Genomic DNA, 72,089 nt, shown 5'->3' on the forward strand with positions numbered 1-72,089 from the left:
AAATAAATGAATGGGAGGCCCCGAGTCAAATAATATCATCACATCCTTACCAATAGCTTTACCCTTCCTTTTCACTAGATCAGATGAAGTGGAAGCTTCGGCTCTGGTCAAGGAAAACACCTTCCCATCTGTAGTAGATCTATCACCCCTCGGGGCACTCCTGGTCTGTCTGGCACCTACAAGACAATTAGTCGACACGTGACGCATCTGACCACACCTAAAGCACTTGTTCTCGGTTGAAGGCAATCACGAATGAAGTGAGGTCCACCACATTTGTAACATCTGAGAATAGCAGCTCCACTCTGACCCCCACTCCTAGCTGTGATATAAGGTTTCCTTGTGACAGGACCCCCTTGCTATGATTGGGGCCTATCATAAGGCTTCCTCTAAGAACTACCACCACTCTTGGACCCAGCTGGCCCACCAACAGTCTACGTCAGCTTTTCGACGCTCTTTAGCCGCTCTACAACCTTTGCCTTCTCTACCAAGGCTGGAAACTCCATAATGGCCATAGGCACCACCACTCTCCTCAAATCATACTTCAAGCCTTCAACAAACTTCCTACACTTCCAAACCTTAGAGGTGGCTTGGGAGTAGAAGCGTGCCAAGTGCTCGAATTTCATGGCGTACTCAGTCACTAACATTCCACCCTGCTGTAATCTCATAAACTTTGCCTCCCGAGCATGCTTGACACTCTCTGGGAAGTACTTCTTGAGGAAGACCCTCTTGAAGCACACCCAGTCCACAACCACTCCAAGATCAATCAGCATCTGACTAGTACCTCTCCACCAATACATTGCCTCCCTATCAACATATACACTGCATAGGCGAGCTTCCGCTCCTTTGAACAACCCAGAATTGAGAATATTTTCTCCAAATCGCAAATCCAGTGGTCAACCACCTCCAGATCTATATCACCTCTGAACTAAGGAGGACTACACTTTCTGAACTCAGCCATATCCCTGCTCGCATGAGACCTAATAGGTCCTGTTGTACCAGCTGCAACTCTCTCAGCATCCACCCTAGCAAAATGTCCAGTTTGTTGCTGCATTGCCATAGCCATCATCTCCATGGCCCTGGCTATTTGACCATACTATGGCCTCACCATACTACAAGAATTCAAACATCCTTTTAGTAACATAATACCACCACAAATCACCAAAGACCAACACATATCAGAGATATGACAAAACAAAAACCAAAAAGGATCACTCTCCACAGTAGACTCGACCTGCTCTGATATCATAAAAGTGTAACAACCCACCATAGCCGTCTCACTTCACAACATGATGTTAACCGCACATATAAATATATACTGAAGACATTAATATAATATAAGTAGCATTATCTCCTTAAATATATATGTACAACTATGTTTCTCACTTAGCAACTACCTATAATTATCTACACATAAAAGGTCTACCCACAACTGGGAGACAACAAAATAACATCCAGCTCAGAGCACCACCTATGGCTCAACTACAACTCTCTAACCTATCCCTGCTCTGCTCTCATACATAGTACGATCATCGCAGTCCAAATCACATGGAAACATGTAAGAGTAAGTTAGTGAAAAGAATCAACATATATTTTAAATAAGCAACTTACAACATAACAGCATTATCATCATCCTCAACAAGGTCAACACACAACACATAGCAACACACAACTCAATCACAACTTCACAACATACAACATATACATAACTCATATCAACAACAATTTAACTCATCAACAACTTATGCATCGTCACGCATTTTAACTCGGAGATCTCCAACAACGTGGTGACTAGTCTAAGTGGTTAGGTCCTACCGAACCGAAAACACAGAACCTTTTTGGGCTTGCTAGGTAAACAAAAAATTTGGATAGAAATCCACAATACGATAATGATTTCTCAGACTTTACCACTTAAACAAGGAAGTATAGTACTCTGTCAAGATAAAACAGCTGGGTTTAGGCCTACCACGGCATTGGCTAGCTTAACTAAGCCACCTATGGGATTAGCCTACTGACTATCCTCTAAATACTACAACCCTCCGATACTCGATTAAGAACTAAGTTCTCGACTTCGTACTTTACTCATATTGGCCGCTTGTAATCGGTATAGCTCGGTCTGACCCCTATACCGTGATCGCTTCATACACATGTGCCTCGACCATGCCCACACATGGGATCAACTAAGTTCTAGAGAAAAATAACACATCATCCACTCCAAGGGACAACTTTCTAAGAAGGGTTTTCAACAAATTGAGCTCTCAAAGCACCATAACACTCTCAATCCACACAATGGGATGAGAAACTTCAGAAACATCTCCCCTAGTCCTAGTGATCAACAACTCATCATCACAGCTCAATCAACACAAGTTTCATCTCATCATCTCAATCAACTTTCAACTAGAACAACACAATCAACTCACAACTTTGACAACATCGTTATCATCTCATCAGCTTAATTATCAACTCATTTCAACTTTAAACGACACAACCAATTCAACAACTTATTAGCTTAACTCAGAATTTACAACTCAATCATCATAAAGTAATATCTTTTCAACACAGGGTACAACATGCAACTTTATAGCAACATACAACTCTCCTCTAAAAACTTAACAACACAGTCTACTAATAACTTCTATATAACTCAACACATCTACACACTTCACATCATGATTCTCACAACTCACAATTAGATCGTCTCATCATATTTCACAACATATAAATAGTCCACACTTAACATATAGCAACTTTAACAACATATCACATATTCAACGCATTTTTTATTTGGCACAACTACTCATTTAGTTTACAACACTATACTCAACATGCATCTTTTCATTTCACTTTCTACTCATCATACATCTCAATGTAATTATACAACTCCATACAACTCAAAAATAACCTCAAATTCAACATGAAATCAACCATGCATCAAAATCATCAAAAACTCCATTTTTCCCAAAACCCCGAAAAATGAAAAATTTCTCAAATCAATCAATGATTCTCAACATTCTTATTCCATATGAGTTCCTAAACTCACATATAACCAAACAACATACAATCTAGCTTCCCTTACCTGAAAATTGGCTCAAAATAGCCAAGAAATGAGATGACGAAGAAGTTTCCTCCAAAGCTCGACTCCCAAACTTGAATCCTCCAAAAGTAAGCTTCCTAGCGAACCAGAGTCCTTCTCTCTAAACTTCTCTCCCTTCCTCTCTCTCTTTCTTTCCTTTTCTCTCCCTCCTCAACGCCTATTTATAGAGGTCAGGAGTGGCCAGAATGGCCCGTTTCGAATCCGGAACAGCCCGTTCTAGACTCCTTCGTCATGTGTAAAATTCACATGCAGAACGACCCGTTCTGACATGTCTAAAACGACCCATTCTGGCACGTCTAGAATGACCCGTTCTTAAATCAGAACGGCCCGTTCTGGAGTTGAATTTAACTCACAACAATCATGTTTGGAACGGCCCGTTCTAGTCTAGGATTTATAGGCCTATTTAGTAGTTTGGAACGGCCCGTTCCAGTTTGAGAACGGCCCGTTTCTGGCCTACTAAATTACCCATGACCTTCTGAAATACTTACTACGTTACATCATACAAGAAATACATTTTAAATGTATTAATATGTAATCATTAGAATTGATTTAATAGTGAGAGTTGAATAAAATTTGATGTTTGAACATTAATATTGTCATTGTAATTTCGATGATAAAAAATATATATATGGCATTGGTGTGTAACTGTTAACAAGCAAACGGAAACGGATCTAAGTGTAAGAATCTAGCTAATATAATAATATTAACCATAACAACCGAAATTTAGAAAACAATTAACATAAATTTAAAGTTTCTTTTACCAATTTGTAAAAGAAAACAAATTTGAAATTTGAAGGGTATTTAATATACCTTTCTTTCCTTGAAATTATTCCAAACACATTGTATTACTTACTCATAAATTTTTTTATAGACTATGTACCAACCAGTGATGCATTTGTCGGACTTATTCAATTTTATTTTATTTACCACTTTTCTTAAGAAGATAAAAATCATTTTACCATTTATATATGTTAGTTGTAAAAAAACCACCGAAATCAGAGTCTATACCAGAATAAATAAGAATCACAAAAATTAGAGTACTAACAATAATGTAAAATGTAAATACAAAAAGAAAATTTAAAAACAAAATGAAAAAGATTGACTTAAAAGAACATAACAGATTTATATAATCAATTTGATATGTATTCATAAGAAATAATATATTCCATTATATAGAAATGAAATCAAATTTTTATAATAGAGCAACTTTTGTTCTTTTAAAAAATACTTAGATCTCCCTAACAAGTTTTCCTTTTCTATTTATGTATCTTATTCAAAGTTTTTGCTCTTACGTTCTCACTCTTGAATATTTACTATTTATTCTCTGCTCTCACATCTGAAAAAGTTCTATATATATATATATATATATATATATATATCAAAGATATTAAGATTAAAGTTTATAAAACAGGACATATTAAATTCATTAGTATATGGACAAAAAAAAGCATACAACCATAGAAGTGATATATCACATTTTGAGTCACAAACAACACTATTATTATTGTAAGAAAAGAAAAAAAAAAAAAAAAGCATATCATTTGAAAGAGATTAATTTTTTAGTTATCGAATAGAAGAAATGTATAAAAAAAATAATATATAAACTTGTATGCATTAATTTGTCTTACTTGTCATTCAATATTTATATATAATATTTTGATTTTTGATCGATAATTCTCACAAGCAAAGTTATGCAATTGTGATGATTCCAAAATTCAAACACTTCAATTGCATAAGTTCGCTTTCATTGTAACTAATCACTTTACGTAGCCCCGAGTTCTTTGAAATAACTAAACCTTGGATTCTAATTTTGTCAAGATAGCTTTGGATTATTTTTAGCTACCTTTCTTTCATATACTACCTCTTGAATATGCTTAATATGTTAAAAAGAAAAAAATAAATAAATACCATTACTTTTATTGTCTCGTATTCTTTCATACGTTACTTTTAGATTTTTAGATTTTTTTTTTCTCTTTTCCTTCGTACGTTTTAATTTTAACAAAATCCTTCCCTTATCAGTTATCTGTACCATATATAAAAAGGTATTATATACTCTTAATAACTGCTATTGATCTTCATATTTTATTAGGACTATAATACTCTTAAAAAATAATGAAACAACTTTTTTTATCTCAAATATAAAAACACTCATTATCATAATACTACACCAACATCAAACTAATTCTCATTATTACCATCTAACATCATCCAATCACGTTATTTTTATTGTTATTATTATCATTATCATTAATATTATTATTATTATCATTATAATAATTTATTATGATAATTAATATTAAAATTTTAATAAATTTAATATTATTTTGTTTTGTCTATTATTTATTAAATAATTTACAAAATAAAATATTATATAATAATTTATTATTTATCTTGTGATGTTTCTGTCATATACCTTAATATATATATATATATATATATATATATATATATATATATATATATATATAGAATTCTATCGCCAAAGTGAACATTCTATACTCGCAAAAGATATGTAGTAAAAATACACGAGTAAGAGACAGTTTGGCAGTCAATTTCAGTTTTGTACGGTTTTCGTCCATTATTCATTGAGGAAAGGAAACTTGATTATTGCCTACTAATTGATTCTCCCTATTACTAAAATTACATATTTGTCAATTACACTATTAGATACTACAACTATGACACATGTACGCATAACACATGCTACACGAGTCCACATCTTTTTTTAAGTCATATCAATTAAATGAAACTTTAATTGTATTTTCTTTTCACCGATAGATTAGCTTTTGAGTTATGACTAATTGCACATACTTTGGCAAATTATTAGCTTAATTTTTCTTCAGTCCCTGAAACAAAAGAATACGCTGCATCGATTTAATTTGTTAGGCATCACTATCTCATTAATCATTATAACTTTTGGGTTAAAACTTAAAATTCATCTCGTTGATTTTATGTTCCCACATATTTCAGTTGTATCCATGGTAACTTTCCAACCTTGCCAAAAATAAATGCAAACTGAATTTTGATAGGCACACGATACCCCACTAATGACAAATTTGTCTTTGGTTTCTTCTCCGAAATTTTTTGGAAGAAAAGATGCTTCCGATTCACTGAAGTGGACAAGATTACGGTAAATGAATGAATGGGAAAATAAACAAAATGGGTTTGACTTCTATGCCTTAATTTGTTGGAAACTTCAAAGTTTTCCAAGTTCGGACATCCAAACACGTCTTAGGTAGTCGTCAATAATCACGCACCCGAATCAACGACGAAAAGGGGGAAACAACTCAACATTCAAGCGCAAGAAAATGGACCCAATTTTTTAATTATAGGTTTAATTTTTTATTTAATGAAAAAGGAAAACAATTTAAGAATGGTTTAAGACTTGGCCAACGTGTGAAGCTTCCAAACGCGTCCACAAGTCCATTAGGGACGCGCAGTTTTACCACTTTCCACCAATATATATACCCCTTTAGTCCCTTCCCAAAATCATTGTGCCCATTTCTTCTCATTACATACACAACACAACACACACTTTGCTCCCTCTTTCACAAAACAACAATATCTCCATTTCAAACAAACTACAACCATGTCTTTCTCTACCAAATTGCCTTTGGTCCTTTTACTTTCATCCCTCTTCATCCATGCATCTTTGGGTGAGTTCATCATGCCGTTTTCCATGTCTTGTTCAATTCTTTATTTTATAAACATAAGTTTTCTCATTACATGTGAACTATGTAATTAATATCCATCGACTAATGATAAAATTAAAATAGAGTATAGAATAAGTTGCACATGATTTAAATAGTCTATATATATTATATATACTACATCGATTAATGATAATGTCAAATTATATGATATAAATAAAGATTAATTCTTATATTACAAGTTAATTTTATAAAGTTAAGTTAAACTCAATTTCATATTATTAAGAATATGACATAATGAAATAAGACTTTTGTTGTTGTTGTTGATTACTCATGGCTTGTGTGAAATTTATGAACGATCAATAGGTGAGATGGTGTGTGAGGACTTGCCAAAGGAAGTGTGTGCTTTCTCAGTAGCTTCTTCAGGGAAGAGATGTTTGTTGGAGACGGAGAAGGCGGCGGACGGCGGCGTGGAGTACCAATGCCGGACGTCGGAAGTGGTGGTGGAGAGAATGGCTGAGTACATAGAGACAGACCAATGTGTGGAGGCATGTGGTGTTGATAGAAACTCTGTTGGGATTTCTTCTGATGCCTTCTTTGAGCCTCAATTCACTGGCAAACTTTGCTCTCCATCATGTTACCAGAAGTGCCCCAACATTGTTGACCTTTTCTTCAACTTGGCTGCAGGAGAGGGTAAGAATTGAATCATTCATTGTTAATGTCATCACATGTTTTTGTTCAATCCTAACATACTTTTTTATCGGTAGAAATCGAAAACAGTACCAAGAAGTTACAACACTGCTTAACCACTCTTGTTTCAATTCAGCTTACTTTAAAATTACTTATCAACACAAACGCTATATGAAGTGATTACTTCACCTCACTTTTCTTTATAACCCTTGGAAAATGTCAAATTAATCAAACCAGCTTACATATAGAAAAAGTAAAAGAGACTTGGTTTCAACTAGGGTAAAGGAAGGTGTAGAAAAAAGTGATGTAAAATAATTATACAAAACATAGAAGTCTTTTTCTAATAATTCCAATTTCCAAAACTTTTCATGCGTGGTTATAATGAACATGTTTGGTAGTCGATTATTTTTTAACTTTGGTTGCAGAATTGACCTATATATATGAATAAAATTGGAAGTCGTGGTCATTAGGTAGCATCCATTTATTCAGCATAAAGAGAAAGAAAAAGGAACAGTGATGTCTCCTCTGAATAACTTTTCCTATGATGGAAGTTTAACTAACTAGAATAAATCATAGGTTTCTGCGTGTCAATGCATGCCTTATTGCTTGTTTTCTTAACTACTATTATAAGAACATGTCAACAAAAAAAATTATGCGCATTACCTTTACTCATTCTTGTTCTGCTTTTGTCTCATGCTTTCACCATTCACTATGAAAGCCTAAGGATACCAAATACCCTATAACATTTTAACTTCAAATCTAATCAAGGTATATAATTGTTCTCATCCTTCACCAAAACAAAGAAATAATTTTAAAAAATGAAGTTGTGACACAAGATTTGTATTTTTCATATTTTTGGTATTGCCAAGAGTATCTCCCAATGAATAAAAATTAATCTCATTCTTATTACTCTGTGTGTGATTGTTATTGATATGATGAGTTTTCACATATTTTATTTTTCTTGTTACAATAATTAATTAGCATAGACAAAAACTAAGGGTATGTGATTGCATTTGCAGGGGTGTTTTTGCCAGAACTGTGTGAGAAGCACAAGACTAACCCTCGTCGTGCCATGATTGAGCTTGTGAGTTCTGGAGCTGCCCCTGGCCCTGTTTCTGATGTGTCAGAGGACATTGTGGCAGCACCTGCACCTTCTCCCCTGTAATTTTGGTCCCTTCAAATCCACTCTTCCTTTGCAGAGATGCTGTGAATTGAGGCAACCAATTATAATTATACTATTATTGTGTTATTATATTAGAAGATGGAGGGAATATGGCTTCATTCTTATGTGTTGGGTTCCGATTAATGTAATAATCAACATTGAGATGGACATGGTGTTCATAGGTTTATGTTATGTTGTTGTTTTTCCAAATTTTCCAAATTTTGGAGTTCAGGAATTGGAATTGTTTCTGCTTAGTATTTTCATTTGAGAGCTACAAATAAGTTGAACTATGTCTCAATAAGTGCTACTACATAAATATTCTTTTGATTGGTTATAATTCTGCAAAGTATTCATAATATAAGCCTTCATACTTCACCATTCCAACTCAATTGATAAGGAGTGTAAGTGAGAACTTAAATCAATTTTGAATTTTTTTTAATAAGAATAAAAGATTTATGTATCATATTATTTTATCAACATATACAATCTTTCACTTAATAACAAATATTTTTTCTTTATTAGTAAACTAAAATTTGAACTTTGATAATCTTATTCACCATTTATATAAAGAGGAGAATTTATCATATAATCTAAAATTATATGACCATAATCAATCTTCTGTTAACACTTTTTTACAAATTAAATAAGGTGATTACATATATCATGAAAAAAAATTGACTAGAATTACACGATTTCAGACCATGTGATTATTTTTTTAATCTATTACACTCCCTTTAATACATTTTCTACCATTAGCTAAAATTTGACAAAATCTTTATGATCGAATATTATTAAATAAATAGCGAGATGAGATTCTCATAAAATTTGTGATTTTTAATAAAATTTAATTGATAAAAAAAAATAAAATATTTTTAAAAAAAAAATGTTGCTAGCACTGTCTTAGTATAAAAATCCCACATAATTACTGCCTTTGTTTCGTTTGATGTTTAAAAGTTTACACAAATATTAAGAAATATAATTGATAAATTAGATTTTATAAAATTTATTATACGATTTTTAAATATATTTCTTATTTTCATATTAATTAGGTTTTCTCTTATTTAAATATGTTCCTATTTTCTCACTCTATAATAAATGGTTAAGATTATAAGAAATAATATTAAATATTTGATTAACATCGTAAAATAACGATTAAAATGGGACACAATTATTTTACTAAAACATCAAACATACTATAACGGTATATATTCTTTCCTATCATGAAAAAAAAATAGTGTTTAATAATTTACTTCATAGAAAAGATTAATACTTTCTCTGTTCTTATTCATAAGAAAAAAAATTTAAAAAAAAATCAAACATTTTGTATTCTCAAATATGAATATAATTCACATTGTTTTACTTCATTCATTCAATGACATCCTTCCTAAAATATTTAATATTTGAAATGAATTGTTATTACTAAAATGTAGGTGTTAAACCATAAAATAATGACACACCCCTCCCCCAAACATGGAATAAGCATGTGGTTCTAGAATGTAGTTTGGTTAATTTATGGTTTTAGTAAGACATAAGACATAAATGGGAATCCAATCGCCGGTTCACAAAGAAAAGAAGGCATAAGACAAACATGGAATCATATCCAAGTGGGAAAAGAAAACATACTTGGCCACCTTACCAACTTGGAATTGACCTTTCACTCTTCCAACTGGAATTAGACCATATTTTTAATTTAATTCCAACATTCTCATAACACTTTTCAACAACTGAAATCAAGTATAGAAAACCATTGCCAGCACATAAATCAAGACCTAAATATTCTGACTTTATGAAGAAAAAATAAAGAATTAAATGTATTTTTAGTCTCTTAAAACTAAGGTAATTTTTTTTTAAATTTAAAATGATTATTTTAGTCCGTATAATTTTTAAAAATTTTGTTTTAATTCATTAAATTGTCAGTAACATATTTAAAAGTGATAAATTGATATAATTATTTGAAAATTAACTGCGCTTAATACGAGATTAATTTTTACAAATAAGATCATCAATAAGTACATTTATGTGACAATATTTAACATATTTTTAACAAAATTTGAATATATAAACTAAAATAATATTTTTTGATATTATAAAAATTAAAAAAACTTATTTTAAATTTAAAAAATAAATTTATTTTAAATTTAAAGATTTAAAGATATATTTAAGTAAAAAATAAATAACCATTTAGATTGATTACTTCTCTAATCTCCTATCTATCTCCAACATCCATTTATTATTGCCGGCCAAATATATATTTATCTTTGTCTTAACTTTACATAATGAGTAGAACTTTATTTGGTATAGGATAAGTTGAATATATTCAATATTATTTTATATTTTATTGTTATTGATTGATCTTTTTCTATTTTTCTGTGATAAGTCCGGTTCGAATTTAAAATAAATAAATAAACTTTTTTTTTAAAAAAAAAAAACTTTTGGAATTTAGCTTATTTTGTTTTATTAATTTTGGCATAAAGAAAATATATATCAAATATGAAATATGAATTTGGCCCAACGATGTCAAAAATGAGACAAAAAATAGAAGGAAACAAAATCAAGCCGAATAGGCTAAGCCCAATCTTTTTAACAGTAAACAAAAATAAAACTCAGCAAACAAGTGGGCTAATCCCACGCTAATGAAAGACAAAAGACATGAATCAAGAATCAGATTGGACCCTTCCCCAATTCATCAAAGGCTCATGATATACATCCTCCTCCTCCTTTTTTTTTTTTTTTTTTTTAAGTATACCTTTTTTTAAAATAAAATATTTAAATTCTTAAAATATCCTTAAATTTTATAATTTATAATTTTTTAATTTTATACCTCCAACATTTAATTTAACACTCTTTTCTTCTTTTTCATACGCCTCTTTTCCTTCTATTTTTAGTTTTCACATGTATCTCTTTACCTTTCTTTTACCCCATCTATTTCAATAAGTAATTTTAATGTTTTCAGTTTTACATTACTCGTTTCCTTCTTCCTCTTTCAATTTTCTCACTATTATATTTTCCCTCCTCTCTTTTAGTTTTCACACACAGCTAGCACGTAAAATTAGTTTTCCACAACATTATAAGTGTGCATGACTTTCTCGAGACAGTGTTAAAAGTGTTGAGCCAAATTAATGTGCATTTTTTCTTCGAGTACTTTACCCATTTATACATCTAGAAAACACAACATCAAATAATTTTAGTGTTCTAGAAAGTACTTTCCAAAATAGTAAAATTAGTGTTACTAAAAGGGTTTGTTGAAATTTGATTTTTAAGATATTTATAGAAAGTACTTTTCAGAACATTAATTTTGTTATTTCGAAAAGTACTTTTTGGAAGTGTGTTACTTTACATAATTTCGAATAGGTTTTTTCTTAAATAGTAAATTTAGAGTTCCAAAAAGTACCTTATGAAAATGTATTATTTTACATACTTCTATAAAGTACTTTTCAGATCACTAAATTTATTATATATTTCAAAAAGTATTTTCTAAAAGTATGTAAAAAACACAATTCTGAAAAGTTCTTTTTCAGAACACTAATTTCATTATCTCCAAAAGAACTCTAGAATAGTAAAATTAGTGTTCTAAAATATTTTTTTTCATAATACTAAATTTGATGTTAAGGTTTTTAAAAGTGTGAAAGGAGAGAAAGTGTTAGAAGAAAAAAATCAGCGTGTAGTTTGATAGAAACTATCAAGAAAAGTCATACGTACCTACAATATTGTCGCATACTAATTCTATGATTTGAATGCATATGAAAAAGCGAAAAAGGTGAGGGGAGAAGAAAGTAATGTAAAAACCAAAAAAACTAAAATTATCTATTGAAATAGGTGGGAAATTGGAGAAAGACAAAAATGTGTATGTGAAAAGTGAAAGAGAAAAAGAAGAAGGCATGTGGAAAAGAAAAAAAAAAGTAATAAATTGATAATTAGAGGGATAAAATTAAAAATAAAAAAATAATTATAAATATTTTAAAAAATAAAAAAGATGTACTTATAAAAAAATTGTATATATCATGAAACTTCAGCAAACAGAGGAAAGTCAGGAAACTAATCCAGCCCTCGAGCCTGAAACCCATTAAGCATAATAAACCAAAATAATGAATAGAAAGAGTGTGGAAACAAACAAACAAAAAAATGCATACTACTGGACCTATGTTGGCCCAGACTGGTAACAAAGAGAGAAAAAAAAATAATAATAAAATGAATTAAAAGAAAAGAAAAGAATGATAAAATAAATTTGGATATTCACAATATCAATGTATTATTATGTTTAGTATTTAATAGGATCTTTTGATAAAGTTATATTAATGTCCTATGGGGTCAAAATTTACTATCCTACAAACTTTATTACATTAATTCTAATTAAGATAATCTAATAAATTAAAATGTTTTGTTTGAAACACATCTTTAGTACATACACTAACAGTTTTGGCATATGTGGGAAAGGAAAACACCAGCCAAAAATGTGCTTATACTGCGTGTGGGATCCCCAGGAGACAAGTCTTAGCAGTTAGCATGCTTTGCCACCCAATAGTTGGGCTTAATGTGCATAAATTAAGATATTATTTACGCAATCTTAATGGGCTTAATTTCAATGCAAAAATTATTGTGCAATAGCACACTATGGAGAAGAAATTATTAAAATATTTTATGCGATAATTAAGTTATTTAGGACATTTGTAGATACCCCAACTAATAAGAGCAATGGTATCGGTGCGTGACAACTTTCATGAGACAGAAAGCAAAGATAACACGAGTGTTGTAGCGTTATGCCTTGGACGTGGTGATATGAACATATGACAAATCCCACTATGCATCATGTATCAACAAATTGCAAAGAGTTTGTGCAAAACCAAACACTTACGACAAAATGATACTCCAAGATGTCGTCATTCTTTAATCATTTTACTCAATCAAAGAGAAGGCGATCTCGGACATAGTTTATAATTCAGTTACAATCAGATACTCATTCATTATATATGCATAGATTGTTTATATCTTTGAATTGATCAAATTCTGCCTTCACCAGAAATAGAGAATAATATTAATTAAACTACGTTGTCACACTAATACGGCACCATAAAATATTTGACTTAAAAATGTTTTGCATGAAAATCAACGTTTTGACTTTTTATATATACATCGTTTTTCTTTCTACAAGTTGTCTGGAGACTAATCTTCCTACAGATAACAAAGTTAATTCGGTCACAGCCCGTTGCAGAGACTATTCCAACTGATAAAGTTGCAATTCTTTTACTTGTCAAACAATTATGTAAACACTACATATATATATGATGGAAATTAAGTGCAGTGCTGCTGACTCTATATATATATATATATATATATATATATATATATATATATATATATATATTGGAATAATAGGATCGACAGAGAGTATTGGTCCCTCATAAAACAACAAACTCACGTTCTCACATAGCTACGTTCCTCTCATGATTATGCTTCACTGAGTCTTCTTCTGATAACTTCTTTTGACAATATGGTTGTTTCTCTAGCATGGATTTTGGCACTCCTACTTTCTTCTTCTTTGGCTTCTGCTGCTATCGTGGAACACACTTTCAATGTAATTGGTTTCTTTATTTCATATTTTTGCCATTTTATTTTGCTTCTGCTTCTGCTTCTGCATGCTACGTTACATGTAAGATTCTCTCCTCATTTCATTTTATCTTTTTCTTCCATTATTAGGGTTTTCGAAAAATAAGTGAAATAGATATGATACATATTTAATGGAGAGCAATATTATTTATTTTTCCTAAACCGTATAAATGAAAGAAATGAAGATAAAAAAATGGAGAGAATATTTCATCTTATCTTCTCTTTCATATCTCTCTCTCGGTAGTGCAAATTGTTTACATGTATGATTTCTCTCTTGTTTATCTCTCTTTCTCTTCATTGTAAAATTTGTTGGACAATGGTACATCTTATCATTGAAAAATTAATGTACCTCATATATATTGAAGTTTATGTGTGTGTAATGCAGGTTGGGAACATGAGGATCCAACGGTTGTGCAAGCACCAAGTTGTAACAGCAGTGAATGGAAAAATTCCTGGACCCACTATACGAGTCAGAGAGGGTGACACACTTGTGGTTCACGTGTTCAATAACTCACCCTACAACATCACTATTCATTGGTACATACTTTAGTTTCTCCTCTTTCGAGGAAATTAATTTTTGTCAATGTCATTTAAGAAATCCATTCTCTTAAGAATCAACTAACGAATTAATATTCTTTTTAAACTACTATGTATGTCCTTTGAATTCAAACAAATTTCTTAAAAAATTAACGAAACAACAGAAATGATGTCGTATAGCAAAAATTAAATTATTGCGAATTACACACGCCAGCTTGAGATTTTAGGAAATTGACTTTATAACATACATATATTCTTTTCCGATTGAATTTAAAACGTTTAGCAATATATAATTCACATCCCCAAACCCACCTAAAACTATCATCAAGTTTTATGTGAAACTTTTCTGTTAGTTAAGTAGAAGTTCGTGGACTTTTAAATATTGATGTATATATAGGGAAAGAATTTCTTATACTCCACAATATGAACATTTGCCCATAAAAATATATTTAATATTATCGATGTAAATTTGAGAATGTCGTCATGTCAATCAAAATTAATATCATTAGTATAAAAGTTGATAAAAAAAAATTAATTTAACTAATAGAAACACTTTTAGAGATCAAAATAAAACTTTTTAAACTCACAAGATCAAAGTGAAATCTAAAATGAAAAAAAGAAGCTAAAATTATAATTTTAATAAAAAAAATTGGTAGAAATATTGTGATATAAGATTGGCATATAAGTAATTTTGAACCATATATGAAGATCAAGTTAGCATTGAGATATATTTATATATACATGGCTTAAAAAGTTAGTGTGTATTTGTTTACTTAAAAGGTTTGAATCAAAGATATTATTATCTACTTTTCGTTGACAAATATTGTTATTATATGAGAGATGTAACACCGGTAAAATTGTTTCCCTTAATATGTACAATGAAAGGGTCAACGCTTATTTTATTTTACATGTTGTTGTACGAAACAGGCATGGAATATTTCAAGTAATGAGTGCGTGGGCAGATGGTGCTGAATATGTAACTCAATGTCCAATTCAAGCAGGACATAGCTTTAGTTACAGAATTAACATTATAGGACAAGAGGGAACTCTTTGGTGGCATGCCCATTCTTCCTTTTTACGTGCCACTGTTCATGGTGCCCTTTTTATTCGTCCCCGCCGAGGTCGTCCTTATGCATTCCTTAGACCCTACAAAGAAGTTCCCATCTTATTAGGTATGCATATTCATCCAATTATAATATTTTACTTTTTTTAATCTTTCAACATTACACACTACAACAAATTTTACATATACAGTAGCATATAAAAAATGTCACTATAGATACAATATATGTAAGTATATATCTATTTGACATACATGTACACGCAATTTTAGTGTTTATTTTAAATGAGATTTAACAATATATTTTGTGTGTCACTATAGTTTATACCTACACTTTTTAATAATATACAAATATATATTATATTTATTGTATGAAAAAAATTAATTTTTAGTAATACATATTGTTTCATTATAGGGTGTGTGTCACTATATGTCAATTTTCTTATAGTGACATTTCTCTCTTTTCTCTTCTTATCGTTATCTTGAATTAATCAACAAGGTATGACATAATTAATAAATAATATTATTTCTTAAATTTGTGGTTAGAAATTTGATCACTAATCAAAATATATATATATATATATATATATATATATATATATATATGAGAAATCATTTGTTGAGAGAGTTGAATCTCTTAAATAAATTATATAGTACTGTGAGATTTTAGTTCTTAACTTTTAGTTAAGGAATATATTAGTTTAAAAATATTTATCTTATGTTAAAAAAATTGTATAAATTTGAAATACAAATATAATTTCATACAAATTCACTTGTTGACTTTATTTATTTGTTTTAGTTTTTCAATAATCTCTTTCCATTATTTGTTTTTTTATAAAGTAATAAAAAGTTAATTCCAGGTGAATGGTGGAAAGATGATGTTATGGAAATTGATTCCCAAGTACTTCCTCCATCGGATGCTTTCATGATCAATGGCTTGCCCGGTGATCTTTACAATTGCTCTCAAGAAGGTAATTAAGTCTCTCATTCTATTTTGTCGTCTAATCATTAATTTGCTTCTAAACTAAGTTTCAAGATGCTTACCTATCCTTTTCAAAATGATAAAATAAAAATGCCTACCTAACTTTTTTGTTGAATTCCATGACCTTAACTCTATTAATTAATATCGATGTTTAAAGTTAATGTATAAAATTATGAAATATTTAATAGGGTTGCAAATTATTATATTCGAATTGAAATGACTTTATTTAGTATCTTTATTTTAATGTTTGTGCCACTTGTAACAAGATGTCAAATAAGGATATAACTAAAAAATATTAATTACACTTTGAATTTTTTTCAATATAGATTATTTTTTGATAATTTTTTTTTAAAAAAGTTAATAATTATAGGAAGAAGGTAGTAGTATGTTAAACACATAATTTTGTTTGCAAGTAAAAAAAAATATATATTGGGAGATAAATCGTAGATTGAATATTGATCAAAAGTTAAATTTGGTTTTAATTTAATTTAGATACAAAAGAATTTTCTTTTAAATGAATGAAGTTAATATAAGAATATATTGTGAATGTTTGAGGTGACAAAAAAATAATATAAAATTAAAAAATTAAAGTAAATATTGAAGAAGTAAAATACAAATATGTTTCCTTAGAACACTAGTCAAGAAATAAATAAATAAACAATTATGATAAAATGTTACAAATACACTTCAACTACTTAATAAAAAAAAATATTTATTAATTTCTTAACTAATTTTCTTAAAGTATTCCTTAGCAAGACCTGTTTAAGAAAATAAATATTGTAGTAAAAGAAAATGTTAATATAAATCTTAAGTAAGCTTGAATATTATTATTAAATTAATAATTAAAGTTTTTAAAAATGTTGAAAGGGGACAACTAATTTGAACGACGAAAAGTATGCGAAAAGAGACAAATTTGACTAATAAGGTGTCACAGTATTTTTATACTTTTTTAGCGAAAAGGTTTCGCATTATCATTCAAGGGTATATGGAGTATTGATGTTAAATTAAAATTCTAACGGAATTTATAAATGTAGAATCTAGTTTTTTTTTTTTTTCATAGAATTTATATAGTTAAACCCCTTTTTTTAATACTATTTATCCTTTTCCTTATAAAAATTAGTGAACAATAACATAACATAAAACACCCTCACAAGAAAAATAATATAATAAAAATTGTCTTCCATTAAAAATAAAGGCTTTTCTGCAAAAAAAAAATTATAAATATACATTGATTAATTTTTTTTAACTAAACTTTTAATTAGAATAAATTATACTTACACGCTTTTAGCCGTTTTATATTTTGTCAAATTGCTGATAAATTTTCTAACACAAATTTATTTCTACATTAACCTCTTAATTACTATCTCTAATATTTATTATAAAACATTTTTAACTGAATTACATGGATCAATATAAATCATTATATTAATTATTTTTATTAAATTTATAGAATAAAATCATAATTTATCTATTTTATTTTATTTTTTATTTATCAATAAATTTTTATGAGATACAAAGATATTATACTATTTTAAATTTATGGATCAATATCAACAAAAATCATAAATATTAATTGAAAAAATTTTAAAATTAAAAAATAAAAATACATATCCTTACCATCTTTAATAAGAATAAACAAAGTAAAGTTAATTTAATTTTTTAACCAAATTTTTTTCCTAAATTATGTGTTATAGTAAGATTCAGACGGAAGCATTTAAATAGTCTCTTTATAATAGGAATGTTAATAGTTGCAATTTCACCAAATCTGATGTCGATACTTTTTTTTATTATTTTTAAATATGAAATACTTCAAAAATCGTCGCTATAATTCTAATTATTTTAATCATTTTTCACCTAATCATTAAATTAATACTGATACTATTTATGACTAATAAAATCGAGATATTTCGTGTTTTTATTAAAAATAAAATAAAAATAAAAATTAAATAATAAAAATATATTAATTTAATTAATATTATAATTAATTCATTAATTTTACGTTCTTAAATTTAATTAAAAAATATTTTTTAAATTTTTTTAAAATAAAATAATATAATAATTAAAAAAAGTAGAAATTAAAATAATTATTAAAAGAAATATCTCTTTTATATATTAATAATGCATGTTCACAAGTAAAATATCCAATATGCTTATTCTAATTAAACTTTACATCAATATAATTAGGGATGTTTAAACTGAAGGTTAAAGCAGGAAAAACCTACTTGTTACGAATAATCAACACCAACCTCATTACCCAAGTGTTCTTCAAGCTCGCCAATCACAATTTCACAGTGGTGGCCATCGACGCCGTCTACACGACGCCGTTAGTGACCGACGTGGTGGTGGCCGGCCCCGGCCAAACCACCGACGTCCTTCTGGAAGCCAACCAACCAATTGGCTCTTACTACATGGCAGCTTCCGTTTACTACTCCACAACGGCAGCGTTTGACAATACGACAGCAAGAGGACTCGTCGTTTACCAAGGATCCCAATCCGCATCCCCCCCTATGCCCCTCATGCCCGTTTACAACGACACAAAAACCGCCAACAAGTTCTACACCAACCTCACTGGGCTCCCCATTGGGCCTCACTGGGCCGCCTGCCCAGACCAAGTGGACCAGAGTCTTTTCATGGTGTTTGGAGTGAACCTGGAGCGGTGTCACAAGAACGGCACCTGCTTGGGCCCCTTTGGGTTTAACTTCTCCGCCAGCATCAACAACGAGTCCTTTGTTTTGCCCAGTGACGTAGGAGTGTCCATGTTGGAGGCCTTTTATAAGGGTGTGAGTGGGGTGTACACTAGGGATTTTCCCAATGGGCCTCCGTATGAGTTTGATTATACAAGCCCAAACACTAGCCTTGACTTCACGCGCATATTTGCTCATAAGTCTACCAAGGTGAAGCGTGTGAGGTTTAACTCGACGGTGGAGATTGTTTTGCAAAGCACGTCGTTCCTTGATGTGGAGAACCATCCCATGCACCTTCATGGTTTCAACTTCTACGTCTTGGCTCAAGGCTATGGAAACTACAATGCCACTAGAGATAGAGAAAAGTTTAATCTTGTGAATCCACAAATGAGGAACACGATTGGTGTGCCACGTGGAGGATGGGCTGTCATTAGATTCAAAGCAAATAATCCAGGTATCCTTTTTCTCTTGTCATAATTAATGTTGTAGGCAAAAATACATTTTTCATCCCTTATATTATTTATTAGTATCAATTTAGTCTTACTTTAATTAATTAAATTAATTTAGTCTTACATTTTTTAAATGTATCTCAATATTTGACTTTCCATTTTTTTCGTTTAAATAATTAACAGATCTGACACGTGTCATGACATGTGGCACGATGACATGACATGTATTATGTTACCATGTTATCATGTCACGTATCATGTTATCATGTCATGTGTCATGTCACGTATCATGATGTCATGTCACATGACATGATAGCATGACACGTGGCATGACATGTATTACATTCGTTAAATATTTTAACAAAAGAAACAGAAGGTCAAACATTGAGATATATTTTAAAAATGTAGGACTAAATTTATTCAATTAATTAAAGTGAGACTAAACTGACACTAATAAATAATATAAGAGAAGAAAAATATATTTTTGTCAAAGTTTTACTTTAACATTATGTGTTTATAATTAATGTAGATTTTATTAATATACATTTATATATATTATCGAAATAAAATTTTACATGTTGGTTATTTTGTGAAGGTATATGGTTTTTTCACTGCCATATAGACACTCATATGGGATGGGGATTGGCTATGGCTTTCGAGGTTGAGAATGGACCCACTCCTTCTACCACGTTACCTCCACCACCTCCGAATATGCCCAAGTGCTAAAAACCAAATTGTGGTTTCATGATACTTAATTAATTAATTCAAATGATCATTTGATTGGTATAGAAAACAAAATGTAATTTTCACAGAAAAAATATGAAACTCTATTTCTCAATATGTTACTTACAAGTGTTGAATGAAACAAAAATATATAGTCATTAGTTATACAAATAGGCTTTTACTCGTCTTTCTTGACATGTAAATAACGCATAAATATCTACAATTCAAGTTATGACTAGAATACTGAATAAAGGTCAATATGAATCAAATGTTGAAAAATGTACTTTAGAATACCAAGTAATCAAATAATATTATTATAATTATATATATAGCACTTAATTATAACATAAATCTTTAATAATACAATTATGCAAGTAATTAGTGTTTTAAAAAATAGATAATTATTCCCCTCTACGTTGACACGAGAAAGAATTATTAACTGGAATAGTTCTTAAGCAGCTTTTATATGTGTGATTCAATAAAATTAAAAGAAGCCCAATGCACTTGGACACATTATTTTGGCCCATAAAAAGTTTAGACATCAAGGCCAACAAAAACATTAAATAGCCCGTACTTAATTAATTAGGGTTGATGATATATACACCTTATTTTTTTATAAGTACACCTCCTTTATTTTTTTAAAAAAATTATAAAATATATATATTTTTTATATTTTATATCTCCAACTTTTAATTTATTATTTTCTTCTTCTTTTTCACTAATCTTTTTTTCTTTTTCAGTTTTCACATGCACTATTTCGTCTTTTTTTAATTTTTTACCTATTGTCAAAAAGCCACACACACCTATAATATTATTGAAAACTAGTTTATGTCTTACATATTTGTGAAAACTAAAAGGGTAAGAGAGGAGATAAAAGTAAGAAAACTGAAAGAGGAGAGAGGAAGAGTAATGTAAGACCAAAAAAATTAAAATTACCTATCAAAATAAGTGAGGTGAAAGAAAGGTAAGGAGTGCATGTGAAAATTGAAAAAATGAGGAAAGATGTGTAAAAAAAATTACTAAATTAAATATTGTGAGTGTAAAATTAAAAAATTAAAAATAAAAATTAAGAATATTTTAATTTTTTTTTTAAATGGAGGTGTACTTATAGAAAAAAGGAGGTGTATATATCATGAACCTTAATTAGTCCACTACTAATTATTTGCATTTACTTCTTCACCCATTATTTTAGTTTATATACATATTATCTTTATGTGAATGTTTTCTGAATAAGAACATATAGTGTAGAATGTTAAAAATATACTTCAAAATATTTGATCTAAAATATTAAATATATACCAAAAAAATCTATTCAAGAATATTAAAAAAGTGTTCTAAAATAATTTATATAAAATATTCCTTTTATCTCATAGTTAGTGTCGTCCTTGTCTTAAGTTTTGTACCTACATAGTGGTACAAGGGTAATTTTGTATTTCTCTATAAACTTCTAGTCTTCGCCCTTTAAGTCCTTAATCCTTTGATTGTCTTCTATTTCTCTTTGACTTTACCTATTTGGAAAGGTAGGTAGTTTTGGCCTTCCCTCTTCACATTGATGTAACTTTCTTCAACCCTACTTATCTAAGAAGAAAAGGGAGTATACCTATAAAAGTCACTCCAACTCAAGTAAGTTTTCAGTCTTGATCAAGTTAACATAATTCATATTGTAATAAATACAATATCTAAAAGAAAGTACTTTTTTTCTCTTTAATACATTATTATTTATACTAACTGTAATTGGGCATAGGTCTTAACATCAAGCCCAATAACACATGATTATCTATATCTTGTATTCTTTTTACATTTCCAAATATACCTATTCGCACAATCTTCGACATTAGTCTGATGGGTCTTTGGTTTACTCTTCAGCTATGTCATGTCATCGATTTTACCCTTGGTTTATACCTTATCAGTATACATGCTCTTGGGTTTTCAAGATTCTATTAAATCAATGAAAACTTAATCATTGCATATGTTTGAATTTTCTCGATAAGTGTTACAATTTATTAACTTGTTTGACAACACCTAATTCTAAAATGTTTCCCTTATGAGTCATTGTGTCTCTTCACCTTCTTTTTTGAAATGATGAATTACTTTTCGTGAGCATACAAAGATTCATTTAATGACACTCGTTAATTTGATTTTGATCTGATGGCTATGACATTTGATGTTGTTATTGCTCCTTCGATTTCCCTTACTATAAATATGAGCTCATTTTAGCAAATTTAATGCTCTGACACTAACAACTCTTCTTTCTTACTCTACGATCGAGAACTCTCCTTATTTTCTTTTTGGACTTTCAATTTTATTCTATAAATGAAATGATGAGTGACTCTTCTTCTGATACTTCATCTTCGTCTACATTTTCTGAATTATCCTACTCTTCCAAAAATACCCCTTCAAACACTATGATAGAGCCTTTGGCTCAACTTAAAGACTTAGATATTGATGAAAGTGAAGATACTTCTAAAAAAAAGATAGTCCTCGATTTTGTATCTCATGTTAAATTTTTTTTTTTTTGTCTAAGAGGATCATTTTCCTATATTTGTCAAATGTTGTAAAATTGATGACTCTCCTAACCTAGATTACATTTTGGCCTAGTAGACCCCTCAAGACATAACACATTTCTTCTTTATGTATAATTGTCTTTCTGAGACCTTAGAGTCATTACCCCTTTTAACCCTTTTATTACTAGTATTCTTATGATACCTAACATTGTCCTTACCCAACTTCATTCAAATAGTTGGACAACTATGCAAGCTTTTTGGTAATTATGAAAATATACTCGTGTCAAACCTACCTCCAACTTGTTTCTTCATTACTATTATTGTCGTCCTAGTGAAAAAGTCAAGTGAGTGTCTTTAGCTCGACTCCTTAACTAAAAACCTTTAAAACCTTATACCTCTTCCTACAAAAATTTTAAAGTGGGATTTTTCAAAATTGAAATCCACCTTTCACGTCATCTTCATTTCTTTTGATAATCAAAATAAATCACTCTTCCCTTTATACTAGACTCATGTTCAATGTCGATTTGATGAACTTCCCATTTATTATCTCAATGCCAAAGAGTTCTCAAGTTTGTCTTTTTTGAACATGTTGCCTTAAAATCTTCCTTATCAATGTTTGACTAATTTACATAGATCCTATGAGCATATTAGGGATCTTGAAGGTAAATTTTGTTCTAAAAAGTTGTTTATTTATATATTGTTTTGATTGTTAACTTTTTTTCTTGTTGTAGGCATAATGGCTTCTTCAGGTGCCACGGTTGCTTCATTTTTCCAAGTTAGGAAAAAACACGCTTGTGTTGATGCAATTTTCGCTGCTACTAACACTTCGATTCAAACAAATATCGCTCAAGATCCTCCCATTGATGTCTTGCCCCCCAAATCATAGAAAAAATCTAAGGTAAAGGTCCCTCTGAGAAAAAAAATTCCTAATCAAAAGACTATTGAATGCTTAGAGACCATGATTGAGAAGGAAAGAAGGCTTACGCAAAAGAAAATGCCTTCATATGTAGGAGCTCACTCTATTCCCTCATTCGTTACAGCCAAAACTTTTTTTCTTTCTGAATGTTAATATTCGAGAGGCTTTGGATCAAGGAATATTGCCCCCCGAGGGTCGTGACTATCTTACCCAATGTTGTTGTTGCATATAAAGTCTACAAGGATGATGCCGAGGATAAAATATAGGAAGAACATGAAGGGGGTTTTCAGCATGTTGTTCGTCAAGTTATGCATTTTCTTGAAGTTCCCTCTAGCTTTCAATTCAACCTTGGAAAAGATTTATACTAGAGGGACTATGTTAGTCTTGACAACATTTTGGATGAAGCTTCTACTGAAGATGTTATTACTCTTCTCCTCAACCGACTTCTCCTCTGACTGAAGATGTTGTTAACAATCATAAGGCTCTTTCTTTTCCTTGATCATTTTATAACTCATCTTATTGGCCAATAGTCCCTTGTTGAGTTTGAAGCCCTTTTGAAGATCTTTGTGAAGATGAAGTTTTAGTTTTGATGTAACTTTGTTTAGCTTTGATTAAGTTTGCTTCATTTTATATTTTTGACCTATGTTAAAAGGATATTGTATTGATTGTTTAACAGAACTTAAGCTTGAATGTGTTTGCTTGATTATGATTGATTAATTTTAAAAACTTATCTTGTTTTAGTAAACATAAACTCAATGTTTCTCATTTCATGTGAAAACATGATGTAATAGATTATCAAGTGTTTATAATAGATTACAAAGTGTTTTAACATTAAATGAAACTTAATTCATTCAAAAGAATTAAAGATTAAGTCAGGTAATAGATTACCATTTCAAGTAATAGATTACTTAAACTTAGTTTTGAAGTGGAATTCAAAGTCCTCTTTGTGATAATCTATTACCAATTGAAGTAATAGATTACCATGGTGGCTTTTAAGTTGAAAACAAGTGAAACAAGTTGAAGAAGCATTGGGTTAATACCCATGTTAGTAATTGATTGTCGGTACCTCTGCACAAAATTGAGTTTTATGGTTTCTGAAATACGGGATAATCGATTATTAGTATCAGTAATCGTTTACCTCAGTTTTTGAATCAATTTAATTTCAGTTTTTAAATATTGGTAATAGATTACCTGCTATGGCAATAAATTAATGTTGTTACAAGTTTTTAATGTGAAATCTTGTTTACTCTATAAATATAACTCTTTTTGAAAATTACAAGAAGATGATTAAAATAAAAGCAAGAGAGATCATTAGAAAGATCAAGAAAAGAAAAAACATGGTTGTGTTGTGAAAACATTTTTGAGAGAAGATCAAATGAAATTTTTAAGAAAAACTACAATAACAAGATTGATCCAAGAAATATGTGTTATTGAAAGAACTTGGAAGATTGTTGAGCTAATCTCTGTGGAAGATCATTCAACACATTAGGTGTATTGTTTCTGATCTTTAAATTTTGTTTTTACTGGTGGGTATATGACTCTTGAGATAAGGTGTCTCTAGAAGAGTTAAGAGAAATCTTAGGATAAGTTTTTCTCAAGTGGGTTCTTGTGGGGTGCAAGAATTCTATGTTTGTGAAATCTTGTGGAATCAAGATTATGTGGTTTACATTCTGAGTATAATATTGTTTGTACATAGTGTTTGTAAAGTATATTATACTGGAATAATTTAATTTAGTGGGGTGCTAAGTCAGAAATTGAATGTAGGCCCTTGTATGGTTGAACTAGTATAGATCACTGTGCAAATTTTCTCTTAACCTTCATATCTTGATATAATTCTTGTTAAAATTAGTAAAAAGAATTTCAAGAAATCCAAGAAACTGTTTCTATGAATGTTATCAATTACTAATTCAAATTCTATTATATTTGGTAATAAGTGAAATAAGGTAATTACTAAAATTAATTTGGATCACAAGAATTTGTTTCATTGTATAATAAATATGATATTGTGTATCTTTGGTTGTATTGTAATCTAAATGTGATTAACTGAAATTGGTCTAATAAAGTAAACAATTAAAAAGGAAGTTTTTAAAGACCATTGAAATCCATCTAAGCAATGAATCTATTCAACTCCCCTTCTAGATTCGTGTTCTACTCGGACCAATAACCCTATGTAATCTTTTACCCTATGAATGAAATTCCATTCATTTAAGTTTACACTTTGAGTTTGCTATTTTTAGTTACTATTTTTTAGATTAAAAATCAAGTAGTGACCATTTTCATTTGAGGATTCTAATCAAAATTCGTGAAGTTAAAAAATCATGAATAGAATGATAATTTTTATAAGTTATAAATCACTACCAAAATGTACTCCATTGAATTATAATTCCATATCACTTTATATGTTTATATTAAATTTTGTTAAAATTGAATAATAACTTGAATGTCATTAAAGTGTTCATATTTTATTATATTTTGAAATGTATACATTACGTCAATTTTGTTTTATAAGAATGAAGTATCAAAATCTTGGATTAATATAAAATTTTGTATATATGATCTAAGAGTAAAGAACTTTCAATCTAACGATTAGATTTACAAAATTCGTATTTAATATAAAGTTATTGAATTGTGTAATACTTAATAAAAGTTACAACAATATTGTTTAAACCATCCTCTATTTTAAATATTGATAAGTTATTTTTATTTTATAAATTTATTTATTTATTTATATTTTTAATAATATATATTAATTTTTTATTATATTATATAAATAAATAGATTAACTTATCAAGTCTAATAGATTTTTATATAAATCTAAACTTGACATTTTTATATAAATAATTTTTTAAAAAAATATAATCTTAACATTTTTATTAAACAAATCAAATTAGACCAAATTTTAAAAAGATTAGGTCATGCATTCCAATTAAAATTTGGCCTATTCTCACCTCTATAAATATTACGGTGGCTAGAGCTGTCAAAATGGGCTTGGTCCGGCGAGCCAACTCGGCTCACCACGGGTTCGAGCCGGGTTGGGTTAAAAAAAATTTGAAAATTTTAATACGGGTCAAATTTGAACTCGGCTCACCACCAACCCGGCTCACCCGGGTTGAACCCGTGGTGAGCCAGGCTGGCCCACCAACCCGTGATTAATTTTTTTTTTGAAAAAATACAATAATTATTGGGTCATGGAGCAGTCCAACATGAGACAATAATAATTTAATGTTGGATTGTGATTTGTAATTTTTGTGATTTTGGATTATATTTGAAGTTTAAGATAATTTTGGATTATATTTATCTATTTGAGATTATTTAGATTTGATTTGATTGTATTTAAAATTATCATTTAATGTTTGGGATGAATAATTCATTTAAGGATGTCTTAATTAAGAATCTCAGATTTTTTAAATAAGTTTAAATTTTTGGACTTTAGTTGTATATTAAGAAAAAAAAATGAAAAAAATTATTTTTTTTAAAGGTGAGCCAACCCGTTTAACCCACCAACCCGTGGTGGGCCGGGTCGGGCTCAATTTTTTTGAACTCACTGATAAATGAGTCGGGTTGAGTTGGCCCACCAAATGGCCAACCCGTAGTAGGCCGGGCCGGGCCGGGTCGGGTAGCCCATTTTGACAGCTCTAACGATGGCAAAAGTACATAGACTTTCTTGACTAGTTTCTTAAACATACTCTCCAAGAATCTACATCATGCTCATCATTATTATCATTATTATTATGACTCACTTCATCCATTACATACATATGTCTCTCCCCTCTGGAGCCATTCAACTCCAAAAGAAAGGGACAATGTATTCACTCGAGGCATTGTAATTGGCCTTTTGAGAGGGTATCATGCATGCATTTATTGTTTTTAATATACTTCATTATATGCACTCTTTGTTAATTTAGACCCTTCTCCATTATAACATCTTTAATTCTTAATAGGACAAGATAATAAATATTTGTATAATTTTATTATAATATTATAAAAATATTTTAAAATAAAAGGAAAAGTGATCAATTGCGTAGCAACTATAACAAAAGGTTGAAAAAATTGAAAAAAGAAAAATATTAAAGTTGAAAAATAAATGATTGCCACATCCTTAAGATTTAGCTATCATACTCCCATTAATAATATTTATAAATTCTAATAGTGTATTTGGATGAAAAATTTTAATGAAATAATTTATTTATTTAAAGAATTTTAAATTTTTTTAAAGTAAAATATTTTGTTTGGACGGAGAATTTATAAAAAATTTGAAATTCAAGTATTTGTGAGATTTTTTAAAATAGTAAAATTTTAAATTCTCCAAAAAAAGTAAGAATTTAAGATTTCTCATTTTTTTGTATTTTACTTATATATTTTATCTTATCTCTTCATATTTTTAATTATTGAATATTCAAAAATATTTTTAAAATTATTAAATATTATATAATATTAATATTTAAAATTAATAAATATTTAAAAATTAACTAATATTTATTTTTATAAAATTTAATTTAAAAATTTCAACATACACTACAAGAAAAATGCTGATTTCCAACGGAAATTTTCGACGGAAATAGGTAAATTTTCGACGAATTTTGCTTTTTTCGACGGATTTCTGACGAAAAAAAATCCGTCGGAAATAATTTTTTCGACAGAATTTTTCGACAGAAAATTCCGTCAGAAAATTCTATCAGAAATTTCTGACGGAAAAATCCGTCGAAAATTTCTGACGGAAAAATCCGTCAGAAATTTCTGTCAAAATTTCTGACAGAAAAATCCGTCAGAAATTGCTGTCAAATTTTCTGACGGAAAAATCCGTCGGAAATTATAATTTTTTTTTAATTTTAATAAATTTATTAATGTAATAACTCTCATATTTGGCCTTTCAAGGGTTCTATGTATGTTGTCAGTATAACTTGTACAAATTAATTCATTTAAGTCATCCTCAAATATACAATCTCATATTTGTACTATAATAATAATATATAATAATTTTATATTACGAATAATAATAATAATAATAATAATAATAATAATATATTTAATTATTGTTTATTTATATGTACTTACTTTTATAATTAACATCTACTTATTTTTATTTAAAATTATAATTTAAATTATTTAATTTTATAATTTATAATGATAATATAATTTATAAAATTATAAATATTTATTTATTACATACTTATAAATTAAATTTTAATATTTTAAATAAATTATTAATTAATTTAATATATTTATTTACCTTAAATCAAACATATAAAATTTAAAAAAATGTATTTATCCTTTTTTTTTTCTAATTATCAACTATTAATAAAATACTAACTTAAAATCTTATCTAATTATATATAATATTTTCATATCAAATTTAAAATCAGATATTAGTTATACAAAAATATTAAGATCATATAGTAAATTGTCAATAAGATTTTAGTTAAATAATTTAAAATAATTAATATTTCAATTATATTGTTAATTAGCAAATAATTTATTCCAAAACTAATTAATTTTTTATATTAATTATTAGTAAAATTTAATAACTTTTAATTTAACAATTAATATTGGATCGATGAAATCCAACACACCATGAGTTATTGAGCGGAATAACTTTACCAAGAGTTATTTTGTAAGTTATCTTAAATCAAACATATAAAATTCAAATAATGTATTTATCCATGTTTTATTTTTTAATTATCAACCATTAATAAAATACTAACTTAAAATCTTATCTAATTATATCATAATATTTTCATATCAAATTTAAAACCAGTTCTTACATTTTCGACAAATATAAATTTGTCTGAAATATTCTATCAATAATATAACTTTTCTTACAAAAATTTTCTCATCAAAAATATAAATTTTTCGACAGATTTAATTTTGTTTTATAAAAAATCATCTTCGATTAATATAACATTTTGTATATATGATTTAAGAGTAAAAGATTTTCAATTTAACGGTTGAATTTACAAAATTCACATTTAATATAAAGTTATTGAGCGGTGTAACACTTAGTAAAATTTATACCATTGTAATTATAGCTCCCCTCATGTATATATATATATATATATATATATATATATATATATATATATATATATATATATATACATATATATATGTGTGTGTGTGTGTGTGTCTATATATATATATATGATTTAAGAGTAAAAAATTTTCAATTTAACGGTTGAATTTACAAAATTCACATTTAATATAAAGTTATTGAGCGGTGTAACACTTAGTAAAATTTATACCATTGTAATTATAACCCCCCTCATATATATATATATATATATATATATATATATATATATATATATATATATATATATATATATATATTAAATGCGACTTTTACAATGTATTACACCGCTCAATAACTTTATATTAAATGTGAATTTGGTAAATCCAACTGTTAGATTGAAAGTTCATATCTCTTATAGATTATATATACAAAACTTTATATTAATCCAAGATGATTTGATACTTCATTTTTATAAAACAAAATTGATGTAATATATTCATTTCAAAATACACTAAAATATGAAGACTTGGATTATCTTTCAGTTGTTGTTCAATTTTAACAAAATTTGATATACACGTATAAAGTGATATGAACTTTCAATTTAACTGTTGGATTTACAAAATTCACATTTAATATAAAGTTATAGAGCGGCATAATACTTAGTAAAAGTTACACCGGTATAATTATAACCCCTTATATTATATATATATATATATATATATATATACACACACATACGTATATATACAGCGACAGCTGCACATTTGGAATAGTGAGGCACTTGCCCTCACTACTATTTGACATATACATAATTTTTTATCTAAAAAAATAATATATTTTAAAAAATAAAAATTATATTCTAATAAAATAAATATATAGATTCAGAAAAAATGTTTATTTATTTGATATCTATCAAATTTTTGAAGGAAATTAATTCTCATGTGATAAAAAAAATTTCTTAATAATGAATTAATTTTTAAAAAAAGTTTAATTATAATATATATATATATGTATATATATATATGTCTTAATATTCACATATATAATGTAATATATTAAAACAAATAATTTTTTGATAAAATAAAATTTGTAGCATGCATGTTTTTCTTTTGTGTTTTTTATTTATTGTATACGTTGATTGAAAAAATCAAAATAGTAAAATTGTATACATTGATTAAAAAAATCAAAATAAGAAAAATCATAAAGTTTATATTCCATTTAGAATTGTTATTATAAGATATATTTTAAAATAAATTATCATCTAAAACTATATATTAGATATTAAAAACATATTTATATCATAAATAAATTAAACTTTATTTTTATAAATTTAACATATAAATTTTTATATTTTTAATAGTGTTAAATTATTATAAAATAAGTCTATATGATTGTAGTTCTACCCAAATATTTAAAAATTATCTATGATAGATAAATAAGTCACACTTAAAATTATATTTTTAAAGAAAGTTAGGTTCAAACCAGGGACGGAGCCAGGATTTCAATACTGGGGGGCCGAGAATTGAGAAGGCAAGAATTGAGAAGGCAAGAATTGAGAATGATCAAATGAGGCGTTACATTTTTTAAAAAAAAAAAAATTCCAAAGTGATACCACATAGCAGGCCGTACCAGAAGTCCAAAAGTTGAATAAAAAAATAAATTTGGGTTATTCATTTAATTATACATATGAGTTTATATTAAAAATAGGGGGTGCCATATAGTAATATATATGTATATAAAAAAAAATTAAAATTGTTGGGGGGGCCGTGGCACCCGTAGGTCCCCCCTTGGCTCCGTCCTTGGTTCAAACCAAGTAAATTATAATAAAATATAATATAACCTAATTTATTTTCATCTTTAATACTAATCGTAGATATAAAAAACTTGTAATAAATAATTATAATATATATTTATACCTTTAAAAGATATATAAAATTTTTAATACTACAAATATATATAAGAAATTAAAAATAAGAAATTAAAAAAAGAAATTAAAAATATAAATTTACATTTTTCTTGTAGTGATATAAATATATTTTTAAAATTAATTTTATCATAATAGAATCAAATTATAATATCTAATTTAATAATTTAAAATTTTAAAAATTTAAATAATTTATTTAAACAAAATATTTTAAAAATAATAAAAATTAAAATTAAAATAATTTAAATACTAAAAATTTAAAATTCCTTAAATTCATAAAATTCCTCATCTAAAACATACTAACCATGAAGCAAAACTTGTTTAGTAGTCTGGTGCAAATAATAGTTAGTAGTGACCTATTCTCACCTAATCTTGTATTGGTGAAAAATATTGACATGTTTGGTACATCCCGAAATACGTACGTTGATACCGCTACGTATCATACTCGTATGTGTAAAACCTGAGGCAATGGGTACTGCAAATACTAGTGACCAATTCCACTCTGATATTCTTGCATATATCATCAAATTGATAAAAAATTGTCAACTTCGACCTAACAAAAGAACACAATCTACGTCAATTCCAAAATGATTTCTTCTGGAACGAGTTTAACTTTTGTACGAAATGTGCATGTTGCAAAAATAAAAAGAAACCACGATTTGATTGGCTACCATTTTCGTGCTCGTTAATCACTATGATTACGCTTCTATATACATAACTAACAATTTGTTGAATATTGTTTTATCAATTATAAACCATTGTTTGTTGGATTAACTGACTTGACTTGAATAGTAACTAATACTATCAATAATAATTGAGTTTGATGTTAAAATCAATAAACATTTTCTTCATAATAACTGTTGGATAATCTTTTTTAGTAACTAGTTTCATAAATGATTTTTGTGTAATATTTTTAAAATTTATTAATTATTAATTATTTGAGACAAACTTACTTTTTTTAGTCGAATTAAGAACAAATTTTTTTAATTTCCAAAATATAGATATAACCCTTTTAGTTCATTATTAACCACGTTTTAAATGTTTCTCATGTGACTAATGTAATTTATTTATATAACTCGGCATGTGATCACATGAGGAAATACTTAATAGAAAGATTTTTTTTTTATTTAAATATTGTTTTTCGTGTTTAAATTAATTTGGTAAACTTTTCTTCTAATTTCTCCAATTTAAATTTCTTGGTTTTTTTTTTTGTTTAAAAGTGATGTGTTACTCTCTCTAATTTAGAAATAATTCAATTTGGTGCTCAAATTAACACCCTTTAAAAACATGCTAATAAAATAAAACCAAAAATCAATGCCAATTTTGTCTCTCTTCCTACTGTGTTTTAAGTTTTAAGAAGAAAAAAGTAATTGTGAAAATTATTTATCTAAAAATAAAGAAATGTCATAAAATTTTTGAATTTAGAAACTAACTCATTTATATTTATTAGTATGATCATATTTTTAATCGATATACAAAATTAAATGTCAATATATGAAAGTAGATTTATAAATTGATATGAACTTTCAATCTAACGGTTGGATTTATAAAATTCACACTTAATATAAAGTTATTGAGAAATGTAACACTTAATAAAAGTTACACCGTCGTTTGAACCCTCCTCTTATAACTTAACTCAATTCTAGGAAATTGATTGTTAGGTAATAATTATATCCACTTAGTATTTTATTTGGTACCGTGGGAAAGGGGAAAAAAACAGCAAAGTAAACCATGCAAACACCACGTAATCAACATGTTGTCTTTGTTTAACAGTTCCAGGACCAGACTAATTAAAAAAAAAAAACAAAGAAAAGTCACATAACCGTGAGATTTCAACTGCATATTTGTCCAGATATATATAATAATGACTGCAGAGAATTCTTTCGGTGAGTTTAACCTAGCTATATATTCAAATCGTATCTATAATTAATATTCAATGATTGAGAATGTCATGGCAACACAGTTTATCTCTTTTGATGCATCATACATACTATAATTGCAGTTGTCCACCTCAAAATTCTCTCCATTTCTTTCATTATTAATTTATTATAATAGTTCTAGAGAAATTAAACGGAGTACTGTCACATATATCGAATAGTATCATTATTTTCTAAAAGCATAATAATAAAAGAAATGAAGATATCTTTTCATGCTGCTATTATGTCTTCATTATTTTTTGAGAAATTCTATAGTACTCGTATTATTTGGGAGGGTACCGGTACAATTGTAATTATAATTTTATTTTATATTTTATATTTTTAATAATTTATTTAAATAATATTTATGATATTTTATTTTGTAAATTTTTAAATTATTTAGTCATTTTATTTTTATTTTATATATTTTAATTTTATTTGTAATAATATTATTATATATTTAAATAGTTTAATTTTAATAATTTTTTAACTATATTTTTGTCTTTTCACTAAAAATTTTAAATTTTTAAATTTTAATTTTAATAATTTTTTAAGTATATTTTTGTCTTTTATCTTAAATTTTTGAATTTCTATATTATAATTTTAATAATTTTTTATTTCTACTATTTATTAATTTTTTTTTCTTTTTTAATTTTATAACATTATTGAAATCTTATAACTTTAATCTCTATAATTTTATCTTATTTTTTATTTTATAAATATAATTTGGATTATTCATTTTATAATTAAATTATTTTTTTTAATTTTTTTTTTATAAATTTATATAAAAAAAATGTATTGAAACTTCTTAATCTTTAAAAGTACCGTAACAACTCCCTTAATTTTTTTTATTATTTTGAATTTCGAACGAGGGGTACGGTATGCCTTCATTTTTTACTCATAGTTGATGCATATGTCGCTTGGATAATCCCAAAAATTGTACTGCTTTTTTTTTTTTTTATTCTTTCAAGTTTTTATGTTATTTTTTTAACCTCTTTTTTTGTTGCAACCTTCGTTCACACTGCATAATTAAGTGCTTAAGCTATGATACTAATTGAAATGAGCAGATTATATTGCAAGAAAATTAAGTTATGATTTTAAAAAATTATTACATATCTTTTTAAACGTACCCTAATGCTCAGAATGCAAATTAAAATTATAATATGTTTCAAAGATTTATAATTTTAATTGTAAATTTCTTTAATAATTAAGATAACTGTGTCTTTTAATACAGAAGTTCTTTAGACACATACTCGTTTAATATTAGATAATCTAACATGTGTTGTAGTGACTTGATCTCGATCATTTAATACTGTACTCGAGACAAACAAGTTGGATAACAATGTAAGCACTAAACTAAAGCACACACGATCGTGAGAATTAAATGTTTAGTGTTTCAACAAGTTATATATGTTAGTTGTTAATGGCATAATTTATACGAGCTTACGACAATTACAAGACTGTGAGTTGAATTGAATTTTTTTTCCTGATTTTAAAAAATAGTCTCGAATTAATACATATCTTTTACTTACTTGCTGATATGTTGTTTTTCTTCTGATTAACGATTTAAGAGAATAAGAGCTAGCATAGACACAAAAATAAATGACTTGTCGTAAGGAAACTCTTATTATTTCCTTGCAAAAACAAAGGATATATACCAACCAACTATTTCCCAATTAAGTTTTTCAGAATATCTTGTTCACCTTCGCACTGCGTGTCTTTGAATTGAATTATTGAAATGAATAAGGTCGCATTCTGACTTTGGTTACGAGGTATACTAGTATTAATTAATCTCAAGCACGTCTCCTTGTAAAATATACAAAACTAATAAATAGAATTTGTTTATGCAATGACTTGTCACACTTTAACTTCCATGGCGATAGTAAAATTTTGTAACACGTGTTAAAAGGAAAATACGCTGCAGGATCATTGTAGTAAATTGATAAATAATGATATAATAATTTTCTAGGTCATATAGTCAGAAATTAAGCACAACTTTATCATATTCAAAATTCCGGTTAGGTCAAAATTGCAAGCTATCGACGAATCGTAAATTTTCTTCCCTGTGGGCATTTTTAGGTTCATTTATTCGTAATCATTTTTCATACCCCTCCTAATCTGGCGAAAATTCAATTGCTTCTATCAAAACGTACCCTTAGCTTGCAAATATTCCAACTATACCTAAAACGCGCAATTTTGTTGAAATGTCAAATTTCAGGTGTTATCTATATATATTAGACTCGTAATTGGTTACTAGGGACAACATACACAAACATTGTTTCATTTCATTAAACTACAACCATCACAATCTTGTTGTTACAACATGAAGCGTTTCGTGTTTTCTCTAGCATGGGCTTTTGCTCTTGTGCTAGCTTCTTCATTGGCTCATGCTGCTGTAGTGGAACACACATTCAATGTATGAATTAATGAGCTACTACGTTCTTCTCTACCTTCATGGGATAATCAAAGTTTGCATTATATTCATAATTTAGAATGAAATGTTGTTTTTTTATAGGTGGAGGATATTGCTGTGCAGCGTTTGTGTCATAAACAAGTGATCACTGCCGTAAATGGAATTCTGCCTGGACCTACAATTAACGCTCGAGAGGGTGATACTGTTGTGGTTCACGTATTCAACAAGTCACCCTATAATGTTACTATTCATTGGTAAAAAATTTCTCTCCCTCATAATAATGAAAGAAATCACGTAGAAATTAAGCAGTGCTAATAGATAAGACTATTATAAAAAAAACACAACACGGTTTGACCTTAAGAAAGAGTTATATATTATTGACTTCTGTTATTTGCTTCATATGTTTATTTGCATTTTTTTTCTTGTATCTGTCCAATTCTCATTCCCAAAAACTAGAGATTTTTATTAATTAATAAAAAGTAGAATTGAAAAAATAAATTATTAATTTAAAGCGACCCTAGCTAGAAGTCGACCACCCTCACACTATCTTGTAACTTTTAGGAATTTCAAACTTAGGCTTCTTTTTTGTGTGTGTGTAAATTACAAACTTGGAACAAATTCAGTTTAATATGAAGAAAGTGGTTTATCACATTTTTAATTAGTTTTCCATTGTATCATACAGTACACATGAAATTATTTACAAGGTTTCTTCTATATATAAGAAAGTAATAAATTACTTGAATTTAGATAAAATTATAAAGTATATGTTGAAAGAAAAATATTTTAGACATGTTTAAGATCATGCATGCATAAAATTAGAGAATGTATAATTAGAGTAGAAACTAAGATTCAAAATATTTAAAAACTATTTGACAGTATAATTGATAAACACATGAAGATCATTTTGCATAAAAAAAGTCAAGGAAATTATATTTTTAAAAATTCAAGCTGATGAGAATTAAGAAAAGTAAAGAAAATTTACATAAAAGAAGATTTTTGATCAAGCAATTAATTATTAACATTTGAGAATGGTCAAGTCTATGCCTTCATAGAAAACACATGAAATAGGAGTATGAAATATCTCTTTTTTTTTCCAAGGATGTGAACTTAATATAGGATATTTTTTCCACAAGTAAAACTAAATTTGGATACATTTTACAATACACTTTTATGCAGGCACGGAATTCTTCAATTTTTAACTCCGTGGTCAGATGGTCCTGAATTTGTAACTCAGTGCCCAATACGTCCTGGTAGCAGTTACACATACAAATTTCTCATAACGGGACAAGAAGGAACACTTTGGTGGCATGCACACTCATCTTTTCTACGTGCCACGGTCTATGGTGCCCTTATCATTCGTCCTCGACGGGGTCACTCATACCCCTTTCCTAAAGTTTATCAAGAAGTCCCTATACTCCTTGGTACAATTTTTTCTTTTATTCTTCAATTATTACTTCATTTAATGTTATTCTTTATTTGCCTAGACCATACTCTATGCATGTTAGCCATATATGTATATGTATGTATTCCTTTAGTTGATAAAGGAACAAAAGTTAGCCATATATGTTGTATGATTCTTAAAACCATAATTAATTGCAGGAGAGTGGTGGAATGATAATGTCGTAGAGGTTGAGCAGAACGCAACAGAATCCGGTTTACCGCCAAAGGATTCAGCCGCGTATACAATTAACGGTTTACCCAGCGATCTCTACAACTGCTCCAAAGACAGTAATATATTTCAACTCAACTGTCATATATATGTATTCTCAAATTTGTACATGTTATAATTTGTCGTATACATGTGATAAATCCAGAAACGTACCACGTGAAAGTGAAGCAAGGAAAAACGTACATGCTGCGCGTCATCAACGCTGCACTCAATGCGCAACACTTCTTCGAGATAGCGAACCACACCATGACGGTGGTGGCCATCGACGCTGCCTACACCCAACACTACAACACCAACATCCTCGTACTCGCTCCGGGCCAAACCGTCGATGTCCTCCTCAGAACGGACCAGCCCGTGGGCTCTTACTACATGGCCTTCACTCCCTACCACTCGGCCCCGGGCGTGCCGATCAACGCCAACATGACCCGAGGCGTCGTAATCTACGAGGGCGCCACGTCAGCGGAAAAGCCCGCCATGCCGGATCTCCCGGCCCAAACCGACACCCCGACGGCCCACAAGTTCTACACGAACATAACAGGCCTGGCCGGTGGACCCCACTGGGTGGCCGTGCCGCGCCACGTGGACGAGCACATGTTCGTGACTTTCGGGCTTAGCTACGACGTGTGCAGAAACTTTTCGGGAGGTTGCTCCGCGAACCAACTTCCTCTTTCCGCCAACATGAACAACGAGTCCTTCGTGCTGCCTCGGGGCAAGGGCCTGTCCATGCTCGAAGCCTTATACCGTAACGTTAACGGCGTCTACACTAGGGATTTTCCCGATCGGCCTCCGTTTGTGTTTGACTATACCAACGAGAACTTGACGACGTTAGTTGACTTCGCGCCTAAATCGACGAAGGTGAAGACGCTCAAGTTCAATTCGACGGTTGAGATTGTGCTTCAGAACACGGCCATCATTGCCGCAGAGAATCACCCCATTCACATTCACGGCTTCAATTTCCATGTTTTGGCTCAAGGGTTTGGGAATTACAACGCCACTAGGGATGAGCCTAAGTTCAATTTTGTCAACCCTCAAATTCGTAACACTATTTCTGTGCCCGTGGGAGGATGGTCCGTCATTAGATTCCAAGCAAATAATCCAGGTTCGTTAATTAATTATTTATTTAATTTCTACACTTTAATATTTAAGTTGAAATTTGTTACTAATTAATTTAATTTAATTTTTTTGCATGCAGGTATTTGGCTCGTGCATTGCCATTTGGAAACTCATTTGCCGTGGGGGCTAGCGATGGCTTTCGAGGTTGAGAATGGGCCCACTCCTTCATCCACACTGCCTGCGCCACCACCTGATCTTCCTAAGTGCTAAGCCTGCGCACGCCATACATTCATCATTCATCAAACATACGTTACATATTTTACAGTAAAAGGAAATATATAGATTAATTGGTTAATGTTTATCCACTCACTATATTGTGAGGTGGATTTCCAAAACATATAATTTGATTGGGAGAAAGTAAGTGTAATAAAAGACGAAATAGAGCCCATTGTACTCTGTCAAATAACATCTGTTAATTTGTCATTATTAATGAATTCTTTATTTTCTCATGTTGTCTTTTTTTTTTTTTTTTTTTTTGTTCTTTCCCTTTATGCTCTTCTCATTCTTTATATAAGAAAAAAAATTGATATTTCCTTTAATCATTTTATAAAATTCAATTATATCTAATTCATTAGAATTATAGAAATTAGTTAATTTAATTGATAACATTAAATTTATTCAAAAAAAATTTCAAAATTATTTCTAACATTGATGAAACTCGATCTTACTTTACAAATTACTTATTATTGGATTAAGATAAATGACTATGGAGTGATTCTTTTTCTTCTTAATTATAATAAATATAAATTTAGCTTGAGATGTATTTATTACTTTTTCAGTCAAATAAAAAAAATATTTATTATTAAAAGATTATACTCTTCATTTATTATAAAATTTATTAATGAGATATTTATTTATCTCTGCGAATGTATTTATTAGTTTATTAATAATTCAAGTCACATTCCTTAATAAAAAAATAATCTTTTAAATTGGATGTAACATCCTTAAATATAACTAATGCTTAAATCATTTAATTTAAATGGTATAGTGGTGAGAGAATGGACCATCCAGCGTAATATGGATTGTGAACTCTGACAAATCGGGGTAAAAAATAGTGATCCTATTTAGACCTTTAAAATGAAACTGGAGTCTCAAAAAGTTCGATTCTTTTTGGGTTTTTTCTTTTTACAATATATAACCTCGTATCAGACCATGAAAATCCGAGTTTAATTTCGATTCAAATTTTAAAATTCAAACCCTATAGTTTATTGCCAAGTTTGTGTTGACTTGGCTAGAGCAATCTATTTTTTCACCTCTAAAAGAATATTTTTAGAAAAAATATAATTTTATACTATTATTAAACAAATTAATTGAATTAATATTTTTTTTAATTTAATGAATTAAATATTCGGGAGGGGGTATAAGTTGCTACCGACCTAATATTCACGCGTTAAAGTTTATTTACGTATAGTATACGCTTGAGTGTCTTTAAATGCCACGTTTTTCCAAATAGAAGTTATGAAAGGGAAAGTTTTTAAACATTTGTATATTTAAAAATTCACATCAATATATGCGAATCTCAGCACTTGTTTTTTATAAATGAATCTCAATAAATCGTAAACGATACATAATAAGTGTGGTTAAGAAAATGAGTTACACTGTATGACGATTAATTAGCCCATTGGCCTTTTCTGTATTAAATTAGTTTATCAATATGACAACTACTGAATGGCTACGTACTAAAACAATAGTTTACGACTTTGAACTTCCTACGTATAGATGAACAAATAATCAGTTTATCTTTATAAATTAATAACGTAATTCTCATTTATGTCATACTTTTCAAATTAAACTAGTAAAAGATAGCGCTGCTAATTGTTGACTTTTTTACCCTTTAAACGAAGTACTACTATGAACTAGTAGTATTTTATTAGCAGTAAGCTATTTTTAGTAAAATTTATAATTTTAATATTTAAATACCCACTTTTTCTTTTAAGTACTTGTACTATGAAACTAACATCGCTATCAATATATATACATATACGTACGTATGTATAGAATACCTAACTAGTCGAATAAAAAAACTAGTGTAGTGTAAAATTTCTATGATTTTCATGTAAAAGATACGTATCAACCTGCCCTAGTTTCGCCTTTGTTAATTTTCCCCCCTTGCACTGTGAATTGTTGAAAAAAGCCCTCACAATCTGACTTCCATTACAGGACACAACTTATTAACCAAGGTTGACACGTCGTCTGCGCGTACAATGCACTTACTAAATTACAACTTGATTCTGTTATTACTTATAAAACTTGAACAGTGCCAAGGGTAAAAATTCTCCAATTTTTTAATCATAAAAATTAATTAATTAATATTTGACTGTATGATATGGTTGATAAATCGTAAATTTGAGCCTTAGTATTTTTTGATTGAGATAAATATTAACATGTCTTGATTTACAAGTATTATGACTTTGGAAGTTTTTTCTACCTCATAATTAAAATCCATGTTCTCACCCCTTAACTTATGTTAACCAAAGGAAAATAAGGGTGGTGGTTTTTTTAGCGGTGTGACTAGTCAGAAGTCAGAGGCTCATCACAATCAAAATTTCCGGTTATATGATCAAAACAAGTTATTGACCAAGTGTTGTCCTTTCCCATTGTGGGTGCTTCTGATGGCGAACCTAATTATCAATCATATTTAGCATGATAACGATGATTTCCCTTCTCCTAATGTGGCGAAAATTCAAAGGCTTGTTGTGTCAAGACCCTCTTGCAATATATCATAATTACATGGACTATAAACACGTAATTGTCGACCTAATGTGGAGTCTCAGGGTCTCTATATATAGGACTCACAATTTAACAGATCACATATATTGCTTAATTTATTTCGTCATCGATATCATTTCGTTCTTCGACATGAAACGTTTTGTGTTTTCTTTGGCTTGGCCTTTTGCCCTTCTGCTAGCTTCTTCCTTGGCCTCTGGTGCTGTTGTGGAACACACTTTCAATGTACGAACTCCCTCATTCTTCTCCTTTTTCTTTCTTTTAAAGATAAGAATTATGTTATTCATAAACAACTCATACAATAACATTGTTGGTATTTATTTTTCTCTATCACATCATTTATTACATATTAATTATATCTCCTCTCCATTTTCTCTTAGTTCTAAATTAAATTTGTTCTACAAATTGTTACTTCCTGTTTCATAATAAATAGTGTATTTGTCAATATTTTTTTGGTATATGTAAAATAAACTTAAGACAACACTATTATAAGACACATTAAATACTATATTGTATTGCATGATATTCATTGAAATTTCATTTATTGCAGATAGGTAACTTCACTGTGTCGCGATTGTGCAATCAGCATGTGATTACTGCGGTCAATGAAAGCCTGCCAGGACCAACGATTAACGTTGAAGAGGGTGACACTCTTGTAGTTCATGCAATTAACAACTCACCCTACAATATTACCCTTCATTGGTAAATTTTTCCCACCTCAAGAAAATGAACCTCATACATGGAATACAATTTGTTGACACGAGTGTAGATTTTGTTAAATTTGTACACCTTTTGTATATTTTATAGCTAGCAATAAAAACTTGTTTGGAGTTCATTTTTCACCATAAATTAAAATGAAAACATTACAACATGCGTATATGATATAAGATCGACTCTTATACACGTAAGTTTTACTAAACTTATAACTTTAATAATAACCTCTTAATTACAAGTGATAAATTTTATTGAACATTGATCCACTATGTTAAAAATTAAATTGTTGATTTTTTTTTTTTTATCATGACTGAAATATAACACTACTTCTATATTGACTTAAAAGTTTCCCTCTCATGTACATATTTTAAATTTAAAGAGATTTAGTTTAGTTTTTAAAATGATTTTTATACTAAAATTTCTCTGTCAAGGTTTACTATATATACGTACGTTTTTGAAGTGAAAAAATCTTTATACCATGATATAATTTAATAAGATTCTAGACTTTTTCTTCGCACCGGCCTGTTGTGAGATATATTTTCAAGCCATTTGAAAAAATAGGAGGTTTATTTTCACGTTCAGTTTACCCTTGTATTAATTAATAAAAAAGAAAAAAGGACTTTCAGGTTTCTTCTAAATCTAACTTTTCTACATGCAAGGAAGCAAAGTTTTCTACGTAGAAAGTGTCCAACATTTCTGTTATTACTTTTTGACTAACCATATAACAAAGATTAATATTAATTATTAGACAACTATGCAGCTGCTGTCATTTTATTATTCTTTAAATTATCTGTTAGTCAAAATATTTAGGTGTGTTTGATTTAATGGTATCCATTAAATCATTATCGATTCATGCAGGCATGGAATATTTCAACTATTGACTGCATGGGCTGATGGACCTGAATCTGTAACTCAATGTCCAATACGTCCTGGTGGAAGATACACCTATAGATTTAACATAACAGGACAAGAGGGTACCCTTTGGTGGCATTCCCACTCTTCTTTTCTTCGTGCAACTGTCTATGGAGCTCTCATTATTCGCCCTCGACGAGGACACTCGTACCCATTCCCTTCGGTTTATCAAGAAGTACCCTTATTAATTGGTATATTATATATTCTTTTTTGCTTTTCCTTTTCTTAATAACATGTTATTAGTATGTAGTATCTGCAAGTTTTAGTGAATAGAAATTTAAAGTGTTGATTTTGATCGACTTTTATTATGTTTCTAAGGAGTGGTTATTAAAAAAAATGATAATTAATTGCAGGGGAATGGTGGAATGCTAATGTTGTTGATGTGGAGAACAATGCTACAGAAACTGGTCTTGGTCCGGTTGATTCAGATGCTTACACGATTAACGGCTTACCTGGCGATTCTTACAATTGCTCTCAAAATCGTAAGTCTATTCTTTTAACAGTTTAACGTGTCAACTTTTAGTTATAGTTAATGTAATGAAGTTTATTTCGTATATTTAAAGATTTTCAACGCTTGAAAACCTTATCCTTCAAATTTTAATTTTCCTAGCCAAGCAAATCCTTCTCATCTAAATGGTGTATCCTTAATTTTTCAAACCTACTTTTTTTTTTTTTTTTTTACATAGTTTTCAAACACTGTATATGATATAAAGGTTTTATAATTAAAAGTCATTTTCGGTATATTTTTTAAGATAAATTTAATAGAAGTCAAGAAATAATATTGTAAATTAAAAAAAATATTTAAATTGTCAGTGTTTTCTAATTAATTAAATTCTTAATTATTATTAATAAATTTTACATGAATTTTATTTAACAATAAACAATATATAATAAAAGGCAAGTTAACAATGTTTAGGCTAGAACATATTTTTAGTTTATAAAAATGTATTTTTTTTTCTATTTTTATAATAAAATAATCATTTTTAGCCTATATTTAATATAAACGAAGTAATTCCCATATCCATGAATTAACTAGAATTGTATGATTTTATAGCTTTTAAAAATTAAATATAAATAATATTCATAAAGATTTAAATAAAAAATGGCCTATTTTTATTATTTTAGAGTTTAATTAATTTTCATATAAAGATGTTTATATTACTAATCATATTTATTTTATAAATTAAAGTGAATAAACAACCAACCCGGAAGTATAACTTTTATTAAAGCTAATAAATCTATGAAACACAATTTAGGATTATCAGTTAATTTGATTTAAATTCTTACTTTTACTTGTTAAAAGCATATCAAAGCAAGCTAACATTAATTTTATTACTAAAGTCAAAAAAGCATTCCTATCTCAGCGAAGTATACGCATTTTATCCCTTCAAACACCTTTGTGTTCACATTTGAACTTTGACATTATTTCAGAGACATACCAACTCCAAGTGAAGCAAGGAAAAACCTACTTGTTGCGTATCATCAACGCTGCCCTCAATGAGCAACACTTTTTCATGATAGCCAACCACACTTTCACAGTGGTAGCCATAGATGCTTCCTATACTCAACATTACAACACCGACATCATAGTCCTTGCCCCAGGTCAAACCGTTGACGCACTCGTAACCACAAACCAAACCCTAGGCTCTTACTACATGGTCTTCAACCCATACCACTCCAACCCTAACGTGGGAATCAATGCCAACATCACCCGAGGGGTGATGGTGTACGAGAATGCCACGTCAGCGTCACCCATCATGCCGAACCTTCCGGCCCAAACCGACACGTCCGAGGCCCACAAGTTCTACACGAACATCACGGGCCTGGCTGGTGGGCCCCACTGGGTGCCCGTGCCACGTCACGTGGACGAGCACATGTTCATAACTTTTGGGATTGGGTTAGACCATTGCAACGAAACGGGACCCAACGGGTGTGGTGGAACAAACTTTAGACTCTCCGCGAGCATGAATAATGAGTCCTTTGTTTTGCCCAAGGGGCTTTCGATGATGGAGGCTTTTTACCGAAATGTTAGTGGGGTGTACACTAGAGATTTTCCTAGTAATCCTCCGTTTGTGTTTAACTACACCGATCCTGCGTTAGAGACCAACGGAACGGCCATTGCTTATGCACCTAAATCAACTAAGGTGAAGACTTTGAAGTTCAATTCGACGGTGCAAGTTGTGCTTCAGAATACGGCTATACTTGCTAGGGAGAATCATCCAATTCACCTTCACAGCTTCAATTTCCATGTTTTGGCTCAAGGGTTCGGGAATTATGATTCCAATGTGGATGAATCCAAGTTTAATTTGCATAATCCTCAAATTCGTAACACGGTTGCGGTGCCCGTGGGAGGATGGGCCGTTATTAGATTCCAAGCCAATAATCCAGGTTGGTATCTTTCGTTAATTAAATTTAAACTTAATCACACTTTTTTTACCCCAAGTGTTTTATTGTTCAGCAAATTTTATAACCTAGTTTTTAAGATTTTACATATTTTATTAATTTATTAGTTAACTTAAATGATATGTTAATTATTGACATGATATATTATATCACATCAGCAATTTATATTACTAGTTAATATAATATGTTAATGGTCAATAATGAATATGTAATATTATTAGTCAATTAACAATATTAGATAGTCAACCGATTTTGTAACAAATTATGTAAAATGTTGAAAATTAATGATAAAATGTGTAAAATTTGCAAAATATGAAGCAGAAAATGCAATTAAAGCTTTAATTTATGCTCTTTTTTTGTGACATAATTTAAGTTTAATTGTACTATGACAAAAGTTTGAAATTAAATTTATGTATGCTATGGTCAGGTATATGGCTTGTGCATTGCCATTTGGAGACTCATTTGCCGTGGGGGTTAGCCATGGCTTTCGAGGTTGAAAATGGACCTGAACCTTGGGTGCTGCCACCGCCACCAGCTGATTTGCCCCAGTGCTGAGTGAAAAATACACCGATACACTTCACACCTTATAAATTTTAAAATAAATGATGAAATTTGATCGGATTTATTTACTGTAACATCTCATAATGTTCATTTTTAATTCTATTTGTTTGACTAAGAATAAAGAAAGTATGGTGATAGCTGACAATTAATGAAAGGTTATCTTCATGAATCTACTCAGTTCTTTCACGCTATGAAGTAGGATGATCAATTGTTTATCAATACTTTTTTCTTTTAACTTTTCGTATAAGGTTTCTTTTTCTTCCGATTTTCATAGAGTCGTCCGTTATAAGCGTATTCGAATCAATCACGAAGAGTAGTGCGTGTGTGTTATGGTTTGGGTTTGATTTATCTTTATCCATCCAAAATTTTGATAGGGTTTATTTGAATCTAAACTCAATTTTATTAGACTTAATAATATATAAAACAAATGTATATCTACTTAACTTATTAACGTAATATTTTAATCTTAATTTATATAGTTATATAAATTAGTAAAAGAAGTATAAAATTTAAATTAATGTATTTTTATAATATATATCAAAATAAATAATATTAATACAACTAAAGTAAAGCAAATGAATGAATATCCTATATTTTTAATATAGGATTCTTTAAAAAAAATAGTTTTATAAAATAATATAAGACAGTAAAGTAGATTGAGATAAATCAAAATTATCAAAATCAATCTCAACCAACAAAATTAGAACAGTGAGAATACAAGTTGTGCACCGTGTAACACATGCAAATTACAACTTTGGCAAGAAACCGAAGTCAAATTTCATCATGTGCGTGACGTATACTAAAATATATTTAATTCAAATAGTCTTACAACTACCGAGACGCGATATTAGAATGCTTCATAAAAGGTCAACGCTAACCTGCCATCAAGTTTTCAAACTACTAAATTTTGTCTTATATTTTCCTATAACAAGCTGTATAGAAGTTTTTTTTTTTTTAGCTTTATGGAAACATAATCGAGATATTAATACAATGTCATGATAGAAATTGAAAGAAGAATTTTAAATATATAACATCGAGTTTCCTTGTCTGAATCATTCTCGATATGACATGAAAACTAAATTTTTGGCTAAGTACGGTATGTAGTTTGTGCTTGTATAATATACTCCTTTTGATTTTAATTATTAGGTGTTTTTAATTGAATTATAAGAATTAGTATAAGTAGTTTTGATTTTTATTATTAGGTATGTTTAATTGAATTATATAAATTAATATGAGTAGTTATGTTAATTGATTTTTTTGAGTTTATAAAAAAATTATGATATATTAATTTTACCTTTTTTTTTACTCTCTCTAAACTTATATGTAGGCAAAAGTACCTAAATTCACACCTATCAAGAAAATTAGTTAAGTTCATTTAATTTTATGGGTTTTATATGGAAGCTAAACTTTATTTTCTAAACTACCCTTCATAATATGTTCATTGAAAATTTATTATTTTTTAAAAGATAGATTAAATTGAATAAGTTATTTAGAATTTGCTTATTTTTAAGTCCAAAAATTGTAGGTACTTTTTTTGCTTATACGAGTCTAGAGGAAGTATCATTAAATTTTCATGAAAAGTGTAAAAATATTATTTTATATAAAAGTTTATGTATCAATGCCAATAAAATTGATAAATGACAATGAAAAAGTTTGAGAGGTATAAAGAGAGAATATTTATTTCTAAATTTTCTTCTTATTATCCAATAACAAGAAACTCGTATTCTCATAATGTTTTAATAAACACAATAGATAAAAGAAAAATAATGATTTATAGAAATTGTAAAATGATTTATATAAAGGACCACATTTTACTCTTAAATTATGTTTTATAATAAAGACTGAAGGAAGTAATATGAAAAGATGATGATTTGATAAGGGTAAAAAAAAAGACTTAGAAAAAATATGGTTATATTGTTGATTATCTCAATAAATTTTGTTCAAGAAACATGGTAGTTATATCTAAAAGGCAATTATAATCACCCAAGCAGTTTAGTAATTAATTACCTCAAAATATGGTCATATTTTTTTAGCAAACACCATCAAATACAAAGTAGTTATCATCAATTATGAGAGGTTATTACACCATATCTAACATATAACTACCTCAAGAGGACATGTCATAATCTTATAATAAGTAGGTAATTATTGTAAATATGTCAAAATCTTACATTTCACTAAAATAAATACTCATTACTGACGGACTTTTTTCCATGATAAATATTTGTCTGAAAAATGACATTATCGACGAATTTTTCCAATGAATATGTGTCTGTTTGAAACATAAACAATTCCGACAGATATTACTCACAAATTTTTTCTATATGACATTTCAGATGGATGATACCCACAGATTTTTTTGTAGGAAAATTATAATGTTTCAAACAAATATTTTTCATGGATTATTTGTCTAAAATATTGTTCATCAAAAATACAAAAAAGTTCATCGGTAACTTTAAAAAACTATAATGATAAAAGATTAAAAAATTAAATTCTTAAATACTTAACTAATTTTCTCATGCTAATTAATTTTCCATACCAACTATTATATATATATAATTTATAATTAAATGATAGTATAAAATAATAATTTACTATAAATATATTTTGGAATTATATATAGTTAATTTTATTTAAATTGAGACATATATAATTAGTGAAATGACATTGATGCATGATAATCTAAAATTAAAAGGTAATTTCTTAACATTTATAATAATTTTACCAATTTTGAACTATATTATTTTTAATAAAACAAGATTGGTATTTAATACAATTTTGAAATGATTTTTTAAAAATATTATCAACAATACCCACAAAATTACTGACGGATTTATCCGTGGGTAATTACCGACAGATGTATCCGTGAGTAATTATTTTTTATTAATAATTTATTTTAAAAATAATAAAGTTAATTCATAAGTAATTTTGATAAATAAAAACTAAATTAGATAAGAAATTAAAAAATATATATGCTTCTTCTAGTTAAAGAAAAGTCTCTAAAAACACTATAGCACAATAAAGACATTTGTGCTTTATATATAGAAGTTAATTATTCTTTGATTAGTTAATAATTTTAGTTTAAATTATAGTTATTTAAATTTTAAATATGAATATAGATTTTTTTTTAAAAAATATTAAGGTAAGTGTGAAGTGTCGTGAATTGGAGCTACTAAGAGGTCAAATATAAAAGGTGTTGCACTAAACAATGTTGTTATTTAATACAATTTTAAAACGATTTTTTAAAAGTGTTATCAATAATACCCACGTAATTACCGACGGATGTATCCATGGGTAGTTACTGACGGATGTAACCATGGGTAATTACCGACGGATAAATCTGTGGGTAATTACCGACGGATATATCTGTCGATAATTATTTTTTATTAATAATTTATATTAAAAATAATAAAATTAATTCATAAGTAATTATTATAAATAAAAACTAAATTATATAAGATGTTAAAAGATATATATAATTCTTCTAGTTAAAGAAAAATCTCTAAAAACGCTATGACACAAGATATACATTTGTGTTTTATGTGTAGAAGTTAATTATTCTTTGATTAGTTACTAATTTTAATTTAATATATATTTATACAAATTTTAAATATGAATATAGATTTTTTTTTTTTAAAAAGATTCAGGTTAGTGTGAAGTGTAGTGAAGTAGAGTCACTAAGAGATCAAATCTGAGGGGTGTTGCACTAAACAAGGTTGTTATTTAATACAATTTTGAAATAATTTTTTAAAAATGTTATCAACAATATCCACGGAATTACCTACGCATGTATTCGTGGGTAATTATCGACGGATATATCCGTGGGTAATTACCGATGGATAAATCTGTGGGTAATTATCGATAGATATATCCATGGGGTAATTATTTTTTTTATTAATAATTTATGTTTAAAATAATAAAATTAGTTCATAAGTAATTATGATAAATAAAAACTAAATTAGATAAGAAGTTAAAAAATATACAAAATTCTTCTAGTCAAAGAAAAGTCTCTAAAAACTCCATGACACAAGATAGACATTTGTGCTTTATATATTTATTTAAATTTTAAATATTAATATAGATTTTTGATAAAAAAAAATTAAGGTTAGTGTGAAGTACTGTAGAGTGGAGCCGCTGAGATGTAAAATCTGAGGGGTGTTGCACTGAACAAGGTCGTTATTTAATACAATTTTAAAATGATTTTTTAAAATATTATTAACAATACTCACAGAATTACCCACGAATGTATCCATAGGTAATTACTGACGAATGTATTTGTGGGTAATTATTTTTTATTAATAATTTATTTTAAAAATAATAAAATTAATTTATAAGTAATAATTATAAATAAAAACTAAATTAGATAAAATGTTAAAAAAATATATATAATTGTTCTAGTTAAAGAAAAGTCTCTAAAAATGCTATGACACAAGAAAAACATTTTGCTTTATATATAGAAGTTAATTATTCTTTGATTAGTTACTAATTTTAATTTAATATATGTTGATAAAATTTTTAAATATGATTTATTGATTAAGTATAATATTTATCTATATATATAATTTATTATAAATTTTAATTATATATAATAAAAATGTAACTTGTGAAATACATGGACTAAAATACTAGTATTTTTAATTTACATAAAAATTATAGTATTATATTATATTATAACTTGTAAAATATACTGGAATGAGAGGAATCCAAAGATTGTACAAGTATGAGATTGTATAGTTGAGGATGACTTAAAAGAATTAATTTGTACTATCTATATCAATAAGATGCATCTACTTTTTGGTAACTTATTCCATAAGAACTTCACAGTTAAGTGTGCTTGACATGATGTAATTTAGGGATGGATAACCTTCTATGAAGTTTTCCAGAAAAATGTACAAGTGAAGAGAAGGCACGCTAAAAAGTCTTGTGTTGATTTGTGGGATCAATCTTTGATCCTAAAAGCGGACATATATCTTAAAAAGGACTACTCACGGAGGGTTCTAATCGGTGAAAGGTTCTGACCAACGAGGAGTTGCGTGAAGTGTCATGGAGTGGAGTCATTAAGAGGTCAAATTTGAGGGGTGTTGCACTAAATAAGGGTGTTATTTAATACAATTTCGAAATGATTTTTTAAAAATATTATCAACTATACCCACGGATGTATCCGTGAGAAATTACCGATGAATGTTTCCATGGGTGATTATCCGTAAGTTACTACCCACATATATATCCATCTGTAATTACCCACGGATGTATCCGTCGGTAAGGTCGTCGAAAATTTTCCCATGGTTGAAAATTCGTCGCTAAATGTTTCATACGAGCAATTTACCAACGTATTATTGGCTGTCTGTAATCCGTCGAAAATAAAGTGTTACCTACAAACTTTTTGGGTTACCCATGAATTTTGATCATCTGTGATTTTGAAATTTCTTGTAGTTTTGATCATTAGACTAGAATATAAATAAGAGGACCTTGGCCATTTATTTTTGTGTGATTACATCATCACCCACTACACTCCAAACACTATTCACCCTGCCTCTAATGGCTTAAGATTCTTAAAAAGTGTTTATGTAACTCACCACCCATAGTGTAATTATTCTTTATTGAATATCTTCTTTCTTTGACTCTTTCTTCTTTCAATAACACCTTGTTGTATATTTTAAGATATTTCAAAAGGTTAATTTATTCACGAAATTATTTTAAATTTAAAATTAATTTAAAATTATTATTTTATTAATTATAAGTTTTAAAACCTAATTAATATTGATTTGAATGAGATACAATAACCTAATTGTTGTAATTTTAATTCATTTTAGTTATCAAACATTTTAAAATTAATTATTTTTAATTCTTGTAATTAATTATAATCATAACAGTTAGTATCTCTTCTATGAATACTAAAAATTCATAGGAGTCAAATATATAGAATTATGTTTTCTTCTCTCTTTCTCAATGTTCCTTCTTTTTTGGGTTAAGAACTTATCAGTTCTATATCATCAATCAAGTATTGGGAAGGTCCTATAATATTCTAGGTGATTTGCATAGGAGTGTGCAGATAAGTCCTTTAAATTATTAACCATGATGCTAAAAGCACAAACTAATTTGAACTCCTAAGACATTCAATGATTGGTAATGAGTATCTTTTTCCCTATATTTTTGGAGATATTAGTTCCTAGATTTCCTTAAATTTGTTTGTTGTTACCATATATTTGGTTATTATATATTTTATTTGCTTTTGAGGCTATGTTGATTTATATGGCATTATTTGAGAGATAGATAGTAACAGTTGAGTATCATTTAAGTATTTTAATTAAATGTGTAATCATATAATGAATGTTAATACCTTTGGTATTAGTGGTGTGATTTGTTTTTAGTTTAACTCTTAAAAGCTATTGTGTATGAGTTGTTGAAGGAAATGTGAATTGTTAAAAGTTTTGCTAAATACCATGATATGCTAGAATGATGTTATAAATTACTATATTTAACATTGTGAATTTTTCATTGTATTAAAAAATACAATGATGATTAATTGAATCTTGGATTCAAGTGAGATAGTCATTACACTTTGTTGTAGAGAAATTAATTTGAGATCAATCAAATATATTATTGAATTAGAGTTTGTTACTCTAAAAATGGTTGATTATGAGGCTTAGTGGTTAAGAACCTCTTAGCAAATATTATGTTGGGAGTATATAATTAAGAAATGATGTGATATAGCATTTGCTTAAAGAAATTGGGAAATTATTATGTGTTGTCAATGATGGATTTGACCGATTCTTTGACTTTAAACTCTTGTGAAAGATATTATTTACAAAATACTGTGAGTTATTTATAAAAATGAGAGAAATGAGATTTTATTAAAGTCACTTGAAACAAGCAATGGTAATAACCAAACTGTTAAGTCTCAATTATGCTCCTTTTTGGACAAGACTTATTGAACAATTCCACTCATCCTTTGCACCATTGCAAGATAATTGTTCTCTTTTTGGTTCATTTTGTGTGCAGATATAACTAACCCAAATTTAGCTAACAATACCATAATACACCTCATTTTTGTGCAAGTATTGAGCTAGAGACTTGAGGATTGAAGACCCATAGGATTAGAAATCTAAGAAGCTAAGAAGCAGAGAAGAGGTTCTGCGTCGGGCGCACGATGACCCGCACCGGGCGAGCGAAACAAAGTATCTCACCTCTGGAAGCCATTGCGTCGGGCGTGTCCTAAGGTAGAGAGTATTTGGAAGGCCATGTGCCGGGCGCAATAACTTATGCGCCGGGCGCGTGAACCCTAGTTTGACTCCCCAAGCTCGTATTTGAAGCCATTTTCGAGGGTTTTTCCCGCATTCACGCAGGGGCGCCTCCAGGAGCTGCGGAAGGGATTCCCAGGGCTTGGGACCGTTCGTGTGTGGGTTTTTCCTTCAGTTCTTCATTCTCCCTTCATCTCTATTTTGTATTTGCCCTCATTGTTTTGAGTGGTTCTACCCATTTTTTGTGGGGTTAGATGTAACCAACGAATTCTAATGTAATCCTTACGTTTTAATGATATATATATGTTGTTCATTCATTGTTGTGTATGTTTCTGTTCTTAATGCTTGCTTTGGATTGATCACCCTTTGCATGATTTAAGGTTCCATTGAGTATTGGGAAATACCATTGAAACTAATTTTGAAACATATGCCTAGTGGGGATTGTATCTAGGGATAGAGTTTGACTCATTAGTAGTCTTAAACCCTAGCCCGTAATGCGGGTGTAGATATTGGGTACTCAAGGAATTGATATTCAATATCCGCACCTAAGCTCTTGCTCTAAGGGATTAGGTTTGAGTAAACTTATGGGTTGACTAAGTAATGTATGTAACAAGAGATTAAGGATTAATTAGTCTGACGTTTGGTGAAATCTGACCCCACAATCTCACACAAACCACAATCCCACAAAAACCGTAATACCATTTCTACCCTTGTCCACTCACAAACAAATATTTTATATAGCTTTCATTCTAATAGTCATAACCTTGAATGTACATGACAAACTATGAAATTGGAATTATTCTTTAGTCACGAATAGTTAATAAATGCTTATGTTACCTTCTAATCCCTGTGGATACGATAATTTTACTACTTGAACGGCCGATATACTTGCCGTGTTTGAGACCGTTGACAAACAAAAGTAATTTAAAGTGATAACAAAAGTGGTTTTAACGGAAATCTCACCAAGTTTTTGGCACCGTTGCCGGGGATTAGCAAGGCAATTTAGTATTTATAACTATTTGTGACTTGTTCCTTTACTTTTATTGCTAATTTTTATTTTTGCAAATGAATTCTTTGGGCTGACTTGTGCACTCTAGTCTTTTATCTTCTCTTGTATGCAAGGTACTATTCGAACCATAGGTACAAATTCTTCTGAGCCACAGTTGAACGATCCTGAGATTGAACGCACGACAAGGAGGAATAATAGCAACAGGAGGAGCTGGAGAATTAGAGTAATTCAAGTTGGTGACAGTCAGGCTCGGGACAGTAAACAAGCGCTTCCTGGGAGGCAACCCAAAGATCTGAACTGTGTTTAGATTTTGTGTTGCATGTTGTTCTGTGCTATATGTGTTGTTTTGCATTATGTGTTGTTTTATGTTATAGGTGTTTTGTGGTATATGTTGTTCTTTGTTATATGTTAATTGTCAGAATCATGCTTGAGTGGGTAAATATAGGGTACATCTTGGCTGGAATGTGAGGAATGAGGTAACTCTAGTTCTGGGTGGGGATAAGGCCTTCTCTTAAAGAAAAATTAGGAAAATTAACCACTACCACGCCGGGCGCGCTTAAGTCACGCCCGGCGCGATATTAGATTTGGAACCTCGTTGATCTTTACTGATACGAAGCCTGGCGCATCTGTCCTGCGCCCGGCTCATAACATTCCTGAAACCCAGTATTTAACTATTTTCAATCATGTTCCTTTATGTTCTGTTTGTGTTGCATTGTCATAGTCCATTTCCGTGTGCATGCATGTTGTGCTTAATTTTGGTCTAAGGATATTCTCCATTGTGTTATAGTTGCTTGGTCATCACTATGTATAATTTTTGTGCTCACCATGTTCTTTCATGATTACACTCTGCAACCACTTCTGGTTATCAGGACTTTCAGGCATATACTGGTTGGCCTGGGGACCAGGCTCCTAAGTTTGGGGGAGTGGAGCTGCTGATGCAGATAGAGTTAATGATGGTGGAGCAGCTGCTGATGATGATGACCAGACTCCATAGATGGAAGCATATGGAGCCTACCTTAGTTTACCTTTGTTTATTGCAATTTATTTTTCTGTCTATTATTTTTAGTATTTTAACTGTTTTATTATCTAGTTTCTTTTTGATGATTACTCTGTTGGTTCTTTTTTGTGAATATTCTGCTTTAGCACGGTTTTTAATCTTGTTGATACTTGTTTTGCTTGTGGTCGATTCTGAATTGTGGTTTGCTTGATGTTTGTGGTGCGTGTACCTTAGACATTTTCAAGTCACGTTAGAACTTTAGTTCATTACTAGTTGCATACGGGTTTCAATGTTGATCATAGGACTAAGCTGAGTTTGATAATTTGTAGCCGGGTGAGGTTTGAACCCAAATACTGATGAGTGAACTACGCTTAAGTCGCATGATAGGCTTTGCTCCAGTTTCCCTGGTGGTTTGCTTGTGTTGTGTATTTATATGATCAAGGCATTCATATTCCTTTATTTTGTTAACCATCTAAGCCAAAATCCATTTCCACATGTCACCTGACTCATAATTTCCTAAGCCTAACCACCACACCTTCCACTTGTCCCAAACCATGAAAAATTAACCATAACCTTTACTTTGGTTAAGAGAGCAAATTGATGACATCAAATAAGTTTGGGGGAGTTGAAGAATGAGGAATTTTGGGAAGAAGAAAGTATGTGGTCAGCCATTCAAAATAAAAAAAATAAAAAAGAGAAACAAAACAAAACAAAAGCAAAAATACTAAGATGCAAAAGTGTAAATATGCATCTCCTAAAGGCTAATGGCTTGGATCCGGGCAAGGGCATGTGCTGAATTGTTGTATTGGGGTATAGAGAGGGATATCATTGTAGAAATATCAATTGCTCTCTTAAGCCATAACAACTTGAATCCTTGAAAAACCATGAGATTGCTACTGCTTAACCCATATTTGCCCTAATAAAGACCTTGTGATAAGTGCATGCATTTGTTTTATCATTGGTTTCATTTGGAAACGAAGAGCAAAGTTGAATCATGTGGCGTGAGTAGTAGACTAGAGAGAAACACTCACCCTGAGACACTAGTGTGCATAGAGAGAAACACTTTCCTAGTGAGGATGCATACACAGATAGTCATTAACTCTTCTAAGCTCTTTGATCTCTTTTGAAACCTTTGTTTGCACCTTGTCATGTTCTATTGCAATAATTGTGACTGAAAATCCATCTAAGGTTCATGCTTGGGAAAAGAAAATACAAGTGAACTAGGATGTAGAATTTGACACACATGCATTGCTTGTTATCTGCTAGATTAATTACCTGTTGCTTGAGGACAAGCAAGGTTCTAAGTTTGGGGGAGTTGTTAAGTCTCAATTATGCTCCTTTTTAGACAAGACTTATTGAACAATTCCACTCATCCTTTGCACCATTGCAAGATAATTGTTCTCTTTTTGGTTCATTTTGTGTGCAGATATAACTAACCCAAATTTAGCTAACAATACCTTAATACACCTCATTTTTGTGCAGGTATTGAGCTAGAGACTTGAGGATTGAAGACCCATAGGATTGGAAATCTAAGAAGCTAAGGAGCAGAGAGGTTCTGCGCCGGGCGCACGATGACCCGCGCCGGGCGAGCGAAACAGAGTATCTCACCTTTGGAAGCCATTGCGCCGGACGTAAAATGAATTGCGCCGGGCGTGTCCTAAGGCAGAGAGTATTTGGTAGGCCATGCGCCGGGCGCAATAACTTATGCGCCGGGCGCATGAACCCTAATCTGACTCCCTAAGCTCGTATTTGAAGCCATTTTCGAGGGTTTTTCCCGCATTCACGTAGGGGGGCCTCCAGGAGCTGCGGAAGGGATTCCCAGGGCTTGGGACCGTTCATGTGTGGGTCTTTCCTTCGGTTCTTCATTCTCCCTTCATCTCTATTTTGTATTTTCCCTCATTGTTTTGAGTGGTTCTACCCATTTTTTGTGGGGTTAGATGTAACCAACGAATTCTAATGTAATCCTTACGTTTTAATGATATATATATATATGTTGTTCATTCATTGTTGTGTATGTTTCTATTCTTAATGCTTGCTTTGGATTGATCACCCTTTGCATGATTTAACGTTCCATTGAGTATTGGGAAATACCATTGAAACTAGTTCTGAAACATATGCCTAGTGGGGATTGTATCTAGGGATAGAGTTTGACCCATTAGTAGTCTTAAACCCTAGCCCGTAATGCGGGTGTAGATATTGGGTACTCAAGGAATTGATATTCAATATCCGCACCTAGGCTCTTGTGCTAAAGGATTAGGTTTGAGTAAAATTATGGGTTGACTAAGCAATGTATGTAACAAGAGATTAAAGATTCATTAGTCAGACGTTTGGTGAAATCTGACCCCACAATCTCACACAAACCACAATCCCACAAAAACCATAATACCATTTCTACCCTTGTCCACTCACAAACAAATATTTTATATAGCTTTCATTCCAATAGTCATAACCTTGAATGTACATGACAAACTATGAAATTGGAATTATTCTTTAGTCACGAATAATCAATAAATTCTTATGTTACCTTCTAATCCCTGTGGATACGATACTTTTACTACTTGAACGGCCGGTATACTTGCCGTGTTTGAGACCGTTGACAAACAAAAGTAATTTAAAGTGATAACAAAAGTGGTTTTAACGGAAATCTCACCACAAACCTTTGTAATTGGAGATCTCACGAAGAAGGTTAAATGGAAAAAATAAGTTATTTCTTATTTCTATTAGTACTAAAATTAATTTTAATCAATTTTCTTTATAATCTTTTCCTATGGTGTTAGAAAGTGTTAAAGTTGCATTAATAAGATGATAATCTTTATAGTTAAGCTTTATGTGACTATTAAAGATTTTGATAATTTTCATATACTTTATGGGTGGTGTATGATTTGTAGCTTGTAATGTCAGAATGGGTTAAACCAATTGGCTGAATTTAGAATCGCTCAATTTACCAATTTAGAAGAATCATAAAACCAATGTGTAAAAAATTACTCAAAAATCAAATGAACCAACTAAAAAATTGATCAAGAACCACTTCAAAAAAGCTAGTTTGAACTATTTTTTTTTATAAATGTTTTTCTTTATTTTCTAAAGCTTTTTAAAATTCTTTTTATGATAAATAAATAAAATATTTAATAAAAATTATAAATTAAAATAAATTATGTTATTTATTATTTTTAATAATATTCTTATAAAGATATAATTTAATCATTTATATTAATTTTGTAATTTTTATATCATAAAATTTTATATTTTATATTATAATAATTTAAGATAACACAATTCAACATTTTCATACCTTGCAAAACATATTGAAATTTTTTTAAGCAACTCATACTCAAATATTTGTGGTGGCTTCAAATCAAAACAACTCTGAAGAAGTGACCAATTATGCTGTATCGGAGGAAAAATAAAACTTGCATTTCCTTATTGAATATTTTTTATTCATCCATTGCATTAGCTAATCTTTCAATAGAATTTTCACCCAAACCGACAGAAAGCTTAGAAACAAGAAAACTAACCATTGGACCAAATGCACTTGGAGTGGGCCACAAAACATTGCTCATTGTCTACACCAATTTGTCCATTACAAGAAAACACACCTAAAGTCTTCAGCTTTGTAGAAAAAAAAACCAAAAACCAATTATAATTTTACCCAAATAAAAAAATAGTAGCAAAATCTAAGATTTCAATTGGGAAATTATAATTTTAAGCATCACGGAATGGTATTAGCATATGCTAAAACTCAAACCTAGTACATTAGTTCAACAAACCTCCCTCACTTTTCGATTTTCTTTCAACTACGTATTTGTAAAAAAAATTGCACACCCATGGTACAAACAAAATGATTAATAAACTTATAATTCCTTATTTCTAAAAAAAACCAAATATAACATAATGTTTGTATCAAAACATAAAACATAAATAAATATTTCCACTAAACTAAGGTAATCTTAAAAACAATACCCATATGAGCAACATGCTCATGAAAAACTTTAGGCATCAAGTCCTTACTTAGTATATTAGATGCCACTATATTAACATCATGAAAAATCAAAGTCATAATTCTTAATAATCTCTAAACTATCAAATCTCTTATTTGTGTGCCTATTCACTTTTTGTTCTCTTTAATAATCTTTATAATTATTTTCCTAATAATTTATACTTGAATTACTTGAGTATCTATCAAATGATCCTACTTTATACGCTATTTATAGATGCATACAAATAAAGTCATGAATTACTCTTTTTATAGCTAAATAATTGGGAAACTTTCGCATTTCATGAATTACCAAAGTTTCTTTTAAGCATAGCCCTTAGCTACAAAACAAACCTGATATTTTTCCATATTACCATTTTACCTTTCGGTAATGAGACAAATTTCAAACCTTATTGTCTAGTAGGGGTGTGCAAAAAATTCAAATTGATCCGAACCGATCCGATCCATATTGAAAAATCCGATCCATTTTGAAAAAAATCCGAACCGAACCACTTTATAAAACCGGTTCAGTTATCCGATCCATTTTTACAAAGTGGATCGGTTCGTTCGGTTTGGTTTTCTAAAAAAATCGATCCATATATGAGTAAAAAAGTGGATAACTACACCGCACCGAACCGATCCAATTTCAAAAAAATCGATCCATATTTAAAAAAAACCAAACCGATCCACTTTATAAAAATGGATCGGTTAACCGATCCACTTTTATAAAACGGTTCGGTTCGGTTTGGATCGGTTTTTTGAAAAAACCTATCCATGAACACTCCTATTGTCTAGTACAAACTTGTCTTATTATTGTTTCAATTCATTATTTTGAATTAAAACTCCTTATAGTTTGGAAATTGATATCATCATCTTCTATTGTATCATTTACTTAATGTTCCTCAAGAAATAATATATAAATATAACAAATATTATTATCTCTTCCTTAGTGGATCAAAAAAAAAATGGATACTAATATTCTAGTTCTTTAGGATGTTGAGTTTGACCTTCACAAATAACTTTCTTATTTTGAATGAGATGAAGAACAAAAATATCTTCACAAAGATCCAAATTTTCTATATAAATAGTAATTGCAAGAAATTGTTTAGAAATTAGAACAAATTCTTCCTCGAATGTAATGTTCTTTAACTTCATTTTTCCCCAAACTCAAAGAACTTAACAAAAGTAGGAAACATTTATTTCTATAAATATTTGATGTGCTAATAATGGAAATAATTGTTACTTTAGTTTTTCCCCTTGAGATAAACCCTTAAAAAAAGGAAAGAAATTACTTAAACAATTTAGTTTTTTTTTGCCTTTATGCACGATACACAAATAATTTAAAGAGAATGAAAGTACTCAAAAATACTTCACAAAATACCTAGAACACCATTAACATGAAGTTTTGACACAAGCGTTAACTCTTAATGGTATTTTGTTATAATTAAATTTTAACAATTAACATTATTAATAATAAACTCCTCATTGGATTGATTTATCATTCACAATAAACCTTATAATTATCACATGTTTACCATGACATGTGTAAGCACAATCTTGTCAAACACTAATTAACCTTTCTTTAGGCCGACTAATGTTTGCATAGATTTACTTACACAATATTAAATATCTCTTACTAGTGATTTCCTATAGTGAAGTTACATAGGTAACTTCATATTTTATTTAGCTCAATCAAAAATTAAATTGGAAAATTTAAGACATAAACAAGATACTTAACACACCATTAATCTTCAATCTTTGGATTAAAGTGATTAATTGCAAATGGTACTCTCAATGCAATGATCAAATATTGGTGACAAAGTCTTGTCAAACAATGTTTTTCTTTGGACATTCCATTATTCAATTGAATATCTAAAGTTCCATAATGAGACCTTAGTCTCTTCAGATGGGGAGAAAAGAGTAAAGTTGCGATTTGATATATCGGTGACATAACCTTCATATAATGTTTTAACCTAAGATAGTTCTATTATTCCCTAAAGGGCCAATTGACATTTGCTCATTTAAGTCTATATTATCTAATTTAGTAGTCTAATGAACTTACTTTAATTTGACCACATAAAATAAAATCCAAGAGTGATAAATAAATAATATATTTGTTTTATAGTATTAGCCTAAATTAATTATTGAATTATAAAATTTCAACAATTTCAAGTTAAAAGACTACTCTATATGATTTTCATGAGAAACGCTTATGACACTTGTTATGAAGCCTTCTCATGACTCTATCTTGTATAAATATTTATCTCTAATGTTTATATATGTATTTCCGATTTGATATCTCCATATACATGTGAAATGCAATTATCGATCAACTCATACAATAGTTTTAATGTACTATTGTCCTTTTAATTAATAATATATAATACTTAGTTAAAAGTACTTATAATATATATATATATATATATATATATATATATATTAGATTAATTTCTCCTCACTTGATTAAACTCTAAATTTTCTCTCATTTGATTAATCTAAGGATTATATTTTAACCCTCTCATCTCTTAACCCTCTCATCTCTCATAATAAATTCTCTCTCACTTGATATATATATGAAATTAATCTAATATATATATATATATATATATATATATATATATATATATATACTTCCTCTAGTGTTTTTTATGACCCAACTTTTTAAATTAGTTTGGTCCTTTTTATAAAATTCAATTCAGTATGTATATCTCAACCATTAATATATTATTTACAAAAATATCCTTGTTAATTACATTCATTGACTTAAAAAAAGTAAGTTAAATTCATTTAAATGGAATACAAATAATCTTATTTTTTTTCTTGAATTGCAAAGACTTTGGAAACATATATTAGATACATTAATAATTTAGGAATAGTTTTGAAAGGAAGAAATTTTATATTTAATTGATCTTAACCAATAAAATTAAACTTTTAAATCTTTGTGAATTAATTATTTAAATCCTATAATAAAAATCATAAGAAATATATGCAATCTAAACATCTACCTTCAATCTAAATAAATTGTTAGCCCCCTAGTACTAACTCCAAACATCTACCTTCAATCTAAATCTTAAATTTCTTCATGGATAAGTAATATGCAATTCAACCACAAATCCTTGTTAGAATTGAAATTTGAATCATAATCCTAGACCATCCCAAATTAACTTAAAATAGATATATCTATTTTTTTTTATAAATTCAATATATTAATGCCTTCGTCCCTATATATATAAGATTTTATTCACTTTTTTTCCCTTTTCTCTTTTAATTATTTATTATATTAATTATATTTTCTATAAAATATTCTTATTTTAATTAATAATTATTTTAGATAAAAATAATAACTACTTGAACTTAATTGAATAATTTTTTTTTACTTATTAAAATTTAATAAAATAAATAAACACATAAATATTTCTCTTCTAAACATTAATTAGTTATGCGAAAAATGATTGAATAGATCATGAGAAGATTAATTAAAAATATATTAAACATAATTTTAAAAAAAAGTTTAAATCATGGAAAAATTATTGTAATTAAAACCCGAGGTAATAACACATCTTTAAAAACACGATTACATTAAATGAAAGAATAAAAAAGATTTGATTAAATGTAATCGAAGAGAGAGGGAAGGGTGGAATCGTAATTGAAGAGTTTGACACACGTCACACAGGGACATGTTCCCGAACTCCTCCTCTCTTTAAAAAAAACCCGTCTTAAAAGGTACCAAAACATTTGGGCTAACTTTTCTATTGTCTTGTCCTTTTCACTCTTCACTTTCACTTATTAACTAACCGAGCCGATGGAGCCGGAGGAAACCGCCGTCGCCGTCGCGGACGACGGGAGCGGCGACGAGGGGTTGCTCGGACTCGGCGGCGGCGGAAGCAGCAGCGGCGGCGGCAGGGACAGAGTGAAGGGACCTTGGTCGCCGGAAGAGGACGCCATTCTGAGTCGTCTTGTGAGCAAGTTCGGCGCCAGAAATTGGAGCCTCATCGCGCGCGGGATCAGCGGAAGATCCGGCAAGTCCTGCCGCCTCCGGTGGTGCAACCAGCTCGACCCCGCCGTTAAGCGCAAGCCCTTCACCGGTGCGTAATTGAATTTGAATTTGATTTTGATTTAATTCGAATGTTTTTGGAATTGACCTTTCCAATGTAGGGATGGTAATGCAGTAGCGGAATTGGATGGAATGGTTTGAATTATAGTGTTTTATGTGGGATCTTTCATTTTTTTTAATGGTTGTGTTTTTTGAATTTGCTGTGTGTGTTGTTCTTCCTTAATGGATAGGTCGCAAAACAATTAATTAATTAATTAATTTCACCTTTATTTAATATCACCATGCAATATATTTATTTCGTATTTGAAAATTGTTTGTATGAGCAGTATCAAGGTCTAATGAATTCATTATGAAAAAATTAAATGTATATATATACCTTTAGTAAAACTGCATCGGCAGAGGGGATGGACTTGAACATATCACTTATCATGTTAGTAGATAAGTCATGATGTAAATGATGTTATTGAGATGGTGGATGGTAGTTATTATCCAAACGGGACCTATGCCTGAGTAGCTATTACTTGCTGATTGATGCCTGTTGTTGTAGTGGTGACTAGTGTGCATGGTTTTAAATTGCTGCTGTGGTTGTGGTTTTGTCGTGGTTCTTCACATTGGGGGAAAATGTGGTTGATACGGCAACTGTGGGAAATGTGGCTGATGCAGCAATTGTGGTCTTGGTGAGTCAAAAAGGTTTGACTTTGCGGCTGTGGACCATTTTATTAAACCATGGTAGGGTGGTTGGTGTTTGGGTGGAGGACTCTCCAATCTCCATGTCTTGAACTTAAAACCATTTTAGTAGTGTTTGGGTTGGTCTTGTTCAAGGCAATGTGGATTTTGTCATTTTACTAGAGGGAGAGATCCATCTTATTGTGGTTAGGTTGAGGCTGATATTTAGAAAATTATGAACTTGATGTTCAGGATCGTTGTAAATTGAGTTCTAGGTAAAGTTCTTACCTAGTACGGATATACACTATATGGTCTCTTCTCATTTAGCAAGCTGGTTTTGTGTCCGGTCTGTTTTTGTAATGTTTGGTTTTGAACATAGAAATCTCATTTGAAGTAATGGTTGAATAAAATGTTTTTTTTTTTAATTTCGAATGCTGTTTATTTGTTTTCATCTTAGCACAAGTGGCGCTAAACTGGTGATAAAATTTAGATTTTCTGAGAGCTGATTTACAGAGGAGAGAAAGAGAAGGAATACTTCTGTAATGGTTTACTGTTTCACAAATGGAGACCGAAGGAATGAACCCTCCTTCCAATGTTCCCCTTATACAACTGAGCCACTGTTCAGTTTTCCAGGACTAACATAATGAATGCTTCTTCCTCTACCCTCATACTATTTAAGCTAAGTCCATAATCATATCAACTTTAACTGCCCAACCAATTCAATAACTACTTCCTGGGAACCTTTGAACCACAGCCACTGTCAAAATTTTCCCAGGTCAAATCTGTTGTCTTCTTTCTCAAGGAACTCAAACCAGCTCACTGCTGACCCCTCCATGATCATGAACGCAAGTTGAACCTTCTCATTAGGATTTATTTGTTGCACGTTGAAGAATTTCTCAGTTTGCACAATCAACCCTACCCGGTTCTTTCCATGGATGTTGGGCAATTTGATCTTTCTTGCCCAACATTTTGGACTTTTGGTTCATCAAAGAAGGACTGATAATTGTCTTCCTGTTATGACTCCACTTTCTCCTTATTTGGTCTTGTTTTTTGTGTCTTGTGAGTGGGTTGTTCATGGCCTTCTCAGTTTGTTGAAGCTTCTGCCCTGTTTCTTCATTCACTTATCCACTGATTGTCGAATTCCTTCAGTGCCAACCATATTTATCTGAATCTCTGATGAGTTAAAGGCCAGAGAAAGTAATTGCTAACTGTGATCATTGGTTCTCTTTGTCTAAAACTCCCCCTTGTTTTGCAAAAAGCTTCCATCTCTTTCATACCTGATTAGGGATCCGACATTTGGATTTAATAGTTAAGGGCTCAAGATAAAACGTTTTAGGTTTTAGAAAGAGAGGTGAGAGTTAGAGGCAAGATAAAGAGAAAGAACACTTCTGTAATGACTAACTGAATCACAGAGGCCAAAGGACAGAATTCACCTTCCACAGATTTCCCCTTCAAGTAAGGTATCCTTTTACCACTAAGCTACTTCCTAGATTCCCAAAACTAACAAATCTGATTTCTGCCCTCCTACTATTTAGGCTAAACTTTATTCTTAACAATTTCAACTGCACGACCAACTTCATAACTACTTTAACAAACTATTCTCTAGTCCTCACCACTTCTTGATCCCGAGTTCAAAATCCACTAAGACCAATTCGCCTCATATTAGCATACGTTCTCCTTGCTAACACAGAAAAGAACAATATGCTAATTCAAAATATTCACTTCTCCAAAATTGAGAAAGAAATGGCTCTCAGTGCTCGAGGCTCTTGCCTTGCAGGTTTGGGGAGAATAAAGTATGCAATTTCACCCTTGAAATGAGGGAGACTATTTTCAAGATTTGAACTCATTACCTCTAGGTCACAAAGCGGCAACCTTACCATTATACTAATTCTCACCCTCAAAATGATATAATGAATAATGATAAATATTTTGGGAACCATATTCATTATGGATGAGAGTCCCTTCCATTTCGTAAAGATGCCTAATTTATTTGCTTCTATTCATTATATACATTAGGGACCGGTTGTAATTATGACACTGGTTATTGAGATGCCAATATTAGTTACTGAGATGAAATTGATGGCTGCATTGAAAGTTGACAGTTCTTTTTGAGATGAAATATAACTCTTGGTCAATTTGATTGAAGAACACTAGAACAGTATCACTGATACCTATAGTACTATATCTAAGCTTTGTTATGTTATTAATTGGATTTATGGTTAGTTAATCGGATTTTCTACTTCTGTCATCACAAGCAATAGTCCATCTCAATTTTCATACTTCTCTTTTGAAGCACCGACTATAATATGTTCATGTCACTCATTCTTTATCATCAATTGTTGGGATGCCTTCAATCAACTTCTGTGTATATTTGTATACAGTGATTTAGCCTTTGTTTGCCAAAGAGGAAAGAAATGAAAGGAAAAGAAGAGAAGAGAAGTGTGAAGAAGTGTAGGGAAATAGGTAAGAAATAGAATAAAAATTAAGGTTGTTTGGTAAAGGAGAAATAAGGTAGAAATTTATTTTTTATTAATAATTTTATTTGTAAATAATAAATAAAATTATTTTATTATTTTTTTTATATTATTATTAGAAGTTTAACTTTTTATAAATAATTTTATTCCAAAGAAATAAATACAAATTATATTTTTTATTATTATTATATTTATTTATTTCTATTATTGGGTTTTATTTTTTTATAAATAATTTTATCTAAAAATAATAAATAAAAATTAATATTATTATATTTGTTTATAATTATTAAGTGTTTAATTATTTATAATTATTAAGTTTTTAATTTTATATTATTATTGATATATATATATATATATATATATATATATATATATATATATTATACAACCCCTCCCCCCCTTCTTATTTTTATAAAAAGTAAATTTTCCCACACGTCTCCTCATTATAGAAGGGAAGTTTTTTTTTTTTTTTTTTTTTTTTTTTTTTTTTTTTTTTTTTTTTTTTTTTTGTAAGTCTCACCTCATTTTCTTTACAATTCTTCTTTACCAGACAATACCAAATTTTTAATTTCCCTACATTTACCTTCTCTTTCCTCCTCTTCTTCTCTATTTACTCTTTACCAAACAAAGGGGTTAAGGTCTTGCCGGTGACTTGAGGGACAATGATCTGTATTATTGTTGACATCTGTATGCCATTTACAAAGGACATTCATCGATAGAATACAGCTATCATGATCATAAAATTCTAGTGAATTTAAAGTATAAAAAATACTTATGCTATGCATATGCTCTCAATTACACCTACAAATAGTGTACACAATTATAGATTATAAAACTGAGGTTGGTAGGTGGTGAAATAGCTAATGATCTCATGGACCTTTACTTTTTGTAGCCTTGTAGTCTTAAACCTATTATATCATACAAAAGGCTCAATGCTTGGGATAGGTTATATATCATGTAAATAATTATTAGTTTTGGTTTGCAATAATAATCAAGAATGTAGATATTATGAATACATCTCATTCCATTTGTCGATCTGTCTCTGCTTCCCTTGTTGTGCTGCATTTTGTTTGTTGACCATTAAAAATTTAAAATTTAGTACCTTCCTTTTTGTGCTAATTTTAAATCTAGCGATGATATTAAGGTTTAATTGCAGTTTCCAGCAAAAAATATATTATAGTAAATTAAGGTTCTAAAATAGTTGATAACTAGAAAATCAGAAAGGTGAGTAATGAGGATCCGCAGACCAAAAGCAAAAATAATTATCTAAAGTCTGGCCTTTGGGATGTAATGAGATTACCAAATCCTTTGTCCAAATTTGCAAAAAGTCGAACACCAAGTACCTCTGTTACAAGGCTAATCACCGGCTGCAACAACAACAACAATCATCATAATGATACTTACAAGAAAAGAGTTTTTTTTTTTTTTTTCTTTTGGAACATGGCCTTGTGATAGATATCTTTATTATCCATTTATTGTCTCAGATAACTTTTCTGCAACCTGCAGCTAAAATTAAGCTACTTCTTTTTTGTGTGTGTGTGTGAATTTGCTCATCAGGAGCGAATTATAACTGTCTATATTATCTTATGATTCAAATTAAATGCATAATAAAAATCCAATGTACAGGTAACACGCATTGCATTGAAATGTGACGGTAATCTATCTTTCAGCATGCATTGTTGTCTACATTAGAATTATATGATATATTTGCGTAGAAACTTGGATTTCCTCTATTAAGTCTTAGCATGCCACTTACCTCAAGATATAGGCTTAACAAAGTACAATTCTTTTCAGATGAGGAGGACCGAATCATAGTTGCTGCACATGCAATCCATGGGAACAAATGGGCAGCCATTGCCAGGCTTCTACCAGGAAGAACGGATAATGCCATTAAAAACCACTGGAATTCAACTTTGAGGCGTCGGGGAGTTGAACTTGATAAGATTAAATTAGAATCTGGTAACTTCATGGAAGATGTGAGCTTGGACAAAGCCAAAGCATCGTCAGAAGACACACTATCATGTGGGGATGTTAATTCTTTTAAATCCTCAGAAGGAAGAGATGTCAGTTCTGTGGAGATCATGGATGATAAAAATGAAGACAAAGCACAAACTGAGGGTCAATTACACCATGAAGCCAGGGACCCGCCTACCCTTTTTCGGCCAGTAGCACGCGTGAGTGCCTTTAGTGCGTATCACTCATTTGATGGCATACAGCCTTCAGCATCAATTCAAAGACCTGTTCCGATGCAAGGACCCATTTTACAATCAACAAAACCAGATATGGAATTTTGTAAAATGCTTGAAGGAATTTGTGGTGACCAGTCAGTGCCTCACCAGTGTGGACATGGTTGCTGTGCAGCTCAAAATGGTAAAAAGTCCAAAAGCTCTTTGTTGGGACCAGAATTCATTGAATTTTCGGAACCCCCATCTTTCCCAAATTTTGAGTTGGCTGCAATAGCTACAGACATTAGTAACCTTGCTTGGCTTAAAAGTGGATTGGAGAATAGCAGTGTTAAAATGATGGGCAGCACCTCTGGCAGGGTAATATCTAATGGATCTCAAGTACATATTGGCCATTAGAGTGCCAAATAAATTAGCATTCCTACTTTGAGGGAGGACTGGATGATGGGCGTGATGAAGGCTATAGTGGTGACAATACATTTTCCTTGCAAATGTAATTAGGCAACCAAAGTTATGTGAATCACTGTTACAGTGTAAATGGATTCACTAGGTAAAAGTAGAATGTGGGGTTCATGAGTTGAAGGAACAATTATTTTGTTTTTCCGGGCGTTGACTGATTAGGACTTGATTTTGGAACCTGTAATTGCTAAAAAGATTTGGTGGTAGAATAGGCGAAAATTACTTGCATTTCAATCGGTTTGAGTTGCTGCTGTGACTGTGATGCTGTTCACTTTCTAACAGTAAGTGAACCTCGTCGGTGTTAAAAGTTAATGGCACCTTTTGTGAAACCAAATCAATGCCGAAGAGTTATTTGTTATTTCTTTTGTTGTGTATGGCCAAGGATTTACTAATGTAGTATAGTAATGTTGATTATAGGAGCGATAATCGGTTTGGGTCAACCGAATCATAAAATTAGTTTAGATTTTTATTTTATCTGTTTGGGATGAACTTGAACCAAACAAATTGAAATATGATGATTAGTTTGGGTTTCAACTTCATACTTTTGAAATCTAAATCAATCTCAACAAAATCAACTATTTATGTATTATTATTTTTATTAGTTAACATAGTACATGTTTTGAAGCATTTATTTGCATTTCAATTTCAGATTCAAGGTTTCACCAATAAACTTTCATAATTGAAATCCTCATTCTTTTTAGTTAATTTTATTTTGATTATTACTGATGAAGTATAATGATTTATCCAATCATAAGTGTTTTTATTTTTTATTTATTTTAATAATTTATGCTATTATTTAATTTGTATTAATTAATTACACTTAAATACGTAATTTACATTCTTTTACAATAATAATATCTATCAATTTTGAGACAAAATTATATTTATTTTAATTTTAAAAAGCAGTTTTTAAATTCTTTTCACCGAATATTCGATAATGTGAACCAAATCAATTTGTTTAACATTGAGTTGGATTAGTTTGAGTTAAACAAAAAAAAATTATAAAATCCAAAGCAAATTGAAGCAATTAAAATTAAGGTTAAAATATTTTTTTAGTTCTTATGATTTTGTTTACTTTATCTTTTAGTCTTTTTAGTTTAAAATAGACATTTCTAGTCTTTATACTTATTTTTTTCATTTTTTTAATAAATATATTTTAAAGTGAATTTTTAAAATGTAAAAAAATACTTTTAAGTTATATATTTTAAAAATTACATAAATATTAATATAAAATATTTTTTTAAAAGAAACTTGGGAGCTTTGTTGACCTTCCTCAGAGGCCGGCTTGTGAAAAAATTGAAAAAAGATTGTGACAGAAAAAAAAAAACATAATACATATTTGACGGTAGAGTAATCATTAATATATGTTACGTGATAAATGCTATGATTTCATTAAGTTTATGGTCTAATTTAAAGTACTATTATATCAATTTTCCTTACTTTAAACCTTATTTTTAACTCAAAACATATTTAAATTGTTAGGTGATCACATTTTTTCTTTGAATCATGTTTTTAGATAACTTATAAGTATTTGGTTGTTGTTTTGTAGTTTAGGAGAAAGCTAGGAAAGAAGGAAGGAAGCCAAGGACAAAGTAGTGAACTCAAAGTAGAAGGAATTTTTGGTTAAGTTTCCAAGCTAAGCCTTAGATCCACGCTTAGCCTCAGCTTGACAGAGACTCACTGGAACAAACTTTAATCCTCAAGTTGAGCGTGGGAATTGGCGTTGAGCGTGAAAGTTCCAGAAAATCACTTCTTTCCAGACCTATCCTTCACGCTTAGCGTGGCATCTCACGCTTAGCGTGAATTGTGCTGACATGTCATTATTCACATAAGACAAAAGCTTTTATGACCTAAAAGAGGGAACTTTCGAGGAGAGAAGTAAGAAGAATCATTCCTGGAGTCTGTGTGGTGGCTGGAGAGTTCTGGAACCTTCAAGATCAAGCTTCTTCCTTTCTTCATCATTTTGTAGAGTTCTACATGTCTATGTGTAACTAATCTCACCCTTGTTGGGGTTTGATGTAACTAAACCCATTCTCATGTGTAAACTATAAGTGATCAATGTTAGTTGCTATTCAATTTTATTGCTCTATTTCTGTGCATAATGCTTGTTATGGCTTGATCACCCTTAACTTGAACTTGAGATTTTTAAGAGATTGAGAAATGATTTTAAACATTTGAAATGAAATAGAGCAGCTAATGGTGCTTATTGCTAGAGATAAAGTAAATGCCATTAGTCTTTTTTAAGATATGATTTTTAAAGCTGGTTTCTTGGTTAAACTATGCAAGAGATTGATAGTTTAAGTTAGCAACTTAGATGCCAACTTGTAAGAGATTAGGGTTGGTTATTTTTTAGAGTGATTGATAAATTTTGAATGACAACTATTGTGAGCTTAGTGATAAATATGAGAGGAAGGTTTAGTGAAGTCAAACCCCAACATTTATTAATATTGCTTTAGAATCAAGTTTTGCACCCTAAATGTTTATAAAAATACCAAAAAGACTTCTTATTACTTGCTTACATTGTTTACTGCAACAAATTGAACTCTTATTACTTTTTGGTAGCTTAGTTAGTATAACAAGTGAATTTGTAAAGTGTTGCGCAAGTCCCTTGGGAGACGA

General features: G+C 29.6%; 5 protein-coding genes across 5 annotated transcripts; all 5 read left to right on the forward strand.

Moving 5' to 3' along the window:
- Window positions 1–6,566: 6,566 nt before the first annotated feature.
- On the forward strand, window positions 6,567–8,930 carry LOC109816042 (PAR1 protein). The gene is made up of 3 exons (XM_020380905.2): window positions 6,567–6,747; window positions 7,108–7,434; window positions 8,451–8,930. The coding sequence occupies exons 1-3, from the start codon at window positions 6,681–6,683 to the stop codon at window positions 8,594–8,596; spliced, it is 540 nt and encodes a 179-aa protein (XP_020236494.1). The 5' UTR covers window positions 6,567–6,680; the 3' UTR covers window positions 8,597–8,930.
- Window positions 8,931–13,966: 5,036 nt separating this feature from the next.
- LOC109816037 (laccase-7) lies at window positions 13,967–20,947 on the forward strand. The gene is made up of 6 exons (XM_020380899.3): window positions 13,967–14,165; window positions 14,583–14,734; window positions 15,662–15,906; window positions 16,655–16,765; window positions 18,961–19,914; window positions 20,505–20,947. The coding sequence occupies exons 1-6, from the start codon at window positions 14,082–14,084 to the stop codon at window positions 20,633–20,635; spliced, it is 1,677 nt and encodes a 558-aa protein (XP_020236488.2). The 5' UTR covers window positions 13,967–14,081; the 3' UTR covers window positions 20,636–20,947.
- Window positions 20,948–36,146: 15,199 nt separating this feature from the next.
- LOC109816049 (laccase-7) lies at window positions 36,147–39,546 on the forward strand. The gene is made up of 6 exons (XM_020380913.3): window positions 36,147–36,318; window positions 36,418–36,569; window positions 37,492–37,736; window positions 37,915–38,043; window positions 38,130–39,083; window positions 39,177–39,546. The coding sequence occupies exons 1-6, from the start codon at window positions 36,226–36,228 to the stop codon at window positions 39,305–39,307; spliced, it is 1,704 nt and encodes a 567-aa protein (XP_020236502.1). The 5' UTR covers window positions 36,147–36,225; the 3' UTR covers window positions 39,308–39,546.
- A 2,253-nt stretch (window positions 39,547–41,799) lies between these two features.
- Window positions 41,800–46,594, forward strand: LOC109816051 (laccase-7). Its single transcript, XM_020380915.3, has 6 exons — window positions 41,800–42,049; window positions 42,375–42,526; window positions 43,397–43,641; window positions 43,804–43,932; window positions 44,882–45,838; window positions 46,281–46,594. Exons 1-6 carry the CDS (start codon window positions 41,828–41,830, stop codon window positions 46,406–46,408), a joined length of 1,833 nt encoding a protein of 610 aa, XP_020236504.2. The 5' UTR covers window positions 41,800–41,827; the 3' UTR covers window positions 46,409–46,594.
- Window positions 46,595–63,355: 16,761 nt separating this feature from the next.
- MYB1 (myb domain protein 1) lies at window positions 63,356–69,828 on the forward strand. The gene is made up of 2 exons (XM_020380909.3): window positions 63,356–63,719; window positions 68,623–69,828. Exons 1-2 carry the CDS (start codon window positions 63,437–63,439, stop codon window positions 69,408–69,410), a joined length of 1,071 nt encoding a protein of 356 aa, XP_020236498.1. The 5' UTR covers window positions 63,356–63,436; the 3' UTR covers window positions 69,411–69,828.
- Window positions 69,829–72,089: the final 2,261 nt, after the last annotated feature.

The sequence above is a fragment of the Cajanus cajan genome, chromosome 3 (assembly GCF_000230855.2).
Source record: "Cajanus cajan strain Asha chromosome 3, NIPB_CcT2T_4, whole genome shotgun sequence".
Classification (NCBI taxonomy): Eukaryota; Viridiplantae; Streptophyta; class Magnoliopsida; order Fabales; family Fabaceae; genus Cajanus; species Cajanus cajan.

Excerpts from the sequence above, each read along its gene's own strand:
- LOC109816042 (XM_020380905.2), top strand. The coding sequence starts at position 6,681 with ATGTCTTTCTCTACCAAATTGCCTTTGGTCCTTTTACTTTCATCCCTC. Across the intron at positions 6,748-7,107 it reads CTTCATCCATGCATCTTTGG|GTGAGATGGTGTGTGAGGAC; the intron begins GTGAGTTCATCA and ends AACGATCAATAG. Across the intron at positions 7,435-8,450 it reads CAACTTGGCTGCAGGAGAGG|GGGTGTTTTTGCCAGAACTG; the intron begins GTAAGAATTGAA and ends TTGCATTTGCAG.
- LOC109816037 (XM_020380899.3), top strand. The coding sequence starts at position 14,082 with ATGGTTGTTTCTCTAGCATGGATTTTGGCACTCCTACTTTCTTCTTCT. Across the intron at positions 14,166-14,582 it reads TCGTGGAACACACTTTCAAT|GTTGGGAACATGAGGATCCA; the intron begins GTAATTGGTTTC and ends TGTGTAATGCAG. Across the intron at positions 19,915-20,504 it reads ATTCAAAGCAAATAATCCAG|GTATATGGTTTTTTCACTGC; the intron begins GTATCCTTTTTC and ends TATTTTGTGAAG.
- LOC109816049 (XM_020380913.3), top strand. The coding sequence starts at position 36,226 with ATGAAGCGTTTCGTGTTTTCTCTAGCATGGGCTTTTGCTCTTGTGCTA. Across the intron at positions 37,737-37,914 it reads AGAAGTCCCTATACTCCTTG|GAGAGTGGTGGAATGATAAT; the intron begins GTACAATTTTTT and ends AATTAATTGCAG. Across the intron at positions 39,084-39,176 it reads ATTCCAAGCAAATAATCCAG|GTATTTGGCTCGTGCATTGC; the intron begins GTTCGTTAATTA and ends TTTTGCATGCAG.
- LOC109816051 (XM_020380915.3), top strand. The coding sequence starts at position 41,828 with ATGGACTATAAACACGTAATTGTCGACCTAATGTGGAGTCTCAGGGTC. Across the intron at positions 43,642-43,803 it reads AGAAGTACCCTTATTAATTG|GGGAATGGTGGAATGCTAAT; the intron begins GTATATTATATA and ends AATTAATTGCAG. Across the intron at positions 43,933-44,881 it reads TTACAATTGCTCTCAAAATC|AGACATACCAACTCCAAGTG; the intron begins GTAAGTCTATTC and ends ACATTATTTCAG.
- MYB1 (XM_020380909.3), top strand. The coding sequence starts at position 63,437 with ATGGAGCCGGAGGAAACCGCCGTCGCCGTCGCGGACGACGGGAGCGGC. Across the intron at positions 63,720-68,622 it reads TAAGCGCAAGCCCTTCACCG|ATGAGGAGGACCGAATCATA; the intron begins GTGCGTAATTGA and ends AATTCTTTTCAG.